Source organism: Plectropomus leopardus, chromosome 14 (assembly GCF_008729295.1).
Source record: "Plectropomus leopardus isolate mb chromosome 14, YSFRI_Pleo_2.0, whole genome shotgun sequence".
NCBI lineage: Eukaryota > Metazoa > Chordata > Actinopteri > Perciformes > Serranidae > Plectropomus > Plectropomus leopardus.
This window is the reverse complement of record NC_056476.1, coordinates 10,094,694-10,166,782: the sequence shown is the minus strand read 5'-3', so window position 1 is coordinate 10,166,782 and position 72,089 is coordinate 10,094,694. Positions and strand designations below refer to the sequence as shown.

General features: G+C 38.8%; 4 protein-coding genes across 4 annotated transcripts; 3 read left to right on the top strand and 1 right to left on the bottom strand.

The window, feature by feature from the left end:
• The first annotated feature begins 28,918 nt into the window (after positions 1 to 28,918).
• On the top strand, positions 28,919 to 37,527 carry LOC121953587. Its single transcript, XM_042500752.1, has 5 exons — positions 28,919 to 28,976; positions 33,651 to 34,280; positions 35,485 to 35,815; positions 35,945 to 36,120; positions 37,302 to 37,527. Coding segments are annotated over exons 1-5 (1,365 nt in total). The 5' UTR covers positions 28,919 to 28,974.
• Positions 37,528 to 45,582: 8,055 nt separating this feature from the next.
• Positions 45,583 to 55,074, bottom strand: pdcd10b (programmed cell death 10b). The gene is made up of 8 exons (XM_042501131.1): positions 54,968 to 55,074; positions 53,069 to 53,289; positions 52,773 to 52,826; positions 50,585 to 50,702; positions 48,739 to 48,865; positions 48,358 to 48,436; positions 48,181 to 48,263; positions 45,583 to 46,415 (listed from the first exon to the last, which is right to left on the bottom strand). The coding sequence occupies exons 2-8, from the start codon at positions 53,156 to 53,158 to the stop codon at positions 46,334 to 46,336; spliced, it is 633 nt and encodes a 210-aa protein (XP_042357065.1). The 5' UTR covers positions 53,159 to 53,289; positions 54,968 to 55,074; the 3' UTR covers positions 45,583 to 46,333.
• A 2,774-nt stretch (positions 55,075 to 57,848) lies between these two features.
• On the top strand, positions 57,849 to 68,154 carry LOC121954128 (inositol-3-phosphate synthase 1-B-like). Its single transcript, XM_042501465.1, has 11 exons — positions 57,849 to 58,042; positions 58,331 to 58,455; positions 58,541 to 58,702; positions 61,129 to 61,258; positions 61,581 to 61,774; positions 62,636 to 62,785; positions 63,411 to 63,626; positions 64,018 to 64,182; positions 64,274 to 64,387; positions 66,376 to 66,593; positions 67,177 to 68,154. Exons 2-11 carry the CDS (start codon positions 58,342 to 58,344, stop codon positions 67,370 to 67,372), a joined length of 1,659 nt encoding a protein of 552 aa, XP_042357399.1. The 5' UTR covers positions 57,849 to 58,042; positions 58,331 to 58,341; the 3' UTR covers positions 67,373 to 68,154.
• A 1,209-nt stretch (positions 68,155 to 69,363) lies between these two features.
• Positions 69,364 to 71,544, top strand: LOC121953830 (tubulin polyglutamylase complex subunit 1-like). Its single transcript, XM_042501071.1, has 2 exons — positions 69,364 to 69,828; positions 70,375 to 71,544. Exons 1-2 carry the CDS (start codon positions 69,482 to 69,484, stop codon positions 71,027 to 71,029), a joined length of 1,002 nt encoding a protein of 333 aa, XP_042357005.1. The 5' UTR covers positions 69,364 to 69,481; the 3' UTR covers positions 71,030 to 71,544.
• The last annotated feature ends 545 nt before the right edge of the window (positions 71,545 to 72,089 follow it).

Genomic DNA, 72,089 nt, shown 5'->3' with positions numbered 1-72,089 from the left:
TTGAGACCAGCGACATTAATTTGGCATTTTTTAAGGCTACATTAGCACATTTCCAGTGGTAGTTATTGAATCGGCACCTGCATATTTTTAAGGCAACATCTACATATTTCCAGCTGTGGTTTTGGTTTATAAGCTAAGTATTTTTAAAGTAGCATTGGCACATTTCTAGTGGTGGTTGCTACAAGCACAACCAGGCATTCCTCAGAAAACATCGGCACATTTCTAGCTGTGGTGTTGCAACAACAACTCGGTATTTCTAATAGGACACTGGCAAAAGATCTTGGTACCTTTATAAGGTGACATCAGCACATTTCAGCACATGAAAACAAAACGTAAAGAAACGTGTGACTGCACAACATCATGCAGATTTTCATCTGGTCAGGGGTGTGAGCCACTTCATCTTTTGTTTTGAATTGAAACTCTGCACAAACGCTTCCTGCAGCTTCTGTCCCCTGTTCAATTTGACCTGATTTATCTGTCTAACTTCTGGCTGGCTAAGCCTTGCAGCTTTCTCTATGATCTTGTCTAAATTTACATCTCTCTACATGCCCCTCTAATCGTGGCTGAGGAGAAGTTCTCATCGCCGCTGATGAAAGAGTAAGAGGTCGATCAAATGCAAAACAGCTTCTCTAAAGCCTCCTTTACATCACACATCGCTCTGTATTTGTGGTGTACAGCTAAAAACACCACCAAAATGGTCTGAAGGCAGCGCTCCCATGAAAATCAATAAACAGACTTTAGTGTTCCTCCATAAAGTGTGAGAACATTTCAGAAAATAAGGAGGACGATTAGTGTGAATAAGTGCTTGTGTTTAGCTGTAATAAAGATAGCAGAACAAATCTGTGCGTGTCTGGGGTAGGTGTGAGGAAAAACAAATTCACTGGATGGTATCTGATGGACTAGAATGACCAGAGAGAGACGTTTGTCCTCCAGTGTCCCAGATACATTAAAGATATGGTGCAAAATATGCCTGTCAGCATAAATCAATGTCAAGTTCAATGTAAACTGCAATACAAACACAACAAAGTGAGTCTCAACTGAAGAAAGACATTACAGAGCAGCAGATCCAACACAAAAAACAGTCCTGACCATAGGCTATAAAAAGAAGTGGATGAAGCCATTGAGACATCACATATTGGTTTGTGGACTGCTGTTTTGAGGCCATGAGTTTGGCATTTTGGCTATAGCCATCTTGGTTTTGGTTTAGGGTGAAGCTGTGGAGGAACAAGGCGTGAGTCTGAATGAGAACCCAGGGAGCGCCCTGCTAGCGACTTGTCAATCAAAAGATAGACATGCCCTGAAGCATACCCTGCTTTGTCATTTATTTTATGGGACTATACTTTAGAAAATTAACATCACGCTCTATTGAATAAGACATGAAATTAGTGATTTAAACCGTAAACTTATTTGGACAATGGTAATAAGCAGGGATGTCCTGGTCGGATCTCAAAGATGGCAATTTTTAACTGTATAGTTATCGGCTTTATTGAGCCCAGTCCGATCTTTTGTTTTACATCAGCTGTCACACATATGTATCTACTGGCGTAGGTTTCGTGCACAACAGTTCGGAGTGCAGCCATTGTTAAACTCTGCAAAACATCATATGCCATAAACTACAGCAAAACGCAGTGTAAGATTGTTTCTAACTTCGGTAAATAACATGATCATGTTATTTTGTACTTTATTTTTTTAAGAAAATCATTAAGGAACAGTAAAAATGGTGGGATTTTTTCTCTAGATGTATTGCAGAGCTATTCAGTTGTCATGTATATAAATTGGATTTATTTTAATAACTTTAAAGTACTTGAAGTTTGCAGTGTGCAGCTGTGTTATGTAGAAAAATCGGATCGGTATTCAGTATCAGCAGTTACTCAGTATTAAATGACTGAATTGGGATTAGGGGCAAAAAAAAAACAAAATTCAGAATATCCCTAGTAATATATCAAGTTGGGTCATTTTCTCATCGACTTAAATGCGATCTGACCTCTTTTTGCAACCAGTGGACTCGTCGCCTGCTGGCCATTAGAAAGAATGCAAGTTAAGAATACAAGTTTAGGGTACTTTGGCATTTGCTTAACCTCCTGCATCCAGTATCATGCTGTTCTGCTGACTGACAGTTGGTGGTGGTGTTGCATGAAAAAGTGTTGCTATGCACAGTGAAGAAGAAAGCCGGAAGCTAGCAAACATGGATGTAAACATTGCATGATTTCAGATTGTCATTTCAAACGTTTTTTGAGGAGGGAAATGCACTCAACACATTCTGCTAGATCTCAGGGGTATTTAAACATAACTTTAGTTTGTTTACGAGAAAACTCCACAGGGTACCTTTAATTTTTCCCGCCAGAGATGGCTGGAGTAAAGTCCCATCTGTTGCAACCCAGGCTGTCTGTTGAGAGGACAACAAATCAAATGCAGCCAGATTGCTTAATAAGCCTCTTTCAGACATGCTCATCTTTACATAAATGTGATATAATCTATGAAATGCAATTTAAGACCTCGAGAACAAAAACATAACAGGAATTCTGTTGACCTCTATATTATGTAAAGAATTGACTTAAGAAAGAAAAAACAACACAGACACAACCATCTCAGTATGCATACAGTCTTTGTTGTGCTTCATCTCTTTTTTGTGAGTGCTCTCAGGTTCCTACAACCATCCACCACCACCTCCCTTAGCGAGAGAAACTGTCCCAGGAGCAATAAAGATGCTGAAGATGGTAGAAATCCTTTGAATAGAGTAGATGTTGCGTGTTGGTGTGTTTCCATCGAGTGTAGACCTTTGTTCAGTTGCCAAGCAGAAAGCAAGCTGCAGAAAAAGAGAATATTAAAACCATTACTTAACCTATAATATTCATACAGAAACTATGATTACTTAAATGAGCTTCTAATTATCTTAATGGTTGGTTTCTTTGTACGACTTGGTACTGTGGGGAGCCCTTGGATTGTACTTGTATTGGATGTATATTGGATTGTTACTTATTAATATAATTAATATAGCTATATGTTATAATGAGGCTATGTGTGGGGCCGTTAAACCTTGCATTAAAAAACTTCTCTTATATAGGATGTATATAGATATAATTTATTGTAATTATAATAACGACTGTTATTAATAGGTGTCTCCAGTGTCCATATTGGGATCTGATTGAGATCCAACTCTGTCTATGTCAAAAAGCCAAATGCTTGTGGCCGTTTTATACCTTTTACTTAATTATTGCTTCATAAAGCCAAACACATTTAGTTATAAAATAAAAACAACAAAGACATTGACCAAAGTGCTTTACAAAGAAATCAAATTGATCAAATAAAAACAGTCAGAAATAATAGAATATAAGTAAATCATACAATACCGCAATAAAAATCCTAACACAAAAGTCGCATTGCACAAACAAAAAAAAAAAAATATAATGCCATAATGATAATTAAAAGGCTTAAAGAAGAGATGGGTCTTAAGGTGGGTTTTAAGTTCATCTCCTCACAGCTCACTCTCAGCCTTTATTTATTTACTCTACTCCATGAGTTTTTAGGTTGTTTTGTTGTTGTTGTTGTTTTTACACTTGATTCTATTAATTTGCATCAATATATTGTTATTTTTTTTTTTTTTTTTAAGTTTCTTTTTTTGTTTTTTATTTGTGAAGGCAGGAGAAGTACAAGACATGATGATGATTACAAGTCTCAGAGGTTTTCCTTCACAACATCCACAGTGAAATTGATTTTTCCACAATTTAGGGTCAACAACTGAAAATGCTTAATCACCTTTGGTTTTAAACTGGGCACGTGAATTCGAGAGCCATACCACCCATGACACACACTGCCCTGCTGGCTAGAAACAACGATGCTAAAATTTGATAAAGATATCAAATGTTATACAACAGAATGGGCACCAAAACTAAACAGATTTTTATTAATAGACTTTAAAAGTCAAGACTGTCTGAGGAAAAAACTGAAGATGAAAAAATTACTTTCGTACTTCAAAAATGAGTCTGTTTTGTTTCTAAATTTTACTGTTTGAGATGTAACAATTGCCCCCATTCTCCCCCACGTAGCTTAAAATGCAATGTGGCATCCCTGACCACCTACAGGTGGTTTGGCCAATCAGATCACAATTTAATTACACCTGTACTCTCATGTGGTCAAGCACTATCCGATCGCAATCCAATCGCCCATTATGCATTTTAATCCAAGGTATAAGGATGAGAATTGAGAAGCGGTTTAAGTCAAGAACCGGTGAAAAATTGCGTGATCCATTGGAATCGCTTGCGTCACGGCTTATCAGCTCTTTTTTTCAATGCTAGCATCTATGATGTCAGACTCGTGCGTATGTATCTGGAAATTTGCAACAAGAAAGAGCCATGGCAGGGAGAAAGAAACTGTCCAAATTGTGGCTTCATTTCACAAAAAAGATGACAACAGTGCTGCCGTACTGTCTGTAAAATGATCATGTCAAGGGTGAAAACACCAGCAATGTGCTGAAACATCTCTCTGCGCAACATGGGCTTAAATGTATTTGACTCTCGATGTACGAGTGCCACTGCTTCAACTGAGCAGCACATCCTTCACCGAGGATAAATATGCTGTTATAATAACATTAGCACCACGCTGTGTCACATGCATGCATGCCTTTTTTCTACGCGTCTACACTGTGTTTAGAATCAATAGAAATAAAACAGTTGTGTTGACACTAAAGTCCGATGGAGATCTACTTCTTTCTACAGAAAATTAATCATAGATTAGTAAGTGGATCAATAAAGAATCAAATCGAAGTGATAGGATTTAAAGGGTGTGGGGGTTTAAAAGTCTTTTCAGCTCTTAAGTTCATTGAGAAAACCACTCAAACAGTCTGTTTGACCTCTTACATTCTGGAAAAAAGGTGTTGTGCATCTGCACCAAAATATGTTGACATTCATATCTGCAGGCTTGAGGGATTATTGGAAAAAGGAGGATTTATTAATACATAACGAAATAGAGAGGATAAACACCATCATCTTGGCATCCTAAATGCTGTTCTTATAAATAGCTTAAAACTGATCTATGAAGCATTCATAAACTGTTTTGTTCTATTTTGCTTCACCTCCTCCAGCACCACCACCACCACCAGTGTCAGGGCCTCATCTATGGCTCCCCTGGGATAATATCAGACTGGCTGCTATTTATAGGGCTACCCTGTAAATTGATCTAATTGACAAGGTCATTGCCAATGTCTTTAATCACTTGTGGCATATTTCTTGATTGAACTCTCTCTGTGTGTATGGTGTTGAAAAGGACTGTGACTGGGATTTTGTTTTGTTGTTTCTGTGGAGCTCTCAGCCAAATCAAAAGCCATTAATGGCCACTAGATTATATAATTAAGAAATAATGCGTTACTGTTTTGTAATCTCAAGTTTTTGGTATCATTTTACTAAAATGAACTTGTGTGTGCCCTGAGCAAGTCTTGTTTGTGTAGGAAGAATAAATTCAGTGATAAATTAAAATATTAATGGGGATGTGCATGTTCTCTCTGTTCTTTTTTTGGCAGGACACACCAGGCGGAAATCGAGGGGACACACAATAGCTGGATAAATCTCACTTTACCAGAAGAACATTGTACAGTATTTACCTCATCCTATACTGCCGTGAACACCCTCAGTGCCAACATGTGGGGAAACATACAGAAGGTAATGTAACATGTAAAGTCACAAGCTTTTCAGAAGCAGTTAAAGCAGTAAAAAATGACAGCGTAAGGTTCAGCAGGAGTTCACATTTGTTCGTAGATGAATTTAGACCATGAGTCATTCTATGTGTGCCGTCTGATCAGATTTCTTACAGCAGGTGGAGACACTGGTCAACTTGTTTTGTACAGAGCAAAGTGGTGTTTAGTTGCCACAAAAAGGCTTGGGGATCTGCTACTTCTTAGACATTTGCAAATCTGCTTTTATATCACAGTTTACTTTTGATAATGTGCACTAATAAGACATCTGTATGACTTTTATGTTAATGTGAAATCCTAATGCATAGTTTTTGGCATGTCAGAGTGATTGTGATTCCTCTAATGGTTGGAAGTCACATTAGCCCTTTTTACACAGCTATTGCGCTACAAGGCACTACAAAGTCCCTTTTTTGAACCACGTTTGCATTTTTACACTGGAACAAACAATGGCAGCATTATGTTGCGCCAGTGTGTGATTGTAGATGGCATGCTGGCACTGTGGAAGCAAAGGAGGTGTGACCGGCATCACAACAGTGTCGCCCTGTAGTGTGACAATGCAAATCATATGTGTCTACAGTGCTTTCTAAAAAATGTTTTCCTTGGATCCTTAAAAAAGTCTTAAAGGGTATTGAATTCATTAATCTAAAAATAAGGTCTGAATTGGTATTAAAATGACTTAAATTCATCTTTTGAAGGTCTTAAAAATTCTCAGACACGGGAAGCAGGATTTTATTTATCGTTTTTTCTGACAAATTAAGAATCTCAAAGCAAATGCTAACATCTTTTTTATTTTTTTAATTAAATAATTTAATACATTCTTTTTCTTAAACTTTTCATAATAAGAATCTGTTCATTGTCTTCCATGTGTTTCACTCAAACAAATTTAATTTTTGTCAACATTTGACACAAACAGTCTAACTTTTTCACTGGACCAAACACATTTCATGTTTTTTGTCATACTAAACATTTGGGCAAAATAAAGCATACCATGGCAATAATAAACATTTCCCAAATCTGTTACATGTGGCCGATCTCATCCTCTGTTGGAAGAGAGAGGGTCAGGAGCTCCCGAGCACACAGAAATCTTCCGCTGCTCCTCTGAGTTTGCTGCTAACTGCTGCTAGCTGCTTTTTAAGTCTCCTACAGCGGGTCACATGTTGTCAAAACATTATACCAGTCCTATCCATGGTCCTGTCCTGCTGCCGATCTATTTTACACAGACAACATTTTGACACTGTTAGTACAGCTCTCAATTTCACAATTTTACCTTTTATCTAGAACGGGGAGGCGGCATACTGTGCGATATTCCCACCTTTAACACGCAGCGTAAAAGTTATAGAGTTATAGATTGACATGATATCAAAAATCATTCAAACAGAACTGAATGTGACAGCTAGAAGCAACACTTTGCACAGACTATTTTGGGGCAGGTATTTAAGTGAAAAAAGGGTACTCTCATAATTATTTATAAAATTGCATAAAGTAGCACATCTTTTACTTACTTTATTTATTTCAATACTCATACACTCATGCAGTAGTTTTTTTATTAGTAGCAGTATTGATTTGATTTCGGAACGATGACAAACAATGCCGAGGCTCTTAGGGTAAACACTATCATTACCTGACGATGTGTCACCAATGAAGGCAGGTGACAGAGATGTGGATGCTGCTCTGTGGGGCGCTCCATTTGCATGTGTAAATTGTGGTGGCTGTGACAAGCAAAGTTGAAGAGGGAGTGGCAGGGGCTTGTGCAATCTCACAGAATTAGTATTACCAGATGTAATTATCGGGCATTTGACTGAGAATTGATGCTATGGACTAAAGTTTAAAAAACTAAACTAGAAAAAGAAATAGAAGAGAAAGGTATTGTGAAAAGGGCTCTTATCTTGGCATCACCGGAGGTCTTTCTGTGCACGTGCCTGACTAGATCTTTTTCTATTTAGACTCTCCAGGAATTGAACTATATTTAACTACATTTACCCATGTGTGCTGGGTTTGGCAATGCTTTGGTGGTGCTGAGATACGGTGGTCTACGGGGGCAAACGTGCTGCAACTTAAGAAAACACATACAAATCGACAAAACACAAGCAAATTAAGATAACATCTTCATCAATGATTTGTTTATGTATTTATTTAATCATTTATATATGACAGACTGACTGACTGACTTGTTGGATAAATGTGATTCACTTGGACGGAGCTTTTATTTTGAAGTCAGTTCTTACCATAATGCCTATCATATAAACAAAACAATAAACAAGGTGGTGTCCAGTTAGATCATCAGAGTAGAGGCTGGCTTGACTGCAGTAAAAAACACCAACATTTTAGCTCATCTTTTAACACCACTGACAGATAGCCGACTCCAATGACATAATTCACAAACTGGGACCAGGGCATCCAGATATGTGCATCACTATTTAGTGTCCTCTGGAAACACTTACGATGTGTTGTGAATGTGATGTATTGCGGCACTTTTTTTTAATGTGTTGTGTTGTGGTATTTGCAGCATATTAACCCAAATGCTGTCCTTCTGTTTTGACTATATGCATATGTTTTCCCCTGTCGGCCACCATACTGAGAGCTCAACAAATGCAAATTAAGAAAACTAAAACAAGCAAACACCATCACCAATTCAATGACACAAGCAGCATTTAGAAAAAGGGCTGTAAGACACTCATAATCAACAAACACTGTGCATATCTTGCAGCACATTTTTGTATTTGTATTATGCAGCGCCTTTTCTAAATGTAGGCTATGTGTTGTCATATTGATTTGTTTGTGTGTCATCAAGTTAGTGAAGATGTTTCTCCATTCTTAATATACAGTGCGTTGAGCTCTCAGGGCCACCGTACAATGCCCAGGACGGGCAGCTATGCTTCTTCCCCTCAGTTATTTCACCCGCGGTCGAGTGTTAACAACAGACACAGGCTCACTCATTAGTGAAATTATTTCTGCTGCTCTTGTCAATTATGTGCATAGAGATCATGGTGAAAAAGACAAAAGCTCAATGGAAAGAGAAAATAAGATAACTGAGATAAATCCCTTTTAAATGCAGTCAAGAATGCATCGCCATGATTGAACAGCTGAAATAGGTGAAGTAATAAACATGATAGCAAGATAGTGTTGTTTACGCAGATCAGCCACATCTTTGTACCAGTTTGGTTGTGGGTTAAAAAGTGGCTGAAATCAAGAATGTCGATTCAATCCCAATCCAAAAATCAACTCTTTCTAATTTACATATATGGGTCAGTCGCCTCCACAGTTGGGAGAATGGGAGACTTTGTGGTCTCTGCAGGCTAGGCCAGGCTTTTGAAGATCTGCAGTGTTAGGTTGGTTTGGTGGATGAGCCGGGGCCTGTGTGTCGAAGCTGTTTGAATTTGTGTTTCCAGAAGTGCTGAGTCGTTTAGAAATGTAATGATACCAGTGAAATCAGCTCGCTTCTGAGATCAGCTTCTGCTCCTACAGGGATTCTAGAGATACCATTAAACCCCCCAAAAAAGAACTTTTAGTTCTTTCTTTGTAGCTATTGTTCATGTAAAATACATAATGATCGAATGCTCAGGTGTGTTAAAAATTAAAATGCATGAAGAAAGCTAGTTTTGTTGTGTCCAAGGCTGGATTATCAACCAGCCAAAGGCGCTTAGGGACCTGAAAATACCCGTTTTTACTTTGTCAGTCCATCACTTTGCTCCAGACTGAAATATCTTAACATTTATCGGATGATTTGCCTTTTAATTTGGTACACAAATTCATGTTTCCCAGAGGATGATTCCTTTGAATTGACTTTGGTGATCTGCCCACTTCTCCCATAGCAACATCACCAGAGTGTACATTTTCAGTTTTCCAATACAGTTGAACAAACAAACCCATACAATTATCTGCAAAAACAATGACATTCCCATCTGCCTAATCTGCATTTTGTTTTTAACAAGCTAACACGCAAAACCAAGATGGTGAACATTGTACGCAATAAACCTGCTAAACATCAGCTTCTTAGCATTGTGAAGCATGTTAGCATGCTGACTTATGTGTGTTACAGACATACACACTTTTGGGACTGCTATCGCTGTAAAATGCACATTATTTTTATTCTTTTCAACCATTGCATACCCCCCAAAATAATATATTTTTGAGACGGAAGTGAGCATATTAGGACTAAAGGGTGAAGTGAATGTGATCTCAATCCCTCCTGTCATATTTTGCCAGTTAGGCACAAGCCCCAGGCATTATTAAAGCACTGATGCTGGGGCAGCCTTTGCAATTTATCTCTACACAGTAGGGGTCGGCAGTGAGGTTTTGGCAACAAAACTACTTAGGGAAAGATCAAGGTTGCTTAAAAATATCTGGCTATCAGTGTTCCAAACGCCATCAACTAAAGTTGTATGTTAGTCTCAAACGCCACTGTCCTGTGTCAAATCTGATGTTTTATGAACCCATCCACCGCCGCTCCAGGCGTGACTCTGAGCGTGTAATATGACATGGATGGGTTGACACTGAAGTTAGTGGAAAGCCTGGTGCATCTCACACTTATGCTAAACGGTGCAACTATAATGACGCCCATGCAGTGTATCTGGGAGTGAGACCATGCTGGTGGAGCTGTGGTGTGGAGTGGATCTGACTCAAAAAGTGTAAAAATGCCTTACAGACAGCCTGTCACTTTAAGCAGTCACACCCTTAATTTTGCATAACTTTAAACTTTAAAAATGAACTGTAGAGACCAAAACTGCTTTTTGTACCAGGCTGTAAATATGTTTATTTCTGTTGTAAAGATGGGCATTTTAACATGGGGGTTTATGGGGATTGAGTTGCTCTCAGATCAAGCAGTTTTTGTACCTTCTGCATTAGCTTCATTTTTCAACTCCAGAGGAGGCCGCTTAGTCTCTATGCACCAAATCACCAAAGCAAATTTGTTTCATGTGAAAATCAATTTGGCATTTAACTGGACTGTTATCCTTAATTTTAGCACCACTGTGCCAAATTGCAGTCTTACTAATTAATTCCATGACTGTAGACCGTTTTTGATAATTTCTTTAATTGCAAATTTCAGCACAATATCAATTAGAGTCTTGTATAGAGGGGTGCTGTTTCCAAATCTAGTCTTAAGACTTAATGTTTTTTATTCATATTGTGCTGACAGTGGACACATTCATAAAGATTTATTTAATCAAATTACCACCAACTACAACACAAAAAAACCTTGGGCCAGGTAGTATTCCAGCATAGCAGTACTGGTTATCTTTCTGCAAATAATGAGGCTGCCATTTATAGTCTGCTGTGTGCTCTGCACTAGAGGGGAACTTGGAGGTGACTGGGCACACACACAAAGGAGGCACAACAGACAATTGTAAAGGATTCATGGGTTTCTTCCATGTATATATTTACAGTATTCAATATGTTAAGTAACAGTCCACAACATATATTTACAGCAATCTGATTTGACTTTTATGGGATGGTATATATTTTTAGCTTTCATATAAGAGATGGCTGTTTTTAAGTGCCATCTGTCACGATGAGAGCACAACAAATACATCTCAGCCAGAGTCAGACTGATGCAGCAACAGAGCATCATGGTTCATTTTTGCTGTTTGGTGACATCTGCTGGAGGAAAACAGCACTTACTCACAAAAAGGTTTGACTCCCTGTTAGGTTATTGCTGATGATGAAATTATTAATATTATCGCCATAACTACCAATGCTGATTGTGATGTTCAATGTCCGCTTTACAACGAAATGACTCTGTTTGTGTTCATCAGCTTTCTTTAAATACTGTCTATGTTCCCCTTTGTCGTGGCTGTTGAATAGTTGAATAGTTGCACTTTTTACTGAACAGCTTTGACAGCTGCAGTTTATAGGGCTATCAATCAATTAACCGTTATTTTAAAGTGTCAAATTAAGTTTTAAAAAATCTATCAATTTTCATTTCAGACATTTCAGTGTGATTCTTTTGTATATCCTACAGTCTGAAATCCTAAGACTCTTCATTTACTATCATAAGTGACAAAGAAAAACTGAAAATTCTCACATTTAAGAAGGTGGAACTAGCAAATTATTGAAATTTTTGCTTGAAAAATGACAGAAATGATTAGTGGATTATCAAAACATTTGGTGATTGATTTTCTTTCAATCAGCTAATAAATGAATTGACTATTCTGCAGTTTTAATAACACATTCATACGTCCATGTTAATAATATTGTATATGTAAATATATCAATCACAGGGACCATTTAACTCTCGAAAGAGCAGTTTTACTTTTGGTATTTTATACTTTTTACTGAATGTAGTTCTGTACTTTTACTTAAGTATGACTTTGACTGCAGGGCACTGGTTTTAAGAAGTATGTTATTTCTAAAATGTTGTTATCTTACTTTGACTCAATACCCAGAGTAAACTGTCTGAGTACTTTCCCCACTGCCCCTGCTGTCACAGTGATGATACCTCAGTATGATTGGCTGTCTTACATAATAAGACCATCTTGTGCCAAAGTCATCTCTCTCCACCTGTGCATTCACAGACACACCTGCAGTTGATGATGGCCTGCTGTTTGTCCACATGTTCACATGCAAACTGAGGTAAGCCTATGTGTTATCGGTTGTTACTTGACATGTTGCTGTTTACATATCCAACCTTTTCCAAAGTGACCTACCGTTGGCTTTGTTTGACTAAATGACAGTGACAGCCTAGCCTACTGCTTGCTGTGCCCCTGCAAAGTGCCTATATTTATTTTCTAAAGGACAGGAGGGATTCTCTTCATGCGTGCCAAAACACCTGCGACTTGTGTTTTTCTTAATGTAAAATTCTACACTCCAGTGTTGTCTTGACAGATATTAACTCAACAGAAAAACAGCAGTTGTCTACTACTACTACTACTGTCTGTATGGTGCATCATTAAACACCATGTTAAGTGTCGAGTTTCACTGCCTTCAGTCAAGTGAAGCAGTGAGAGGGAGAGAAGTGGTCGAGGTGGAAAATTTGGCGAGAAAGAAGCACATGGTCAAGCAGCGGCAATAAACCAGCAATTGAAATCTTCAGCACAGGCCTGATAACACAAAGGATTAATGCTGCAGTGGCAGATCTACTTCAGGCCTGCATGGGTGCAAGAGGTTTTAACATGGCATGGGGCAGTGATTATTGATCCCCAAATAAAAATGTACCACTTTTGCAAGTACATTTCTAAAATAGCCTGGATTAACAGACCTTTTTTTGCATCTAAACTTAACTCCAGCTGCCCAAAAATAGCCTTTATATGACTCTGATGGCTAATGCTTTGATTTAGGCTACCTGTAGTGTGAACAATTTAGTAAAGCAACACCGATCTCCACACATTAATAGCCTTTAAATAATTTGACCCCAATAATTACAGATGGTATATACTCAGTTAAATTCTGTCTTAAATAATTAGCTGTAATCAAAGAATGAGTGATATTTAAACTATCATGGCTAAAATATTAAATAATGAATACAGCCTATTTGTGTCCAGACCCATGTGCTGCGATTAACAGATGAATGTCAGTGACGGTATATGTGAAGGCCTCTTTAAATTACCTATACATTAAGCCCCACAGTAGGAATAAAACACTTCTCGGTGAATCGTTTGTAGAATCAACTAAATGATAATTGTTGCAGCACTAAAAATGATGCACTGAAACATAATGCAGTGTAAATGAATACCCAGTCTGTGTCTGCTCAGTGGTGGCAAGATGCCCACACTGGCTTTAATTAAGGACTGACCAACATATCTTTTCCATCAATTTTCATTTTAGTGCCACTAGATTTCTTTATTTACTTGGTAAAATTAAAATTGAAAAAAGAAATCAGACCTTCAGATGACCCTAATTGTGAACGTTTTTTTTGTTTTGTTTTTTTGCCTTTATTCGGACAGGACAGCTTGAGCGTGAAGGGGGAAGAGAGAGGAGGATGACATGTCGCAAAGGGCTGAGGCAGGAATTGACCCGTGGCTGCTGCAGTGAGGACAGAGCCTCTAAACATGGGGCGCCTGCTTTATCAACTGAGCTACTGGGAACCCCACCATTAGAGTTTGCAGACCAAAATCATCATCTGTCAAAACAAAGTAAGTTGTAGTTAGTGACACTTTGATTTGTAACTTTTGGTTTTAAAAGGATGTTGCTGCCTTTAAATATTTAAGAAATCAGATGGATATTTATCAGACTGTTTGTTAAAATTCTGCTCTGTTCTTCTTAAATGGAGGGAAGCTAAGATCTAGCAGTTCTTAAAGCAAAGTTTAGAGAGTTTATAAGGTTAACTAGACAGGATATGAATATAAATCTGGGTGTTCACAATGGTTGTTGTCAAGTGGGACCTGATACAGTGAAAAAAAGTAATGGTCCCAACAAAGAGTCTTGCGGCACCCCACAGTAAAGAACATGACAGTCAAAGAATTTTGGGGGTGATTTAGTGATGTCTGAAGTAAGATTTGTCTAACAACAAGAGTTTGTTTTAATCATTGCTTTAATATCTGTGTAAGATATTGCAGTTATTACCAAACAAAGCTTCTAGCTTGACTTTAGCAAGTCAAATGTACTCTCAAGTTGAGTTTCTCAAATGTCTAATATTTGTGATGATGACTCTTCACTTCTCCCAAAGGATTCTTTAACCTTTGGCTGAGTGGACTGTTGGAAAAAAAAACCCTCAGATGAAGGTTTTTCTTTTACAGTATGTCTTCATCTTAATGGTTTTGGTGGTTTGGAGTCTCACCGGGACACACAAGGCTAATGCGAAACCCAATGTGAAACCTGCATTGGGTTCCAAACTCTTGACCCCTGTGGATATCTGCAATAACAACACTCAAACTTAAATAACGGAATCGTTTGCACATATTACTCCTCTATAGGTAATGTATTTTATACATACATGTCATAAAACAGTCATAGTTCCTCTCCAAAACTGGTTAGGTTTAGAGAACAAAACCACTTGTTAAGGAAAAACGTCATGGTTTAGCATTTATTTTATATTTTTGTCATTAACTTAACATCTCGTTTTCCACATGACATAAGCCATACGTCACTAGCGTAGCATGCTACACATACTAGCATACTAGGCTACATTGCTATTGAAAGAAGTCAACGCTGAATATGGGATGTGAAAACCAGTCTCCTGGGTGAAAGCCCTTTGCTTATTTGACCCATTTACTATCCACCCTGCCCATCTTCTTTCATATTTGTAAAACATCATGTGGACTTAGTCGCTGTTTATGCTACGTCACGTCACTTCCTCCACTGCTCCTGTAGTAATTACTGCGGCCACTTGAGGACACCGCCTTACAACAAATGTAAGTATGGGTCCTAATAAGCTGCTTGCAAAGTATACCTATGTGCTTGTTTATTCTGTTAGAGCCATCTGGCAAAACTAATGACATTCCCATAAGCCACAGCGGTATGTTTTGTTAAGTGCTATTTAGCAAATGTCAGCATGTTAAAACGCTGTGTTAAGATGAAGGTGAACCTTATGCTGCCTTAACTTCATCATGTTAGCAAGGTCATTTTTATCATGTTAGCATGCAGATATTACCATTTAGCTCAAAGCACTGCTGTCCTTTGAGCTAAATGGTAATGTCTAAGTACAACGGTAGAGAGCTGCTAACATGGCTGTAGAGCTTAGTCTAGTTTAATTAAACTTTTAGCTAATGTCCAAGATTGCAGACAATAATTTCACTGGAATGTCTTTCCGGGTTGCTCTGTCACTCAATGATCATCTCATTATCACCTTATTAGCTAAGGAAACCACCTTAACAAGTCACCTTAATCTGTTTTGTCTCTCTGCTGTCATTGCTCCTTCAGCAGTCCACAAACCACCAGCGTGGAGGCCCTCTGGAATCTCTGCCGCTGCTATTTATATAGATGTAATTGACGGGGTCATAGCCAAAGTCATAAAAAAAAGTACTATGTAAGTATTTGGTAATTTTAAGTTTTTGATATTTCTGTAAGAAAAAATAAGAAAGCCTTGTTTGCTGGGAATAATGAATCTATGATACATGTAAGTACAAGGAGTACGCTGCTCTCTCGGTTGTGTGTTTTAGGATACGGCAGACAGAAATGCAACAGCTGGATAAATCTCACCTCAGTGGCACCTTAGCTTACTGCTGTGAACACCCTCAGTGCCACCATCTGGGAGAGAGAAGGTGTTATATAACATGCAGATTCACTACTTTTCTTAGACTACAGTCAAAACAGTAAAATGGAGATGAGTTTAGCAGTTCACATTTTTATAAATAGATTGTCCTGCTATAAGCAAAACATCGCTGTCTGAACTGTTTTTCTTTTTTTTTGTCTTAAAGCAAGTGGGACCATTGCTCAGCTGATTTTGCACAGGACAGTGTGATGTTTAAATGTCTCTTAGGGCGAGAGGATCTGCTAACATTTACAAAGCTGCTTTCACTTTTAATAACCTACCCAGACACTAATGAGACCGCTGAATGGCTCTTAGGGTCCTTTAAACCCCAAATGCATAATTTTTGCACGTGTCCATGTTACAGAGAGTTAGAAGTTTCCCAGAGCTCCACCTGGTGAGTAGTTATTAGGAGTTACTGTGATTGAATCTCTTGTTGTACCCAAAATCTTCATTTACTTTTTATAATGGATAACACGTTTTGGCTTCCCAGGCAGACAGCATTTGCGAGGAGTATAGCAAAGACACATCTTTGGTGAAGAATGATCTTTTTCCCACATGAGACATCTTCTATTGACCTTTAAGGTGGGTTATTGTATATGAAATGCAGTATTGACTATGCATGACTTTAACTTAATTTGCTATGTTTGGCTATTTGTGCAGTATTGGTAAAGTTTTTTGGGACATCAGCACATTTTTTGAGGTACTTGAGTATTTTCATTTTTAGCTGCTTCATACTATAGTTTTACAAATTACATGTGATTCACATAATCCATCTAAGACATTAAATTTGGATCAATATGTGTGCACACTCAGTGTATACATCTGTTGGTGTTTTATCCTTAAAATACAACTCAATCTGTTCTCATGATTGACAGGAGAACTTTAACACCCAACAGATTTTCTGGTGGTGTAATAAGAGCCACAGACAACAGGCCAGTTGCATTGGATAATTCACTCAGCAGTAATGCTGCTTTTCAGGGAGTCTTGGGTACATTTAGGAAAATAAAGGAATAGTATAATTAAAATCTGTCAAGCAGTGGTATTCTGCAGTCTGTTGATCATGTATTTTATGATGGTTTCTAGATAGTAGTTTGCAAATTTGGAGAAATGTCCAGTTTTTTGGTGTTGCAATATACCAGTATTGATGATACAGTAACTGTTATTTTAAACTATAGATATAGATATCATGTTAATATAAGGCATATAATACTATTGTGTAAATGAGACGGAGAGAGACACTTTTAAAACATTAAGACAATACACAATAAAAACAAGGTAAAACCACACATAACGACAAGATAAGGTATGATTTTGTACAGTTATGGTTACTCTCCACCTTCCTGCGCTTGAATTTTTAGAGTAATTAATTTGCCGAAAAAAGCCATCTCTGCTGATTTAATGTGACCAGGTAGAGCCCATTTAAGTTGTTCTGTGAGATATTGAAAACAGTCCCAAACAGTCGTACTCCTGTTTGAGTAACATTTGCAAAAAACTACAATGCTCAGCTGTTTTATTTAGCCTTTTTTTTTTTTTTTTTTTTTAAAGATGAAAGCATATTTATGACCCATTTAAAGATTTACGTCTTCAGTGGGAATGAATGGGCTTTGGGCAAAGAAGTACTAATGCATCACTGATTTTGATCTTTTTATGGGATTACTTAACAATAAAAAAAAATACAGCAACACAAGATGTGATGGATAGAGGTAATTTTGGTTGAAGTTCACTCTTGGGCCCGTTTTAGCGTCAGCTCCAGGAGATGCCGTGGTTTAAAAAGGCTCTTATTTGGAGAGCTATATGATGATATATGGACAATTTTGTTGCAGTTTTCTTAGTTATTTTGGGGTGCAGGCTGAGCAATAAAGCAGGATGATGAATTGTAACTGCATTTATGTTTATTGGGCTAATGGTATCCCAGTCCAGCTGTGTGTTTGTTGCATTTTACAGCTGTTCATAGCTTTACTGAATGAATTTCCCGGGATTTCTTGATTTTATTTGCAAGCACAGGTTCCTAGATGTAGGTAGTAAGAAGACAAAGGGAAGAGAAGTTGCAAATTCATTTTTATTACTTATTGACCGGAAGCTGTATTTTATATTTGGTTATTATGTTGCAGTTTGCACACTTTTGAGGTTCCTGAGTTAAGAATGATATATGACTTAATAATCCATGATCCAAAAATGTGGTAAAACAAGTTTAAAGCTTATATACACTGGATATCTGATACGGGACCTGTTGTAATAGCATAACTCTGGTGACTCTTAATGGGAGGTGAGAGCAGTGTCCGTTTTTAAAATGAATGATTCAATTACACAGTATGGTGACTCTGCAATACAAGAATTCAGGCTTACAGTGAACTGCAAAATAAAGAGTGTGGATTAGGAATTTAGTAGCAGACTGTAAGCTGCTTATCTCTTCTATTACTCTTCAAAAAATCAGTTATTGCAAGTTTAATTTGATTTTATTGGCACCGAGTTTCAGTCAAGTTTTAGAACGTCTCCTTTTTGTTGTTTCAAGACTCAAAACACATACATTTACTCTGAGTTATGACTTTATCAGGGTCACCTATACAATCTTAATGCAATCCTGTGAAAGAACCCTGTTAGTCGTATTGGAAGGCATTATACTTAGAAGCGTTTCTAATTTGAATTCCAGTTGCCAGGAAATATTAAACACAATAAAAGTTTTTGCAAACTACGAGTGTTACATTTATACTTTGTTTTGTTGCAGATATGTTGAAACTTTACGTTTCAACAATACTGGAGAAGGTGTGGTGACGAACTTAGTTATGGTTAGGTAAAGATTATGTTTTCGATTAAAACATTCATGTTTGGTGGTACAAAAGATAGTGGAAAGGCAGGGACGGGTTTCAGGTTTGGGGCTCAAAGGCTGCAATGTGTCAGTAAAAAACACCTGGGTTTCGGTGGCTCAGAGTCCGGGCTGTATTGGTACCAAAAAATCACCCAAGTTCAGGGGCTCAAATGCTGCAATGTACCACTAAAAACACCCAGGTTTGGTGGTTCAAACACCGCAATGTGTCAGTAAAAAACACCCAGGTTTGGTGGTTCAAACACCGCAATGTGTCAGTAAAAAACACCCAGGTTCAGTGGCTAAAAATCTGTGATATGTTGGTAAAAACAACCAAGTTCGGGGGTTCAAATGCCATTTGGGAAAAGTCATAATATCTAAGAAAAAGCACCAAGGTTTGGTGGCTCAAACGCTGCTGGGAGATGGTGCAATGTGTTGCTAATAAGCACTCAAGTTCAATGCCACAAACACTGGTGGAGAGCCCACAAAGGGTCACTAAAAGACTATTGGTGTTTGTTGGTTTCAAACAGCGGCCTGCAGGTCACACGCAATCCACCATCCCTCCACCTCTGCTGATGAGGACAGCTTATTTATTACTTCACTTTAGAAACATGATGCATTTGAACCATGCAAATGTAAAATATTCATCTTTTTCAGAAACTTTTAATACCAACATTTTCCTCTGGTGACTGTGCTGTAGCAACAGCTCATACAGTTGGATTCAGCTCCAGAAGAAAGGATTTACTTCAGGGACGTTGCAGTGGACTGCTTTATTAGATTGTACAGGTATACCTGTAAAATAAACTAATAAGTCAGTATGTAAGTGATGATCAAGGAGTTCTTTGCTAAGGAACCTTTCGCTAAATTAACTTTGGCATCAAGAAGACAGGTGTTAGTGAAACATCACACACACTCGCTGTTATAAATAGAAATAGAGTTAACAAAGACTATTTTGCACATGACAAGGCTTTTGTTAACTCTTATATACTTACACAGAGGAATTCAATGAGATGTGCAGGATTAAACAAGTGTTTCAAATAAAACTTTGTCACATTCACACCTCTAAAGGAGGAATTGTGGCTGTAATGATAGAGCTTGTTTGCTTTGTTCCCACTAAATGTTTAATCTCTCTAACTGTGATTCCTAATTCTGCTTCAGGTTGGAAATCTATGCAGTATGTGGCTGGATGGACAAGGCAAAATAATTCAAAGGGAAGTTCTTGGGCCACTTCATTACTACCCTTATCTTCATCCTCTGTGTCACCGAGAGAACACCAGAGCCATCCTAAAGCCATGTGGGGCTCCCAACACTTGTGAACCATCACCCCCCCTCAACAAAATCAAACACTTACTGGGGTTAGCCTACAAGGAGCAGAGAGTGAAAGGCTTGGATATACGCATCATTGGCATATTCAGGAGAGACTCTATCCAACCCCTTTAACTGCCTTCTGTAAACTAGACTTGGCTTCCTACAAGAAACCAGAGGATCGATGGCAGGAAGGAGAGAAAGCTGCAGTTTAACTTCACTGTCTGCTTCTCCAGCCTGTTTGGAAACTACAACAATGTGCTTCAGTTTGCAAAGACCCTGGAGATGTACAGGTCAGCTTAGCAACAACACCACAGACAAAAATGTCAAAAATGACCTGACTTCACCTTTTCTCTGACACTGTATTTAAAAAAAAAAAAAAAAGAAGAAGAAGAATACTTTAACCTTTGCAAAGGTACTGTTGCAGTACCACTGAATTGTATCACATTATACAGGTGTGTCTGTTACTGTTGTCATTTCTTGTGTGAGTGCATATAGTGTATATGTGGAGGGAAGGCACAGTGAGTCAATCAGAATAGATTTTGGTATTTTACATTTCTGCAAACAACAGATATGTTATATGTATGTTTCACATGAGCAGAGAGGGGTGGAAATCAACATATGATATTAACACAGTATATAAGTCACAATACAATGTTATTGTGATTTTCAAAGTTTTGCAATATGTGTTGCAGTATATCAGCTGCTGTCACTACAAATCTGTGGTTTGCAGAAACATCCAATGCAAAATTTTATTTTGGCACCTGGTCTGGGCAGGTAGTGGTAGCAGGTCTAAGAGCACCTCTATAGCGCACCTACTAACTCATTATACTTCACTTATCAATTATATGTATGCTTATTTGTATGAGCATAAAAAAGAGAAAAAAACAACAAAAAAATTCAACAAAAATATAAAGATAAATAGTATGATAGTAGTAATAATAATTATTAATAAATATAGTTTTCTGGTCATTTTACTTTTCTTTTAAATTGGGAATAACTTTACTTGGTATTACCTAAGATTTTTTTTCTCTCTCTTTCAAAACTAATTTTCAGGTCAATTTCTTGTCACTGCTTTCTAATTTCTTGCAATTTGTTCGACATCTCTTGCCAAGTTTCTCATTGCCTTTTTAGTCATTTTTTAAAAGAGAAGTCCAACCAATATGTTCAGGTTTTCATTTTAAAAAACGACTAAAAAGGCATCTGATGTTGTTCCAGGTTTCAAAGGGTTAAAAAAACTTATCTAAACACTTTTGCTACTTGTACTGAAGCATTCAACATGCTTTTATTAGTTTGAAAGCGATACACTTGTAGTTTTGGATAATCCCTAGCTCTTTCCTAGCTCCTACGTGGTTTGAATGCACTAAGCCACTTTGGACAAAAGCCTCTGCAAAATGTTTGATCAATGAATTTTTTTACTTACCTCACCTCACTGCAGGTTGCTGGGTGTGGACAGGGTGGTGATCTATAACACCAGCTGTAGCCCAGACATCGACCGCATGCTGCAGAGCTATAGCCAGGAGGGCTTTGTGGAAATGGAGATCGACTTGCACCTGAATCCATCTTGCGGCTGGTTCCTCTCACAGAGCAAGGAAGGACGTGCACTACTTTGGCCAGCTGTCCACGCTTAATAAGTGCATTTACAGACTCATGCTTATGTTCTGCTGAACGACATTAATAAGATTTAATGGCCATACCAACACAACAGCCTGATGTCTCTGATAGACAGGCCCCGACAGCATCGTCCAAGTGTTCGTTATTTTTGGTGTGTATTTTAAAATTGCATATTTCCAAATCATATTTATCATATTAGTTTTTAATTATAATCTACTGTCTTTCCAGCCTCTATGCTGCACCCACACGTTCTGCAGACGGGTGTGGTCCTCATTCAGAACTGCATGTTTCCCAAGAAACCCTTGAAGGAAAGTAAAAAGTGTCCCCTGCCTCGATGGAGAGAGGGGTTCCAGGCTTTAATGATCTGTAGCACATCTACAGGGAGGAACCTGACAGAAACATGAACAGGTAGGCTCATTTCTCACGACTATTAGTGAAGTCTCAGGAGTCAAGTCTTTTTTGCTTTTCCTTGAGACTCATAAACAACATGGTGCATGTGCAACATGTGTTTTCAGAGAAACTGTTTTAAAGTAATAGTTATATGATTTCTGTAAACCATGAATATTTTATATTTTTATGTTTCATACATTGTGAATTTGTTTAAGCTTTACATTTCTGAACTTTTGATAAAAAAAAACTCCCGCTTTTGTATCTACAAAAATGGCCAAAAATGTGGTTACAAACACTTGCTTTTGTTGCTATAAACACAACTGGACATGAACCAAACATGGCTAGACCTGCCCCAAGTCTTGTTTTAAAAACACCAGATTTTTTCTCTACCAACACAACTGGACATGAGCTGAACTGTCATTAAAAAAAATACCCAGTGTTGTTGGTCTTGAAAAGTGGTCTGCGTCTGTCTGCTAGTTGGCAAACATATAATCGAGATGTGACACCATCCACCATCCTCTCCTCCTCCCGGTGAGAAACTCAGGTCATAGACATTTAATCTAAACTACAACATATGTATGAAGCATACTAATGTAACATATCTGTGGTTTGCAGAAACGTACAATGCCGACAATTTATTCTGACTGGGCTTGGAAAGGAAAATGATTTAACTGCAGCATTTCTCAAAATGCTGGTTCGGGGAGACCTGAACACTGTTCCTGTTTTTATGCTGTTTAAGCCACTTTTCCACTGGAGAAAATAAAAACAAACCCATCAACACCCGCTAATATTTAGCCTTTGTTGCAATTGTCATTCACACCCGGGACAAATGACTCAACAGTAGTCATGTATTTATTGTTTCCGCATCTGATGGGCAGTGATGAAAATACAACACACAGGTGGCTGTGATCATTTAGCTCTTTTGCCAGCGCATTTGCCTTAGTAGCACACAAAATGCTCAAAATGTTGTCTGCACTGTGTTTGTGAGAGAGATTGAATAAATACGAGACATAAAAAAAAAGCACTGCAACATTTTCCACTGACCTCCATGGTGCTCTTTAGTGTTTACTGACCTGTTTTCGGGCCTGTTGGTGATGTTGGATGTTATACACCAGAAGAAAAACATAAAACAAACAAATTACAACTGGTAATGGTAAAGGAGTCTGTTGCTTCTTTGTGTTTTTTTCAGGTTTTCCTGCTTTTAAAACTCCTAATTTTAGTGATCAGTTTGAAGAACATATGAAAACTTTGGCAGCATTGTTCTGTGTGAATGTGACAGCATGAAACGGGGTCCTGTGGTTGCTCCTTCTGAACTAAACTGTCAGAATCAGCCAACAAAGCTGCCGCAGTGCCAACGGTCTCCATGCAGCTTCATATTTAACAGACTGAAATGTGAGTGGTATCAATCCTATCTAACTCTAGGCAAGAAAGAGAAAAAGCATATGTCCAACTATTCCTTTAACTTTGAAAAAGATGTGAAAAAACCCCTCTAAATTCATGTAGGACAGTGTTGATTTTTTATTCATACTGGGGATTCCTCTGGTCTGTTTTTGTGTACACATGATGTGCTTCACAAGGCTACAATCCCAGCTCCTTCTGATATTCATAATTCATAATAAATGTTTGTACTAAATTATTGAAATAATATGTTCCACTATCTACATCTGTGAAGTGCTTTTATTGTCAGATTTCTCATTAAAGGCATGTAAAGAAAAGAATGAAATACAGTTTCTCTAGGGTCATAGTGCAACAGACAAACTTATCAAAATTAATAGCAGCAGGTCTGTATCTTAAAAAGCAGTAGTAATAGACAAAACCAGCAATATTATAAGTAAACACCACATGAAAATAAACATAGACCAATACAATGCATAGCTTATTACTATCAGCACACCCTAACAAGGTATGCAGTCTAAAATGTTTCTTGTACAGCAGGTGGAGGCTATTGTTTGGCCGGTTTTCACGATAGGAAGCTGTAGGTAAATATCTCGAGGGTAGGTGTGTTATAGCTGTTGACTCAGTTATTATTGGAGGTAGCGTCTACCAGGTACTGTTTTCTGTGATTTGATATGATGACCCATTTTGGAGGCCTTTTTTCACTGTTGTGTTGTGGATGAGAACTGGATTTCAACAGGCTTACCGGTGCCATAAGGACAAAAGCAAAATATGCCATATTCACTGAGATGCCCCATTTTTGTGTAATCAAATATGGCTGTGATAAAGTGCCATCTGGCATGATGAGGGCACAATGAATACAATGCAGCAAAAGAGAATGATGGGTAATGTTCGCTCTGCGGTGACATCTGCTGGCAGAAAATTAGCTTTACTTAAATGTTAGATTACTACTCTGATTACAATATTAGAATATAACCTTACCAATACAACTGCTACTATCAATACTAATCATAAACTAGGTTTATATTATACTTGCAAAGGTGCAATACAATTTTAACTTTTTATTTTTATTTTTATCTCTTTATTGGGGGTCCCACAGTCATGAAATTCCTGGAAAAGTTCAGAAATAATAAAAATAGTTTTCCAGGCCTGGAAATGGTTTGGAATTGACAGAATATTTTGTAAAAGTTTAAAATATACTTTGTTTTGATGATAAAAATCCTTAAACATGTCTAACATTATATTAAACATGTTACTTGTAGTACTAATATAAAATGTGAAGCTTTCACTGATATCACTGCTGTCACAAAAAATAAAACTAAAAGCTGAAGACTTTTTTTGTAGTAAATTAACCAAGACTTTCACACTGAGATTTAAGATTATGGTGATTCAGTCAATAGGTATTGTGATCCTGTGGGAATGTCTATTGAGCGAATAAACTCAGCAAGTGCTTAAAGTTTGATTATCTTAAAATGCCTGTAGGTGTGTCTTAGATAATATGTGGCTGTTTCACAGCATAGCTCTTCTTATTTTAAACGTCTTCAATAAAATCGTGGAAATTAGGTCGAATTTATGAGTATAAGTTATGCAAGTAAAAAAAATCAATAGGTAGAAATGTCAAATTGAAAAGAAAAAGTGGTTATACATACCATAACAAACTGCTTTTATCTAAAATTAAAACCATCACACATCAAGCAGTGTTTTACTGGACATGGTACTTTTCTGTTATCACCTCCTACCAAATGACATTAAGCAACAACTTTTCTGTAATCTCTCTGTCGACAACACCCATATTAAAGGTGGTGCCAAGTGGGTTGGAGCCCTTTCTAGTTTTGTTCCATGGGGAAGTATGTTAGTAGCAGATTTGTAAAGGTTTTTAGTGTCAAGGCAAGGCAGCTTTATTTGTAAAGCACATTTCATACACCAAGGCAATTCAAAGTGATTTAGAGAGTAATACAATATAAAATAGTGTATTGCTGAGTGACTTGAGTCCAAGCAAGGATGAGGTTCATAAATCTGATCCTATCACTGCATGGCCTCAGGGTTTCAACGGAGTTGGGAACATCAAGGATCCAGCACTGTACCAAAGATTCGGATTTAGTCGCCAGGATGTGGTGAGACAGTATGAGGAATGATCTGTCCCTTATTGGTTTGTGTGTTGGTTTACAGTCTGTTAGATTAAACATTAGACTCTTCCATTTTTATATTTTTACTTTCTTTTCACGTCTCATAAAATCTTTCTGTGCTTTGCTGTGGCTCTAATTTCTTCATTTAAGAACTCTATCAAAGTAAAAGTCTTAGCAGGCATTAGTTTATGACAAGAAGAAAAGAAACCTCAGGGTAATTGTAATTTTTTCTTTTTGCTTTATTGGCATTATTTTTTGACACATATGACAGATCTGTCTTTTATCTTGACACCTTAATTTACTTACTGTAATGTCTGCTTCTTTTGGGATCAGGTGGAACACGCCCTTTTTGTGCAGAATTAGAGGACTTAATCAGATTTGGGTTTTTTTTATGATCAGCAACAGGCAATTTATGCTGTGCATCGGTTTTAGCAGTTGGTGGTTAAGGGGACGCAGTTCAGTGATCTTTTGGTGAATTAAATAAACTGAAACAGTTAAAGTGAGAGAAACAATTTGGGTTTTGAATGAAAATCAAAATCAGCCTTATTTATAGTTGGGCGCTAAACAACTTTGATAAATGTCAGAAAAATGAACTTTTCTTTCATGCCACAACTAATCATCAAGCTGCAGTAAGACACAGTGCTCTTTGTTTGACAGCAGATGTAAAATATCACAGTTCACAGGCCAATATTTGTCTGTCAAACACGTATATCTCAGTCAGGGAAATTATATGTGGTTGTTGGGTTAGTGTATTATAATGTCAGCAGTTTATGTGGCTTTTATGTTCTTTGATAACCAATATAGGCTTATCCTAATTCATTATTTTCAGTGAAACACATTTGTATAACTTAAAAAAATAACACATATGTGCATTTGTTCACTTTTTCTGTTGTACTCGTACTTCATTGTTTCCCCACACGCTGCTGAAATCAAACCTACACCCTTTATGAGACAAAATTGGCTGCAGTTTATGTGTGACTGATTGATGCATGAAATGAAAAAGAAAAGTTCAGAGAGGAAACAAACAAACAAAAACTGTAGCCTTCTCTATATCACCCTAGAAATTACTTATTGCATATAGCCTGCAGATTTTGACACCCACTTATTGTACTCAGGTGTATACATATAACTTCTCTGAATATATTTAAACTGATTCACCTTGTGGTTGTTAAAGAAAACTGAAAACATGTGCCCTTGTGGGTTCTCAGGCTGCCAAGCAAAGAGCAACATGCAGTGAAGTAGATTAATATCACATAACATTGATGAGCTTATAATGCCTTTAATGGTGCGTTGCTTTGTATGACATGCAGTATTAATGCTTGATTAATAGGGTCATTTGCTCTGTGTGTGTGTGTGTGTGTGTGTGTGTGTGTGTGTGTGTGTATCAGCAGTATAGGTGACATAGTGTTGATAACATTTAAACCTTAAACGTTTACTGTCTACATGACATTTTCTCTGTGTGTTATATTTTCTGTGTTTGATGCCTTCTGTTTCACTGTGAACAATTTCACCAAATTGTTCACGCAATTGGTCACGCCCTGGCATGGGATGAATAAACGCAGAATTAAAACAGAAATACAATGAGGGAGGAACTGAGAGAAAAGCAGCTAGAAGGGACAGAAGGGTGAAATGGTAGCTGCACTGATCACAATTACAGGGTCTAAGACATTAAACTAACCCCCTATTAGGGTTGGCAGCAACACAAAATTTGGTTTGATCCAATACCAAGTAATACATGGCCAGAGGCAGCTCATGCACTTTCATATAGGAGACAGTAGCACCCCCAGAAATGTATCATAAAGATGGGGGAACTGAAAATCAAATTCAAAAGCCATAACTGAATTTCGTTAATTCTGTTGAAGTATATAGGCTAGTTAAAAACAGTGTTAATGTGGTGAGTTAAGGGATTGCATGCATGCATGTCTACTCTTTGGTATGTCAGCATTCAGACAAATAGGGTGAGTTGGACTTTGATATTTTCTGTTGACCATCATGTCACTTTACACCGTCATGTAAAGTCTTAGTCTTCATCGAGTCTATGTCTCGATGAAGTACATGGTGCCAGACCCCCCCCCTCCCCCCAGTCTGTTTGATGTCTACGTCTGTCCCAAGTACTTGAAACACAAGGTAGAAGTAAGGGTCTAAGTTATTCCAGTTGTCAGTCTTTTTGTTTAGTACACGCTATAAAGCTCATCTCAACTTTAGCATGGATGTGTTTTAATATGTGGCAGTGAGGAGCCTACTTAGCCTCTTTTACCATTTTTCCACCAAAATTAGTGCTTGTACAGTTTTTTTTAAACACTTTAAAGATAGGTTCTTCATCTTCTCTTTTCCCATTGCCAGTAGACTAGAGCCATGCACACGGCTCTGCAACAGACGAGTATGCCTTTCTATTTTATTTTATTTTTTCTCTGGTGTATGGCGTTCACTGTCACAGATACAAAACAGGTTAGTAAACAGTAGAAAGCATATACACCCTCCCCACCTGAAGCTTGGGGCTGATTTTGAATAATGTCCGAGTGCTGCTTGGATGGAGACTGACAGTATTTTGTGGTGGCCCATTATTGTGTTTGCTGGCAAAGGGGCTAAAATTAAAGCATTGAAGCCATTTAGAGCTTGAGCTGATAATACCCGCGACTACTGCAGAATCATTTGACCCAAGACTTAGTGCCAATTGTAATCTATTTGTACATTAGGAAAGGGGCTTCCAGCATCTTTTTTCATTGGTTGTTATCGCAACAAACATTATTTAGCCCCCCTTCCCAACAAGCTATGCGATTGTGGTCGCTTCCAATGTTTTCCCTAGGTTGTCTGGTTTGACATGATACCACTATGTCTGCGGTAGCTTAGATAAATGCACCACAGTCTTTAAAAAAAAAAACCATAACATTGGCCTCAATTATTTTTGTCAGGGGGCCGGCTATGGACCCCCCGATCCCCTCTTTGAGCGCCACTGTAGTGAAGAAACGGCTAATGATGACCAGTTCCAGTTTGAATATGTAACAGTAATGTTAAAGATAAGATTTGACTAAAATATGAATTTTATTACTTTATACCTGGATATTTTTGTCTGAGCCACTCTGGAAAGAATATGAACTCATTTCCTTTGTCTTGCAACTTCAAATTCTCCTTCTTTATCCGTTTTGGTTCAGCAATAATTACGATTATGTGTTGGATAAAACTAGTCAGGATGCGCGCCGTTGCGCGTGCGTTACTCATCTGTGCTCTGAGTGCACGCGACACCAAAGCAGCAGCAGAGAGTACATGCACCATATGAGTCCTCGACAACGGAGCATGGTTTATTCAGACAGTTTTGCTCTTGAGATACGAGTGAGTGCAACTTAGAGAGAGACTGTTCTCGTTTATGGTATTGATCCTTTTAACGCTGGAATCGATCCTCAAAAACTTTACAGCTGTGCTACGCTGCGATATTTTGGTATTGATCCGCCCACCTCAACCTTTGTCCGGGGGTCTTCAGCTGCAAGCTGTCCTACAACCGGATGACTTCACTTCAGATTTTAGTGAGTTAATGTATGTTTAATATGGTCTTTATATTAGCATTAAAACGCATAAGAACTAGTTTATATATGCAGTACTTTGAGTATTTCTTTGGTTAGAGAAGTGTGGGTCTATAGCTTACTACTCCTCCCCTCGACTAACGGTAAAACGCTGTGATGTGTCCGTTAATATTCCGTAGCGTTCATGTCATACACGCTGTCATAATACTGCCTGTACAGCATTTGTAGTATTGCTCAACATTATATTATGACATGTAGATTGCAGCTTTGCCAACAGGCAATCACAGTGAATCGTTGTGAATGCTCTGAAAAAGTTTGGTCTCACTGAACTGGAGTTTGTATTGGCTACATAAAGTTAACCCTTTGTGTTTCAATTCAAATGTATCTTTAAATTCTCTAGGAAGAAATGAAGACATATGCATTTATACTAGCCCACTGTCAGCGTTGAAAGAAGAATTCAAATCAATTGCTTGAGCAAAGGTTAGCAGTGCCACAGTATAAAAATACTAATTTACATGTAAAAGTGATGCAAAATTATTAGCAACAAAGTGTACATAAAGTATCAAAAGTTTAAGTATTTATAATGCAGAGTGGCTACTGTGAGTGTTAAACTGATATATTATTTCATTATTATTAACGTATTAGTGTAAGCAGTACTTGAATGCAGGCGTGTTCAGAATTTTTGAATGGGGGCCAGATTAGATCATGTCAAAATATATGGGGGCCAACTGCTTCTCACATCATGTGGGTTATTTAAAATAAAATCCTCTACAAATGCAACAAACACAACTGTTTGTTCATATGAATGAACACGTCCCCGCCTCCAGTGTTGTATCATGCTGCTCAAACTAGATTGATCAATACTTCCCTACAGAGGCAGAGTGTAGTAACTTAAGAAGAAAGGTAAATTGCATAACAGACAGGAGTTGTAATACCTTGTAATACCGTAATTTAACAATTTAAGATGATTATTTTACTTCCAAAAAACAGTTGTCATAGGACAAACAATACAAATAAAGAAAAAAAGGCAGATGGTATCCTTTGAATTTGGATAATCCTTGGGGAATTTTAGGAAGAAGAAAGAGAGAAAACACAAAATGCAAAAACAAATTTGTTTCAGATTTCTTATTCTTTTTAACTAGTTTGTTTGTCTAAATAAAGTTTACTTTAATTGTGTAGTCTAGAGATTACAGAAATTAAATTCATCTGTCACGCTGAGTGTCTGTACATCAAGTATAAATACATTTATAGTTAAATCATAGTAATTTACAATTTAATACAGTAGTACAGTGGTTAGAACAGTCATTTCATGGCAAGAGGGCCCCCGGTTCTAAGCCGCCAGCCGGTTGGGGCCCTTCTGCGTGGAGTTTGCATGTTCTCCAGCATGTGTCAGCGTGGGTTTTCTGCGGGATCTTTTGCTTCCCCCGGACATGCAGGTTAATTGGTGACTCTAAATTTCCAGTAGGTGTGAATGTGAGCATGACTGGTTGTCTATCCCAATGTGTCAGCTGTGTGATAGTCTGGTGACCAGTTCAGGGTGCACCCTGCCTCTTGCCCAATATCAGCTTGGATAGGCTGTAGTAGCCCCCCTCACCCCCCACCCCCACCTGAAATTAAAAGAACAGGATCACCAAGAGGCCAGTCTGTGTCAAAAAGTTAGACTTGAAAACTGGGTTTTAACCTTATATGTTGTTACTGCGTTTTGTCGTAGTAGAGCAGAATACTAATCTGACTACAAACAGCAACCCAGAACACTGCCGATACCAAAATCTGTGGTGTCTGTGGTATAGAGATTACTATTTATCTACAGATCGTTACAGCCCTAATTGGAAGAAACAGTAAGTTCTATTTGAAGCAGATTTCACTATTTGCTTGTCAATATGAGAAGGAGAAACTTCCTCTCAAAGCAGATTTTGGAGTTTGCAACCGCTGATTTTTGAAATGATGCAAGTGAAACTTCCAGTGAAAAGGGGTCACAGGTTGTTGCTCAAGCATTTTAAGACTTCACCTCAGCTTTGACAAAAATATGGGTAGCTATTACATCACCTCCCATTACCAAATTAAACCAGTTAAACTCCAGCACAGTTAAATCTTAAAAGAAGGGAGCTATAATATGATAAAAAATACTGTAAAGTTACCAAGTTGGAGGATATGCAAAGCTGAACTGGGTGTTAAATGGACTTTAACCTGCCAGCTCCCTAGTAGAAAGTCTGTGCGATGTCTGGGTGAGCCCATATGTCAATAGAGCGGGGCATTGTTCAGAGAATTCACAGCGAGCGAGTTGGCTTGTTGCTTCTATCACGAGGCTCATGCAAAATATCAGAAAACGACTCTGGATAAGTTACAGTACAAAAACTTTGTCAGAAACAATTTGGTTCTTTGATTAAGTTTTGCAGCCATGCAAAACTGAAGGACAAAACATGATTTCTCAGAGAATGTTGAAATAATTAAAACCAGCAGCCATAACAGAAACCTTAAGGATCGTAGAACCAACCTCCACACCCTATCCCATTGTGTCGCATTTTTGGGTGTGAACATTTCAGTTATGTTTTTCAAACAGCAAGGGTTATTTTTAAGCTAATTTGTAATAGCTAGAATTTATGTGTGAATGTGTTTGCCATGCCTTTTCTGTGTGCCCAGTAACAGCCTGTCATCCTTCAAAGCTGCACCGTTGCCTCCCCATGATGTCTGGGAAAGGCTCCAAATGTGCGCAGAGCTCGGCAGGATAAGATCTTTAGAAAACAGGTGGATGGATTTGGCAGCAATAAATGACTGTAGAGTAAAAAAGAAACTTTACAGTAAGGCTTTAGGCACAAAAAAGAAGATAAAATATGTTACAATAATAATAGTCTCAATTTAGGGTCATCAAAAAGGCTGTCTGCCTAGTGACCACGTTGAACTTCTTGGCATCTGACTGGGACCACTTTTGAAAACTGTTTTAAATCACTGATATTAAAACGGGCACCATCTCTCATAAACACAGTGCGGCTGCCACGGGATAACAGGCCCTGCATACCATAGTACGCCCACACAGGTGATTTCACTTATTGTGGTTAATTGGAGCTCCTTTCCAAAGGCTGTTGGAGTGTGCATATGTGTCTGATTAACTTGAGAGGTCTAATCGGCCAGGATAAGTGAAAACACCTGTGCAGGTTTTTTAACAAAGCCATATTGTATTCAAGTCAAACAGTTGTCTGTTTTGCAATATTTACTGCAGATTCAGTTTCAGTCCCACCAGGAACTTAGCATGGCTGTATTGGGACTCCGTGTTTGCACTCTTTTTGATGGCACATCCTGTTTGCCCACATAGCTAAATTGAAGTAACATAAGATATGATAAACAAAAAAGGCTTTTACCAATTGCACTCCCCATGACAATATATATATATATATGTGACCACAACAAGCTATTACCCCTCTAGCAGCTAGTGCCAGCCCTCACAGCAGCAGTGCCCAGGGGATTATTTTGCTGCTCACAGTTGTCTAGTCTTTGTCTTCAAAACATAAATCCGATTCTTACTGGGATATTACTAAATTCTGACCTGTTTCTCCTAAACCCCCCTCTTAGGTGAATTAAGGAGTGAAAAAATAAATCGGCAGCAGTTCTTTTGCTGTGCTCATAGGCATCTCAGAGGTTTCTGGACTCTTAGGAAAGATAGAATAGAGAGACTTGAGACTTGTTTAAGTTTTCTTTTGGATCTTACTTTTATCTCAAGAGCTAATTATTTTTGAGAGAATTCAAGATCAGTGCAGTGAAAGAAAAGGAGTGTTTTAAGATCTTAAATTAGGATTTGGCTGAGACAGGAGGAAGGCTGTTTCTCAGGAGCTGAACTTAAGAAGTATGAGAAATACTTTAAAATGTTGGGATTTTTTAGTGAGCGCTGGCTGTATCTGGCCATATTTCCAGCAGTGTTTGTGCCATCATATGTTGGTGTTTTTAGCACCCAGTGGCCATGTTTCCAACTGCATTTTCAGTGGTGTTTGTGCCATCCCATGTGGGTGTTTCCATCAGCTTTTGAGTCACCAAACATGGGTGTTTTTTAGTGACTGGTGGCCATATATCCTGCTGCGTTTTCAGTAGAGCTTCTGCCATCACACATGGGTGTTTTTAGTAACCTGCTACCGCGTTTCCATTCACTTTTTTGTCACCATATGTGGGGGTTTTCTGGTGATGGTTGGCCACCTTTCCAGCAGCAGGTTTTAAGCTACCAAACATGGGTATTTAAAGCCAAAACATGATCCGATTATGACGTTTATGTGCCTAAACATAGCCATGTTAACTACAGCATTGTTTAAAATATAAAGTTTCAACATATCTGCTACATGATACATGGGTTGTAAAAACAATGTTCCATAAAAATGCAGAAAACATGTCTGCAGATTAGAAAATGACTTTTGAATCAACACCACTCAGGCAACAAAAACGGAGCAATGTGAGCTTCACAAGAGAAGTATTTATTGTAATATTGGTTTATTGGATTGCATTACATTATGAAAGTGCTGGTGAAAAAGCACAAACAAATAGAAGATTAAAACTTTGACATAGGTGCATTTGGAGTTGCACATCTCTCTGCACTGATCACATTCACAGTTGTTAAGGATGTTGCAGTAATGACACAACCCAGATTTTGCAACCTGTGTGTTTGCTTTGTTCTTCAAATGTATAATCTCTAGCTGTTTTGCTTCAGGTTGGGTCTCTGTGCCATCTGTGGCTGGATGGACAAAGCAAAAGTATTCAAAAGGAAGTTTTTCCTCCTCTTCATTGCCACCATCATCTTCATCTTCTGTATCACTGTGAGAACAACTACGATGTACAGGGCTATCCCAAAACCACGTAAGGCTGCGAACAGTTGCCCTTTGCAGATCTCTGAGCAGACCATCACCCCCCTCAAAAATACCACGCACTTACTGGTGTCAGCCTACATGGATCAGAGAGTGAAAGACTTGGATATACGCATCATTGGCATATTTAGGAGCGACTCTGTCCAACCCCTTTACTGTCTTTTCTGCTGTGCAGGCTCATTATCAAATTCAACTCCAGCAACAATTTCACAACACACAGACAACTTTGGTTTTCCCTTCATCACTACAGATGTCATGTGTAAGATTCCTTACAACTGCAGCACTACACATGTCAGTCTCCTGACTCAGCCAGACAGAGCGAAGAAAGTTAACCAGACTTGGCTTCCCATCAGAAACCAGAAGATCAATGGAAGGAATGAGAGAAAGTTGCAGTTTAACTTCACTGTCTGTGTGTCCAGCCTGTTTGGAGACTACAACAATGTGCTTCAGTTTGCACAGACCCTGGAGATGTACAGGTCAGCACAGCAACAACACCACAGACAAAAATGTCAAAAATGAGCTGACTTCACCTTTCCTCTGACACTATTTAAAAAAAAAAAGAAGAATACTTTAACCTTTACAAAGGCACCATTGCAGTTCCACTGGATTGCATCACATTACACAGGTGTTACTGTTGCTGCTAAGTAGTGCTGTCATGTTTCAAGAAATCAGGTTTGAATTAATTTGAACCAACACATGATAAGTTCTAATTACGGATATCAGCAGTTAACAGCTATTCAGAGAATATTTATAACCAGATATGCATGTCTTTCTACAGACTGATTTTGCTACTCTTCAGTTTTCTGAACTGCATCCTCCCTATTAAGTGAGTGACTCAATTGCTAGGTGCAAAATCCCTTTAGCATCCTTAACTGTGCTATTAATGTTAGTACCTTTGGCAGTCAGTACAGCTAGTGGTGCTAGCATAGTTAGCAGTGCTAAAAAGGGTGTTGTGGTTCAAAACGGAGCCGCTTACTAGCCAGAGGGGCCTAGGAGAAAGACCGTAGGGTGGGCATCATGTTTTGGTGGCAACACTGTGCCACCACTGGGACAGCGATGGTAATCTTGAATGAGCAGCGCAGCTAGTTCCCTCCTACCCGACTCAGGTGGTGCAATGGAGGGCCAGATTATTTCAAGTCATTTTGCACCTTCTTTTCCCCAGAAAAATCAACCATTTAGTTAAAAAGGTGGTTGAAAGGTGTCAGGCTATCGATGGCAAAATTCACTGGACATGCTACTTTAATTCAACCAATTGCGCGAGTCTGATATAGTGAGCTGTGTGACCGTCATATTAACTAACCTCTAAGACTTAAGTGACAAGGATGGCTATCTCAGATCCTACATTAGTAAAACTAAATATTGTTTGTGGTGCCTACAGCACTAAAAAAGTACATTCAGAAATCATTAACCAACAATATTTGTGGAAACAGACATTCTTGTCTGTTTTTGTTTTAATCCAGCTAGTAGAGGCAGATGTCCACCCACCATAGTGTCTGGATCTGCTTGAGGGGTTTCTGTCTGTTAAAAGGAAGTTTTTTCCTTGTCACTGCCTCAAGGTGTGCTTTCTCTTTGTGGATATTTCTTTGAATTATTGGGTCTCGGTAAAGTAAAAGAGTATAGTCAAGACCTGCTCTATATGAAAAGTGTCCTGATATAACTTTTATTACGATTTGACACTAGGTTGCTGGGTGTGGACAGGGTGGTGATTTATAACACCAGCTGTGGTCCAGACCTCGAGCGCCTGCTGCAGAGCTACAGCAAGGAGGGCTTCGTTGAGATAGTTCCTTGGCCCATCGACCAACATCTGAATCCTTCTCGTGGCTGGCTCTTCTCAAAGAGCGGCGGGGACGTGCACTACTTTGGCCAGCTGACCACGCTTAACGAGTGCATTTACAGATCGATGGCCCGCTCACGCTACGTCCTACTGAATGACATCGATGAGATTATAATGCCATACCAACACGACGACTTGATGTCTCTGATGGACACACTCAAAAAGACGCATCCAAATGTAGATTATTTTTGGCATGTTTGAAAAAGACAAATATTGCATCTATATCAAAACTTTAGGATCATATTTGACATTAATTGATATTTATGTTTTCTTTTTCTTTCTCCAATGCTGTATCACACTCTGTAGACAGGAGTGTTTTTTATTGAGAACCATATCTTTCCCAAGAAGCATTTTGAGCCAAGTGGAAGATTTCACCTACCTCAGTGGAATGGGGTCCCGGGAGTTAATATTCTGGAGCACATCTACAAGGAGGAACCCGACAGAAACATATACCATCCATACAAGATGATAGTTCAGCCAAGGTAGGGTGAACTTGTCAGACTGCAAAGTTACAAATTCAGAACACACTCATTGCTAAGGTTGGATAGACAATACATTTGTACAGTGGCCCTAAGAGATCAACACACTGCAAATTGACAACACATGCAGCATTTCTTAAACATTTACCAACCTGACAACATACAAAACATCTATTTGTCGACACACAAATATATCAACTTCAGGACAGGAAAAACATCAATGTGACGACTCATGCACAGCATTTAGAAAGGTCCTGCAAAAAGCTCACAACACAATATAAAGTGAGTACAGGGGAGACTAAAAAGTGATGCACATAGCGGGGACACACTTGTTGCCATGGTTTTTGGCCTATGCAGTTATTGGAGTCGGCCATCAATTAGTGGTGTTGGAAAATCACCTAAAATGTCTTCTTAAAAAAAAAAGTAGATGGCATTTGTGATTGACATTTTGTTAGCCTGTTCCTTATTATTAGGCACTGGACCTAGTGTTTACGACCATATCAAAGCAGTGCTGATATTCAGTACAACAGAACAACCTTTAATGGGATAAAGCTTTAATACAACTGTTCTGCAAGATTAAATCATTAGGTAACAAATATCAACTATAGATTATGATTTTTTTAAATTTCATTGCTTATTTTGCTTACTTTACTTTGTCTGAGTTAGATCTACACATTACTGCATTTTGTATCATGTACGACCGAGCTCACTCCTGTTTATTGACACTTTAAATGACTTTCACTGATACTTTTACTGTAGATCAGGATTGCTTTTAATCAAGTTTGGTTTTGTGCTGTTATGATGCTCTTTGTGCATATTTATTGTTGATTGTATTTATTGTTTTGTACGTCCAACTGCAGATCAAATTTACCTTGAGGTACAATAAAAACTCTGAACTGAACTGAACTGAATTGATATGAAACATTGTTCAAAGGCTCAATGGTGACAGTTATCCATTGGAGCTGAACAATAAGGCTGAAAGGACCATTTCCGCAAAGTACAAAAAAACCTTAAAACACCAGCTCAAAATATTACTGGTTAGATTAAAAAGAATTGCTTCAGCATCACTAAATAGAAACCATCCAAAGAAATGTCACAGCTCCTGGGTATTCTAAAACTGTGAGCACAGGGCCAGTTCAAACACACTCAATCAACTAATTATAATTTACTTGTTTGAATCACAGGTTGGTAGAGCGCACTTCAGTGCATGAAGTGCTCAGGAGTTATGGACAACAATTCAAAGTTCCACTGGAGGTTTGTCGGATCATTCAGGTCCGTGAGTCGCTGCGAGGATCGTTAACACTGGATGAGCTCCATGAGGACAAAAGACTGTGGGACTTCCAAGAAAAACTAATTCCCAACGTAGACAGAGTACTGAGGAGAGCGGGGCTGCTGAGCTCAGACGGGTAGAGCTGACGGTCGGGATGAAAAGACACTCAGGTGGAAACACATGCTGAACAGGTTGAATGTGACATTCGCCAGCAGGTCGTTTCATAACATCCTGGTTTAATTTGAGAGTCACTCCCACTGTTTTCTGAGATTATGCCTTATTTTGCTGTAAAGGGCCATCATACTCCCTGCCTTAAGCAATTACTACTGCCATAATGCTGGTGCTGATCCTGAGAACTACACTGAATTGAATGCTGGTAGTTTTAAAGATGTTCTGTCAGAGAACTGTAGATACACTGTGTGCTGTGACTGTAACTGATTTAACTAATGATATCACACCTCCACACCCTCTCTGACATGCACTCCTCATCTAACATTTTCCTCATGTAGAGGTCAAAGTAGAAAAGCGTTCTACATTTAACCTCTTCAGGGCCCTGTCTTACAAAGCAGCATGCCACACAACTCTCGCCACTAGTTACAGTTTGACACAGTTGTCATTTTCATGATGTTTAATTAGCAAGTGTGCGCCTAGATGAGGTGTGGTCAGGTGCAGTGTGAGAGGTTTACTATTTTGAGGCAGCAGAAAGCTATTTCACATTGATCAACACCAACTTACTCTAAAGTTAGAATGATCCTGTTTACTGCTAATTAAAGGCCGCATTATTCAGGTAGTAAGATCCGGCTACATAGACGGGTTGACAACATGCGTACACTCTGCTTGATACACACACAGGAATGCATGGATAGGTTGCAGGTGGGTGAAATATTGCATCATTAATTAGGAAAATGTTAATTACAATCTTGAAAATGTGAGCAGAGCAGAGCTGCTGTCCACTCCCCAATAGGACAGATGCTGTGAGCATTTACACACGAGGAGCAGCGCTCATTAATTATTTCAGAAGTTGAAAGTTTAGTTCTGTTTCCTCTGCCAAGTTTAAAACAGCACTTTCTAGTTTTGCAGCTTAAATGTCCCATAATATTTGTTGCAGTAACATCACTGCTCTTGCTGCATTACTCTCAGTAGGAAACTGCTGGCTTCTTACATTTAGTGAATCAGCCATGCAAATAGCAGTGCACCAGGTGCAGGTGCACCTGGCTTTTAAAGGGAATGGGGGATGACACTGATTGGTTAACTATATGTCAAGCCCAAAACACACCTATAATTTATTAAGGGACTGCAAATGTCTTTGTCCCTTGCACCTCACCTCGCGCCGAGATTATGCACAGTTTAACTAGCAAAAGTGGAATTGGACACACCAAAATGCAATTGCACTTATGACCATATGCTATAAATCGTTTAAATAGGGCCGTAAGGCCTGGTTCACGCTGGATGTGGAAAGACTGCAAAGCGTGCTGATTTTCCATTGATTGCCGGTAGCTTCCTTTCAGTGCCTATGTTGAGCAATCAGACCATTTACTCTGGACGTGCCGCAGCTCCGAGGTTCACAGCATGCCGACGATCTACAGCGATAGTTTTGCGTTTGGTCTATTTTTCTTTCTGCGAGCTGCAAGGGAATCTGGCAGGAAAACACATCAAATACTCAGTTATGAACAATATAAAGTTCTATATTAGATATGATATGAATGATCTCATCATCATAAATGATAAAATTTACATCCAGTGCTTCCACAATGCTTGTTAGTTGTGTCTAAACAGAGCAAGAGAGACAAGCAGACACGCAGAAACAGACAGGCACACAGAGACACATGCACACTCAGACATACAGACCCACAGACAAAGACACACGTGCAAGTAGGGACAGAGAGACGGGGAAAGAGCTCTCTGTGTGATTAGAAACAAGCAGATGCTTGCTTTTTTAGTGTGAAAGGCCAGGTCACTGTTCACGGGCGGCTGCCCAACATTTAACAAATCAGGAAACTTCCACACCCAGTGATAACCTGGCCTAAGAGTCCACAGCCATGTCAGCAGGTCTGTGAGATTATACTTGAAATTGTAACGCGGTGGAAGTCAGGATCATCAAAGTTTATACAAAACATCCCTCAGGGACATGAATGACTGAACAGTTACAAATGTTAGGTTGCTGTTCACATATTAGTTGTTGGGACTGAAAACAACAACAAGTGAAAACTTTGTCCATGCTGTTTACTTAGCAAATGCACCTGCACCCACCTGTGTGCTCAAGGGCGTGTAGGTTTAAAATTGAGGTGTGGTCAGGCGCATTGTTGGTATATTAGTATTTCGAGGCAGCAGAAAGGGACGCTGCCATTGACCAACAAAAACCTGGTCTGAAGGCAGAATGCTGCAATATTTTCCTGCTATTTAAAGAAACCACGATAAGTGAAAAATCTGTTCCTACTGCGGGCGCTTAAGGAAAAGTCACAAGATCACCAAAGTCATAAGGATACATCATCTTGGGACAAAATATGTTTAAACATAACTGAAAAGATGTTGAGATATTTCAGTTTGTACCAAAATGGGGTTTTGATATGGGACCATATTGTTGAGAGCCACATTGCAAGCATGACTTACCAAAAAAAAATCAACAATACTCCTGAAGCGATCGAACACACAAATAGAAAAACATTCTTTTCTCGGGCTGCGTGTCAATCTAAGATGACTGATGTGTGGCTGTGGTTTCAGTACAGAGGTTTGAGGCAACAGGTGTTTTTTTTTTAGTTACCGTGATTCTGGTCAAAATATACTGTTGACCAGACTGGCAGCCTTTTATTCTGCAGCTTGCTGCTGCCTCTGACCTGGAACTACAGAAAATAAATAACTAAATACATAAATACTTCAAAACCCATATTATTATAACAAAACAACATTTAAATGACCTCAAACTTGTTGTACACATTAAAGCTACTACGTGCAGAATGTCTTTGTAATCATAGTAGCTTATGAATTATTCTATCACATGAAAACACGTTTTTTGTTGTGGTGCAGTTCACATCTTGCTTTCAGCGCCGTTCCTCTCAGAAGATTTGCCATTTTTGTGGAGCAATATCTTGTTTTGTCTTTGTTTAGTCACCAACCTTTGTTGTCGTGTGTCTCATCAGGGTGTTTGGGCTGACAGTGTCCTCGGGGTGTCGAGACACCTATTAAAAATGCAGCCGTGAACAAAGATGAACTCAGAACAAGCTCAGGGTTGAGTTCACCAGGTGACTGAGTCACACATGCATCTCAACTGCCTAAACTACTGACAAACTGAGAGAATGACTACTTCTACTTCTGCAGCAGGTTTTCTTTTCTCTTGCTGTTACCCTGTGGATTTGTGTTAATGCATTTATTAATTTATTTTTAAAGGGATACTATGCAGGAAGTGTCTTTTGCCATTGGTAAACACATCATTCAACCTTGGCCCCTCCTTCCTGCTTGTAAGTGCACTGTAAGCTTCTATTGTGCATGTGCCACGCCATTATTCTGAAAATTTCAAGGCTCCATTTGTCCGAAAATGTCCCACTGATTGGAAACCTGCTATCCCAAAACTAAACGCCCATGCTCCAAAGCCCATTTTCTCAGAAAATACGCACTCTCCACAGTTAGTTTGAGTCTACCAGCAGTGTCTGAGCTAAAGAACCCAGCTGTTTTTTCCGATCGTTCACTGTGTTTCCCAGAAATATTTGAGTGGGACTGAATTTCAGTTTTGTTGGGTGTCGTACAGAGGGAGCGTAGACTGATCATAGACTAATAAATTGCTCCCGACTGGTTGTCGATGATTCAAATGATTAATACTACTAATATGTTCGAATTTTTGGTTTCCTCTTTTCTTTCTCAATCAATCGTACAGTGTAGCCTCTACACAGCCACCCGGGAGCGTGTGTTACTACTTATTTGTTACTTGATGTTGTAACTTGTCTCTGTGGTGCAGCTGCTTTTATTTTATTTATGCATAAATTACAACTTATATTATAATTTACTTTACAACATGTTTAAGTTTGAACTTAGACACAGCTGGTGCAACAGGCTGCTGCTCTACTTCAGACTTTAATGGGAACATTATGCAAACAAAAGACATGATTTGCATGTGATGTATGTATGTGGTTTAACTATTAAGCCGTCATTTTCTTTCCGTGGCTTTTTCATTAAACATTAATCTCAAACACACAACATTGACTTTGCACATTAGATAAAACAACACAATGAAAGAGGAAACTGTTTTCTCACTAATGTATTATGTGAAAGGATACACCAGGAAGAAACAGAGGAGCCAGAATCAAAGTAGGATAAAAGTCACATCACTGTAAATACTGAAATTTTTATTTCTGTATGGACTTGCCTACTTCTAGAAACACCCATTATAATCCATTACTCCTTTTTTCTTTGCGTGTGTTTGTTTTACATAGTAAATTAAACATTTCAGACAGCAAGGTAAGTTTTCCGGGAGTGGAATCCTTCAGTCATTTGGTTTTGCAGGACCAGGTCTCTAAAAACACATGGGTGTCGTATCAGATGTCTTAGGGACCATACGTTTGCAAATATTGCGTTTGACTCAAGCACTTAAGTACTTGGACTTCAATTTTTCCACGTCATGGCACTAAATACCACTGCTCCAATTGTTTTCATAAGGAAATACTGCACTTTTTACTCCATTTACTTTGACAGCTATTGCTTTACAAATAAGACTTCATATAGAAACATGAGTTTGTAACATGGTGTGTTGTTATATATTACAATACCCAACAGTATGACAGAGGCTCTGTGCACACATTTGAACGCTGCGTCACCGCTTCATTACCATCAGATACAATCAATGATAATAGTCAATGGTACTGCTTGATCTGACAATTTTTAAATCAGTTGCTACATATGTCACCATCATCATGACGCCATCATGCATGCTGGCACAACTGATCTCTGACAAATAAGTTACTTATTTTATCTTAAGTAAACAAGTTTTGTTATCGTGTGATAATGAGGTAATCAATCTGTCGTGAGAAAACCCAAAGATAACAAGTTAATTATTTAATGTCATAACACTCCTGATCTTGGATAAATACAGTTTAATGAGTAACTTAATAACAAAAAACCTGTGTTTAAATTAACAAATTATCTTCAGATAACAAAGCTTGATATCCCAGGATTATGTAATAAAACAAAGTCTTACAAGTGATAACTGGTTGGCTTCGTTGTTAACACAGATAAGAAAGCTTTTTTTTTTTTATTAAAATAACTAACTCATTGTCTCAATAACAAAGCTTGTTTTGTTTAGATTAAATAATAAAATAAATAATAATTATTAAACTAATCTCAGTAACAAGGTTTTTTTTTCTCAAGATAAGGAAAGAATTAACTATCATAATTAATTTAACATGAGAAAATTGAGATAATAAAATAACCCATGATAATCCACTTGTTATCTAGACAAAACTAATCCTTTTTTCCTCAAGATAACAAAATAATTAACTTGTGAACTCAAAATAACGACATTAAAAAAATGTAATAATCTAATAATTAGAGGCACTACTGTTCTCGTCTTCCATAAGAACGCTGTTGTGTCACAAAAAAATGTATCTTAAAATATCAAATCTTGTTTTCTTGAGAAAAAAAAGCAACCTTTTGTTTTATCATAAGATAGCAATGTTTTTTTATTCTCCATAATGAAATAATTATTATTTAACCTTTCATCTCAATAACAAAGCTCATTTTCTCAACTATCACGATATAACAAAATAATTAACTCATAACAAAGCTTTTTTTCTTGAGATAATAAAATAACTAACTGGTGATCTTAAGATAACTGCAAGTGACATGAGATTAAAATGCTCAAGTAAAGTACAAGTGCCTAAAAATTGCACTTAAGTGCAGTACTTGAGCAAATGTACACTGCATTTAATTAATACTACTTAAACACTTTTACTCATGCAATGTTTTACTTTTAACAGTGTATTTTTACATGCGGTATTGCTATTTTATATGAGTAAATGATCTGATTTTTTTTTCCCTTTCTCTGTTCAAACTCAACATTTTTCCACAACAAGAGGAAAAAACGAGCTATTACAGTCGAAGCGTCAGGCAGCAGGAAAAGGGGATGAAGACCCCTCCTCCTCCTCTGGCAGAGCTATTCTGGAGTCTTTCCGTCCCTGTGCAGTTTCATGGTTTGCTGCGACGTTGTTTCCAGGCAACGCTGGAGATGTTATTGTCCCAGCCCCCCGAGGAACCAAACAACAGTCTTTCAGCTGACAACAGCATTGTCAAGGAAATGACCTGGTACAGTTAGGAAGCATCTGCTGGTGAGGATGTGTGTGTGTGTGTGTGTGTGTGTATATGTGTGTGTGTGTGTGTGTGTGTGTGTGTGTGTGTTTGTTTTAATCTAATCAAGGGCTGTGACCCTGGAGATAACAGGCATTATTTACATAATAAAACTCTATAAAGAGACTGCTCAAGCTGAAATGATGAGATATTTTACAAGGTTATATTTAGGATGGTCTAAATAACACATTAAGGTTGGTAAAGTAAACTTTATCCTTTGCTTTCTGGCTTATGTAATATGTGCCAGTCTTGGAAAAACTGTGCACATGAAGTCAAAAAAAAAAATCTTGGATCCTCTTGTGCCTCATGTTTTTCCATTAGATCAAGTCACAGAGCTGAGCAGTGGCGGCCCTCGACTCTGGGGGACAAAGAAGTCCACCAAGGCCCCCCAACACTCCTTGCTGTCGTTTCTCTTCCGCCCCTTTGGTTTCTGATCCCGAGAAAGGTATGCTCACTTCATTGTTTGCAGTTTCATGGACATTAATAACCAGTTTATGAGGCTTCTTCTGTTTATGATCATATTCGGGATATGGTGTTAACATGAGCACAGTTAGAAAAAATGCTGTGTTTTTAAAAGGATCCAGTGGTCACAAGTTTTTTTAATTAATGGTAAAACCCAATGAAAGGTGTAGAGGGGGACATTGAAAAGGGCACACACGTGCGCACCTTCCTCTGTTCAGTGTTTGCACTTTAATGTGGTTCCAGCAACTTCTTCAACTTTTTTACGATGTGTGCATTTTTGATTTTTTGTAAGATGTAGAGGGGGACCAATAGAATTAATTTATGAATAAAAAAGGAAATGTGGAGATAAGAAGTTTGCGCCCGGCAAAGACGGTATTTGGGTTTCTCATAAACAGATTACCATTTACATCTCAAACATATAAACCCAATACAGAAACTTTTGAAACCCAAAACACTTGTTTGGGATGCCTCTCCAGACGGTGCACCCCTGGAGCTGAGCATCAGATTTCAGTCCCTCTTGGATTTTGCAATCATAAGAAGTAATGTAACTTCAGCCAGTCCCTGTGAATTCTGCGCGACCTTACAATTATGTCCAAACGCTGCAACTTGACAATTAAAAACAGACGAAATGTCTTTTCATTGTACAGCTGCACACACAGAGTCACTTAGCCCCTCTGTCTTTCTCTGTGTTCATCATGAGAGTCACACACACTGACGGGGTAACTGTTACCTTCACATGACCAGCGTTACCTAACGTTTATCGTTTTTCATGTCCAAGTTGAGCCGTTTCGGTGTTGGTGTGAGATCTTTAAAACAGCTTGTGTTGGGGGGGGTGTCCGGTGGTTTAGTGGGTAGCGTGGGTGCCCTATGAACAAAAGGCAATGTCCTTGTCGCAGCAGCTGTGGGTTCACTTCCAGCCCATGGACCTTTGCTGCATGTCATCCCTTCTCTCTCCCCCTTTCATGTTCGCTCTGTTCTGTCAATTAAATGCAAAATAAGCAAAAAAAGAAAAAGCTTGTGTTGTTTGCTGCTGCTGCTGTTATCTGGTCCTCACCGAGCAGAGAGAGCATGAGGAGAGCAGCTTCAAACGACAGCAACAACCGATTTTCAACTAATTTTTTTTTTGGTTCAGAAAAGCTGCTGTTAAAATCAGGCATTACAGGCCTCAAGAATCGCAAAAACAGCCCGCAAAATTCTGGAGGGACTGGGATTTTCTGATAAATAACTGACAACATTTAAAATTTTAAAGTGTTATAAAGATCTTTTCAAATCCTTATACTCCTGTACCTATTTGGATTTTTTCAAAAATGGTTGTGTGACAGGTTTTTGTGTTACAGAAAAAAGAAAACGTTTCTCAAGTCACCAGATACATATCAGACTCGGACACATTTAAAAAAGCATCATCATTTGGAAACTATTTATTGAACATTTGCAACCAGATATCAGTTAAATACAGAACTTTCATGTCTCTCTCTACATCCCCCAACAGCAGGGACTGGGCTCCACTTCATTACACTGAGAGGAGGGAATGTTACAGGACTTGGTAAGGCGCACACTGTGCTGGAAGTCATTTGGCTTTCTGTCTTCTGATAATAAAAGAAAAACAAAATCTAAGTCTGCCTCTCAAATGTCCGACACTGCTTCCTCTCCTCTCCCCGCAGCTAGATCCTGCGCGTACAGACCATGGCAAAAAATGACACAAAAGGAGCCGAGAAGAGAAAACCAGTATAGACGACTGAGACACACCTCTACTGAAGCGGTCTGAGGTGTGTAGCCATGATTTGAAAAGCTAAAAGTAAAATGATCAACATGAATATATTAGAAAAATGGCAATTAGTCTTTAATAAACACCTCGCCTCACCTACTCCCAACAAGACCAGGGTTATAAATTAAAACTGTCGAAATAAAATCAATCAACCAAGACTTTGGGCCCATTCAGTTCCATTTCAAGACTGGAAAATCCTCATTGAAAAAACAAATGGCACTTTTCAGTCTCTTGAACTGGAATCTAGAATATCGACTCCAATGGAATCGACCCCCAACCCTAAAATCAACTCTTTCTAATTTACATATATGGGTCAGGCGCTCTTCAAGCTTCCACCAGCCTAGCAGTCGCTCCCCACGGGACAGGGGGACCTCTGTGGTCTCTGAGGGCTAGGCCACGGTTTTGAAGGTCTGCAGTATGAGGTTGGTTTGGTGGATGAGCCGGTTTGCACTGATGAAGACATTTATCGCCCTGGAAACACAGAGAGTTACAACTTGAGAAAACAGACGCTGTTTAAACAAAGACTAAACTGTTAGTGACACAACGGTTCACCAAGACATTCAGAGTTTCACAGCCTGTCCAGTTAACAAATGACCAGCCGGGTCAATACAGACATTCCTGCGCTCACGTCCTTTCTTCTCCAGGCTCTTGATACAGTGAAGGCAGGTACAGTGAAGTTAAGCATCACAGATGAGATGATTTGAAAACAAACAATGTTGTAATATCCAACATTTACACTGAACTACATTAGCGGTCAGTGTACTGGCTAATGGCAGCGACCTGGCAGCAATATACAGAGAAGCTTGTTTGAAATTGTGACTATTATGATGCACAATACAGATGGAGGGCAGGAAGTGATAAATACATGACGAGCGTGAATTAGAAATACAGTAACGTGACAATATAAAAGGGTTAGATGATTCGTCCAAAAATTATAACCAATAAAACTGGTGTGGACGAGTTGTTCTAAATGACCTTGTCCTCAGGACATCCTAACTAGGGATGCAATGATTTTTGAAATTCTGAGCCCATAACATGTTAAAAACATTTTTTAATGTTATTTATTTTGCTTTTGTTGTCATAAAAAGGTACCTGTTTTAAAGGAATTAAGGCCTTCGTGACACTTTTTTTTGAATGTGCGCAAATTCAACCATACAAGTTTAAGAAACAAGAAGGTAGAGCGGTCATCTCCCGGTCGGTAGGTTGTTAGTTCGATCCTTGGTGCAAGTGTTCTTGAGCGAGATGCTGAACCGTGATACCGCACATTATATGGTGTTTGTGTAAATATGTGTGAATGGGTGAATGGTGCTTGTGTTAAAAAACGCATGAAGTGGTCGCTACTACATTTGCCATCTATTTGTCACTAAAAGGCCCAAAATGTCACACTGTTACTTTAAAAATAGCATATTTGTATTAAGAATCAGAAAAGTCATCAAATTAAGTTATTTAACAGAATGGAGTTTGTGCTGCATAAACCACTGAAAAACATTTTGAAACGTTCAACAGAAAGATGTCTGCAGTGGTGGGTCGTAACATTTTGCATTTACTTCATTGCATGCAACTAAGTAATGTTTTTGAGTACTTCTAAGAGTAGTTTTGCAGAATATCCAAAGTACCTTTGTGGTAAAACAAAGGAACTCCTACTTCATTACACTGGGTAACACACTCCTGGCTACTTTTACCGATACATTTAAGAATAAATCATTTTTACAACAGCAAGTGTCTGAGAGCGTGAGAGGAGATAGCCTGCAGACTCTTCTCTTCTGAGAGGGCCGGTTCTGGCGACACGTCTGCCAGAGCTGATTGTGGCCACTTTAGACAATGCGTGTCATTCCACCAGACGTGTTTCAGACGTGTCCCAGAAGTGGCTCGACGCTCTGCCTCACCAGTGACAAAGATTTTCTCCTGTTGTTGTGTTTTAAGAGATTACACAGAGTTTAACAGCAAGTATTTTGTCATTTGTGTGGTTCTTCATTTGGCTGTATTGACAATTAACGTGCATTTCAAATTTATTACCTGTTAAAGAAGTGTTTAATTACAATGCATTTAAATGTTTTTTTCAGGATACTTTTTAACTAAAGTAGTTGTTTTTATGAGTATGTTTACTCCTACAGGAGTCAATGCAGTAATAAAATAACTACACTTTTACTCGAATACCTTTTTTGTTACCCACCACTGCAGACGCACTGAAGACTCCTTCTAACATTACCGTATGAGACATTACGGTTACACTTACTTTCCGTCTTTGAAGTATGTTTTGAGGGTGTCGCTGAAACTTTTGGAGTATTTCACAAACTCCTTTTTCTGATGCTCCAGAGCCTGAACAGACAAGCAACATCATAAACACAAAGGCATCGGTAAGAAACAGGAGAAAAGTGAGGAACGTAAACAGGTGTGTGTCTGCGTTACTCACTCTGCGATTCTGGTACTGATATTTCTTAATGACGTTGTTGACTGTGTCCAGGAGCTCTTTTATGGCGCTGGCTATGTCTCTGTCGGAAAGTGGTGTTACAGTCAGTAACAGTGAAGTGACAGACAGCAGCAATGAATTTAACATCATAATAAGGGCATAAGTGTGTTATGTATATCAACCAAACCAATAATGGCTACTTTTCCAAATAAATATGAATATCATGGAGAGGTTTAAGTTATTGAAGATCTGATGACTTCACCTTCTGAGACATATCATGATTTATTAGTGAGGTGTAAATTACCGGCATTTGTTGGTGATGATTCGGCATGGTGTATTTGTGTGTGTATTTGCGAGTGTGTGTGTGTTTGTGCTCGCTCTTACTTGATAGTCTGTAGGAAGCGTACTCTGTCATTGATCTCATCAGGGATTTTGCTGAGGATGTGTTTCAGAGCTCTGGCCTTCTCATTTAGGTCCTGGAACTCCTGCTCAGGCCGGTCAATCATGAACTCTGCAGGAAAAAAAGGGTGTTCAGCACATTCCCAGAGACACAATGATTTATATCAACTAGTGCAGCGCTCGTTCAAAACACGCCTGATTGTAACAGCTGATTGCTCGGTCTGTGGTGTTGCTGCTTGCAGTTTTCTTGAGATTGCGCTCGTACAAACAACTTCACCTTCGACTCTGCGCTTTCTTTGGTCCTTAGCAACACACATATCAGCTTTAGATTTATTATGAGGTGTAGATATGAAAAAATAACAAAGTGTTTTTGCTCTTCTGAATCATTGAAAAACAAAAATAACATACAAACCTCCCCCCCAAAGCACTTAAAATACTAATTATTTATTGTGTAATTCTAGTTTTACTGCATTTACCTGACAGAGTCATGCTACTGTTTACATTGCAGATTCAGTTTTTTTCTCACAAAATATGACCATTAAAATATGATTAGGAAAAGGGAAAAAAGTAAAGCAAGATGGCGTTTGGCTGGGCCCCAAAATCCTAAAATCTAAAATCTGTCACTAAAAACGCCTGACGTGGTCATAAACACCAGTAAGATACGCTTAATTTAATTAATGTCTACATCAGTGTATTAGTTGCTTGCTTGACATACTGACCGCTGTCATAAGTGGAGCATGAGTTGAATTAGCAGAGCTGTTTTTCTGGCGCTAATGTCGTTAGTGTTGTAAGTTATGATCATAAACTAACACAATGAACTTAGGAAAAGACACGCTCGACTGAGTCCACGCCATGGTGGTTATTAAGTAGAGCATGGATTTAAAAAGCGGAAACATTTTTCTGACAGTAACAATTATTAGTGTTATAATTTTGAAAAGACAAACTGCCCAAGTTGCAGCTACTTGCATCAGAATCATTATTGAAATATACTCAGAAAAACACATTTAACTCTTCGCAGAGGGCTGAACCTTGCTCCTGCACAGAGCCGCGCAGCACTGTTCGCCTGTCCAATCACGGTTTATGAATACTGAACGTGTTGCGTGTTCAAACCGCACCAAATTTGACACTGCATGTCCAGCCTGTTCTCACTCCCAGGGCTTCAAATACCAGCGCTTTGTTACGCCCCTCGGCGTGTGATATTGACAGGATCGGCAGCCTTTGACGTCTAGATGAGACGCACTGGGCTTTCACTTAACTTCAGTGTTAACTCAACCATGACAACACTTGATGCTGAGAGTAACTGATATAGTATAAAGAGTGAGAAAGTCCTCCTATGGTGATTTGAGGTTTATGACAAGCCTTGTATCCACGAGACCAGTTTCTGTTTTGTGTGAAGCTAAAAGTCAGTGTTGTTTCAACATAATATTAGCCAGAACTTATTTTTTCTAAACTTAGTTTTGCTGCTTAACCTAACAGCAACCGTTTCACAACATTATCCACCTGTCACAGCATGTAGACATGCAAAAGGGAGCCGTGCTCGTCACTGTAACACCGAGAGGTGTGACAAAGCGGTGGTATTTGACAGCCTGGGAATACGAACAGATTGGCACATCCTTAAGTCCCCAGCAAGTGTGAAGCAGACTGTAAAGCTGATCTAAAGAACCGTTGTCGAGATACGTGAAAGACACACAGACAGAGAGAGCTTGCTCCATAGTTAGATTCAGTGGACAGACAAACAAACAAGTTGGTGACATCAGAACAGGTATTTCAACACGATCTCAGAGTCACTAAAGTCTATTTCCACCACATTAACTTATTATCACTGACACACCTTCCACATCATCTGCCGCCATGCGCAGTAGGGACTCAGTGAAGTTGATTTGGACGTTCTTTTTCTCCAATATCTTCATTATGATGTCCTGAGTCAGGCCCGGGTTCTCCCTCTCCGCCTGAAAAAACAGAATTAGGCAAGCAGGGAGAGAAAGAGTAAGTAAGCATTTGATATGAGTGAGGTACGGCGCAGTTTGTCTCCTCCAAAAAAAAAAAAAAGCAAGAAGAGGCTCCGAGCTTCAGAGAACAAAAGTTAGAACTTTATTGAATGTCAGATGTCCGCTGTGAGCAGTTCAGACGGACGCACAAAAGCTCTCCCCCTGAATAATTCAACCCTGAATTACACCAGCCAGGAAGCAGCGGGGGCAGTAGAGAGACCAATCAGTGAGACAAGTGAACAAAAGACCCACAAATGTCATAGTAAAACAGCTGTAAGGTGATCATGTCTCCCTTTGGTTTGGATAACGGCAAAGCTGCGTCTCCCTCATTAATATTTCATCTGTGCTCGCCGTGAACGCTGCAGCTCATCAGCAGCAGCACAGAGGTGATCTATGGCCACTGTGCTTTTATTATTCTGCTGCAATCACAGCAGCGTATAGATAAAGAGAGAATAGAGTTCAGGTATTACAACATCACACTGAATATCTGCACCTTTGATGTGATACTGATAGTAGATGAGTTCATTTCAGTATCTGAAACTGAACCTAACAGTCTCTACGAATACAAAGGTTCGATTGAAAACTACACTTTATTTGTTTTCATGCGTCATTCATTAAAAATGTCCACGCTTTTTTGGCCCATGCATGCCCTCTCTGTTGCAGCTCAGGCTTGGTGCTGAACTTTGTGTTGGTACTGCTGATGACCAATTCATGTTAAATCCATCTGTTCCAAATGTCGGTACTTGAGAATATATCTGGGTGATAACGGTAAGTTTAGACGGGAGGCAGAAGTGACCTGAAGCCAGCTTTGTTGACCACATTGTCTGCAGCTCTGTAGAGGCCCTGACACAAAAAACTAACGGTCAACCGACAGTCAATGTTCCTGCTGGCTCGCGTCTGTAACCATAGTTACCGTTACCGTGTGTCCTCATCAGCCCTTGTTGGCTTTTTTGGCTAACTCAAAATGTTGACCCGGCGTCTGAGTCACCTGAGCCCATCAGTGATATCACTCTGATTGGCAGTTCAGCTCAGCACACGAGAGGAGAAGCAGAAGTCATGCATTAATCTGCATTCATAGCTGCTAGTTCTTCGATATCGGTTTGGTGTGTCTGGACCAAGCCAAACACTACTGTTGCAGCACCAATGTGCAAAAATAGTTCCAGCATCTTGTTCTTTATTTTCCAGAATTATTATTTTAGCAATAGCTTAGCATTACTACTACATCAGCAGACACACACAAGCAGACAGAGACAGAAGAGTAGCTCTGTGTGATCAGAAAAGAGCATAGGAGCATTCAAGTCAACAACTTCAAACCTGCAGCTTTTCCAAAAATTTAATTGTTGTTATTACAGTTAAGAACAGAAAAAAAACAGTACCGCTGAATACCAACTTCCACGTACAAGAGCCGTCATTGATTTAAATATGGATGGTACCCAGCCGTAGTCGCTAATTCAATAAACCACTTTTTAGCAATGTTGAAAAGTTCCACAATCTCAGCATTAACTTTGATGAATGAAACGTTATAACAACAGATCAGTGGCTGAAGCTGTAGCAAAAGATCCCCAAAGGTCATAAATTTAAATTTGCCGTGGATGCAGCAGTACAACTGAACTGCAAACACTAACAAATTCAACAAAACACAGAAAGAAAGCAGCTTTGTTTGCCAGCGTTGTTTTACTTCACTTGTTGCAGCACTATGTGACACTGTTTTTAAATTAAATTCTATAAACTAAAATTTACATCAGGCAACATCTGAAATGGCCTTGTTGTTACGTCATCTTGAATCTGGGAAGTTACAGTTTTGATCAGTCACAGCTGATGTGTGTGTGTTTCCTGTCAGTGTCCTTGAGGGCAGGCAGTGAACCTTTGGCAGAGTATTGGTAAGAGCATCAGATTGAATGTTTTGAAAAAACTAAACGGGGATACAGTTTAGATTTAAACCAAAGATATTATGACAGGAAGTTTAGAGGGGTCATGGGAGTGATAATAATGTGTTTTTTGTTTAAAAAAATGACCCATGCATCGTCTTACCTTTATGAAGGCCGCTCTGAGCGTCTGAGCTGCTGATAGGTTGATCCTCTCCAGCTAATTTAAAAAAATAAAAAAGAAAAAACACTTAAGGAAATTGGCACCACTTTTTGGATATTCCAGTCTTGTAACCATAACACTATTTTCTGGGTAAATAATTTGGAAATACCCCTGAAACATAATACAGTATGTTGTCAAAAAATGCATTTTTATCAGTCTGATACAAATGTAACTTAATATTTTGCTCTGACTATAATATAATTTACCGAAGGTGACTGCTGTCGGCGAAGGATATTTACCTCGTTGAAAACTGGGTACATCACGGCGTACAGTGTCATGGATACCATGGAGTTTGTCTCCGCTTCATTCTTCATCTCCTCCATTGTCATCCTCCAGGGAGGAGCAGGTCTTGGTGAAAAGGTGAGGAGGAAACTGCAGCTCACACACACTCACACATACACTCACCCACTCACACTCACACACACTCTGAAAACCACACGAGCTCCAGAGTGACAAGACCCTGGAGGAGCAAAAGGGAAGAAAACAGCAGGGTATTAATGAAGTCTTATTTGACTATGTTATTAATAGATAGTTTTATCTATATGTTAAGAGATTGAGTCTTTCTGTATTAGAGAATATATTAATGAGGTTCACTTATGTTTGGTTATGAGAATGGATGCACTGATCTGATCCACCGCAGTACCCTGGTACTGGCTACAATGTGACTAATTCACAAATATAGTTTCTTCTGCACTATCATTACAAAAATTCAGTGTTTCACGCTTTACATTCATTCAGTCGCAGGAGGCAGCTGATTAAAAAATTTTAAAAAATCATTGCAATTATTTTGACAGATATTACGATTCCAATATGAGTTGCAGTTTAAGTGGGAACAGTCATTTTTACATTTCATTTTACATTTCATTACATTTCAGAATTGCAGCTCCTTTGATTTGGATATTGCAATTGGCCACAATTTGATTTTAATTCTATTTGGATTAACTGTGTAGCTCTACCGCTGATTTCTGGCGCATCAATCCCTGGCCTCATGCTGCCTTACAAAAAATATTTCAATTAATCTCCTCACAACTAGGAATAAAGATGTTAAATTCAGAAAATCTTAAATTTGCATGTGTTTATGTTTGTTGAAAAAGGGGTAACATATAGACATATATGTTATTGTAATACTTAACATATTACAACATGTTTAGAATCGCAATGATATTGTAACATGATTTAAAAATTGTGATAATATGAGCAGGACCCTCACTTTAAATATAAAATGTCTGATGGGCAAACAATGACACTGAATTCATATGACCTCAAACATATCTTTGACATTTTACAACTGCAATTTCTTGATATTTATTAGGCACCATATTCAGTGAAAAATACCAACAGACAGTTTATATCTAAGCCAGCACCTGCTCTATAGAGAGCTAAACTAACCAGCAGGAAGAGATGACTTGATGGTTTGTTTAGGGGAGTGGCACATCTATGTGCTACCTGGCCGATGACAGCCGGTGTGTCCAAACAGCAACTTAAATGTGTATTAATATTAATATTAAAAAAGTAAAAAGCAGTCCTTACAAGCAAGCCGATCCTCCAATTTAGGGGTATTCAAAGAGCAAGAAAACATCACTGGCAAGATAATGTTTAGCAGTCTAGCTCAATTTTTAGCTGACGTTAACTAGTTAAATCGTTGATATTTCGGTATTCGTGTGGCTTTGTTGATTAATTGTGCCACTTATGACCTGTCTAATATATAGATATATGGTAAAATTACTGTTTGAGTCTGACGCGACGGTTGGCTAAGAGGCAGGCTAAATTCACAGACAGCCCCAGGTAACAGCTAATCGGCTAACTACACGTAGCTAACAAAGTAGCTTGTGTACCGTAAACTGGTGTTTTCTACTTTATTAAAGACAACAGATTATCAAAATCAATTACCAGAGAGATAACTGACTGGGTACAGTAACAAATTGATCGCGATCTAGCCGTTAAGACACCCAATTGAGGCCTATGGCGGACCAGATCGATGGTAGCGAACTGCTAGCAGTTAACAGCGTAGCTTACGAGCTAGCTACAGTAAACTGGAGATTTCGTATTTGCCGATGAGCTAAAAACACGTCAACAAACTGCCCTAAGGACATCTGTGCGTGTCGGTGTATGCGTGTCAAATGTGGACTCGTATCTACCTTTGGTCTGACTTCTTAAATGGGTTGGTTACGCCGTCGATTGCCTTTTAGCTGCTATGTTTTCTTTACAAGTTAAGGCGGAAGTTTTTTAGGACTGGCCTGAGCGACATCTTCCGGACTGTTGCTACGTAAACACACGTCGGCCAATCAGAGGGCGGGTGGATGTAGCGACTGTGACGTCATGTAAAAGAGTTGCATTTCTTGTTATTGTCGCATTTTTGTTCATCCCGTCAACAAGGTAATCGCTACATTGTAAATAGGCCTATCGTTTATATAAATATCCATCTTTAGTTTAACTGTAAAATTTGGATTATTCCAACAACTGAGATTCCCTGATGATGACGATCATCATCATCATCATCATCATCATCATCATGAAACCATTGTTTATTCATGGAAGATTGACTGAGCATTAAGCTCCTTCACAGCAGTGCCCTGTATTCACATTAGTGGGCTAAAATATGATATGATAGCAATTGCAAAAATATAATCAATTCAGTAAAAACAAATAACTAGCAGCAAGGGCTGTCAAAAGTAATAAATAGCAATAAAATAAGTAAAAGGGATGAAAAAGTTAAATAGCAAACAAATTTGAAGTTAGTGGAAAAAATGCATAACAAGACAACAACAGAAAAAAACAGCAGTAAAATGTTGAAAATAAAAACAATAAATAATTGTCATGTCTGTGAATTAACCAAAACAGAAGCACTGTACAGTAACTGTATTATCTACACGTAAAATGATCTACTGACACATACCTGTACCATTTATTTGGTGCAAATAAATAAATAAATAAATAATGATAATAATAATAATAATAATGATGATGCTGATGATGATGATGTTGATAATAATAATAACAATAATAAATGGAAATGTCAAGGCAAACAAATATGGGTACCATGGGTCAACTTAATGTCTGTCATTCAAGATAGATAAAATGAAATTTAATCCTAAATTCATCAAACTTCTACAATCTTTTATAGGTTGGGGATTTGGAGCTGTCAGTCAATTTTCAGATTTCATTTTGGAGATAAAGTAACTTGTAATATACAAAAACAGCAGAAATAACTATAAAGTCTAATAGTGAATTGAAATGTTGGTGCAGCCCTAAAACAACTATTGTCCTTAACCTGCTGAATTTGATAGATAACGGATCAAAAGTAGCCTCTGTTATCAGTACTACTTAAACCATATTTTATCTCTTTTCCCCAAATCATTTAATGTCAGTCCCTCTGTGACATATACATGTCAAGGGGACATGGGTCTAATTATCTGTTTCATCAGAGGAATGCAGAGGTCATCTCCTGTGTTATCTCTGATGGCTCAGAGGATTGTGGGCTCCAGGTGGATGACGCCTTCAGGCAATATGTCTAACAGCACACTAGAGATGAAAATTTTCCATTCAGTAAACGTTAAAGTGTAATTGATTTTGAAAAAGCCACCAACCAGTCCCTTTTTTTTAGTGGCTCAACTAAACTTTAACATTTTCTGGTGCACAGATGACCAAAAGCTAGAATGGTTGTTTGATTTTTATGTTTGCCAACATTGTCGCAAAAGCCTGGAAAAGAAGGCAAGAAAGTTTGTTTAATTAGTATTTATATATTTTTTTGTTTAGTTCTACATGATAAATGTCTTTGTGAGTGATGTGTGACTGTCTTACATAATGATGATCCGTCACATTGCTCCATTTTCGTTTTTCTTAATGTGGTCTGAAAATATGCACTCTGGACTCTGGTCCTGGCATGTTTTTGATTTTGTGGTCTTGTAAGCCCATGCGTGCTGGGCATAACTGTGTGCAAGACACAATAATACCAAATTCATTCATTAATTCAGACTTGCAGTCATACTAATGTCATACCTCACCTGTCCACTAGTCGTCCCCATTGAGTTTTACCTTCCTCACCCTTCACCTGATCTTACTACCCGCCTGCTTATGCTCATTCACCAGTGAGCTTCCCTCTGAACACACCAACCAGACTGTCTGCTTTTGCATGTTGATTCATAGCACACAAGGTTTGGAAATAGAGATTATAATATAATAGATATAATAGAGATTATATCACCTTTAATTACATCTAATTTCTGTCCTTTTTTACTGCCTGTCCCACACCTTGCTTTCCAAACATTGCACACGTGGAGTCATCACACCACATAGCATACATTGGAAATCCTTTATATAGGCTGGTGTACATTTAAAAAGTTATCTTCTGTACTGATCAGGGCTTTAAGAATCTCTCTGAAGCATCATAGGAATGTTGCACTGTTAGCAGAGATTCCTCCTATAATGTTTGCAGAATAGATAACATGGTGTGCACAAGCCAAAAAGGTAACGCATGCACACTTACTCCATGTCACACAAGTTTATTGAAGACAAAAAACATCAAGAAACTTCGAATTGTAAATAGAATTACATCTTACAATAGACAATTACAATTTCATAAAAGGAAACTCACTAAGTGGGTAGGGTAAAATTTCCTCATTTCAAGATGGTTATGATTCTTTAATTTTCTCTTTGATAAACAACAATAGGACATCTCAACAGCCACATCACATAAACCACAGATACTGATGACTGTATTTTTACATTATTTTATTGAACTGTAATTTTTAATTACTTTATTGAACTGTAAAGAAATACCTTAGAAACTCACTACATCATTAAAAGGCAAGAAGCAGCCACACCTTTCTATTTGTTATCATCGTCCTTAGAGAACATTGTAGTTTCGACCAGAAGTCACAAAAGTATTCACGAAGGCACGCTGTCCTCCTCCTGAGGTAACTAAGGACACACTCTCACATTTACAGCTGCTCTCTGTTGCCAGGCGCTCGTCACGCCTTTCCATCCTCGCGCGTTATATAAGAGGGACGGAGCAGTCTCTGATTGGCACGTGCGCTGAATACGTCCTTTGAGGGAGGATAACGACTTTGTGGGCAGTCGGACGAGCAGGAGACAGGCAGTACCCGGCATTTTTGGACAGAAAGGACAGGAACTTTCCCTCAAATAGAGGCGAAGAATTGTCAGCGTGACACAGCGACGTTATTCAAACATCTTTACGGTTCAAGAGGAAGAAGGTGAGGATGTTTCCGGGTTTAGTTGATGTCCGTATAAGCGTGTCATTCTTTCATTTACACATCTGTTTCAGTGGTTTTAATGGACAGAAATAACCCAAAATGATCTGACATGTAATGTAAAGAAAATGTTTTAAAATTTGTGAGTTAGGAAGGCGCAACAGACTAGAAACAACTCTTCCCTCCCATGCCGGTATCTGTGACGTGTTGAGGAAATGCATTACCCATAATGCAGTTTCCACATGTACAGGAAAAAGTTGACAGAAATGTCTTTTTTTTTGTTCTTTGCAGACTGTGCAGCCATGTCTTTCAACATTCATATCAACAGCCCTAATGTGAGGTACACAGACACTCACATTGTGTCTCAGTATTCCTACCACACCACGTCAGTTCACAGAGAAGGGGACAAAGTCACAGTAAGTGGACTTTATTTACATTCCTGTGTGTTCTCATGTATCTGAGTGCTGCCTTCATGTAATTATGCTCTATACTGGCAAACAGGTGACCCCTCGCACCACTGAGATGACATTTCGCACAGAGACACGCGTGCCCCGCCTGGGTGTGATGCTGGTGGGATGGGGAGGCAACAATGGGTCCACAGTCACAGGAGCTGTACTGGCCAACCAGCTGGGTCTCACCTGGAGGACCAAGACCGGAGAGAAGGTGAGAGGAGTGTCACAAACATGGGGTTGGAATTTTTTTATTTTTTTGTTTTTGTGGCGTTAATTGGAGTTTATGTGGATAGCAGTGGACGAAAAGTCGTCTGGAGTGCAGTACAAAAACAAACAAGAAGATGAAATTTGTAAGTTTGAGCATACCATATTCTGTTATTGTGTATTTATTATTATTAATATTTGCCATTTTTACACAGAAACAGGGTTCCCGCTGTCATGAAAAACCTGAAAAAGTGACACTGCAACAAACTGCTGTAAAAAATAGCCTAATTCTAACAGTAAAGTACAGTTTTTTTTAGAATAACATAAAACACTGTAGCCTACCTCTTGATGCTTTTGGGAGCCAAATTAGTGCTATAAAAATATGGCAACTTTTTAAAAGTAATACACACAAGTAAAACACTGTAAATCTTTATTCTTTTTGGCACCAATATAACACTGTAAACCTCAAATTCTAATGTAAAATACTGTAATGAATATAACAGTGAAATACTGTTGAATTTATTGATGGTACTGACTCTGTAAAATAACAGTAGGATGCTGGAAACTACTGCTGCAGTAGCTCACCTGAATTTCATGGAAAAGTCATGGCATTAGAAGAAATCTTTGAAATTTTTGACAGTCACAGATGGTTTTGTGTGTGTAATTATGTTACAGTAATCTTCTGTGGATAACCTTCCACATAGTATGACATTATAACTTATTTTCTGTAGCGGTCAATATATTGTACTCTGATATATAATGTTGTGAGACAACTTTTTGTTTACCATCACTTACGTTTTCTCCCAGTGTTCTTTCTCTCTCTTTATGTTTGCCAGTTAGCTAAAATTATGTTTGAATAGAATTTGAATCTGATATGTTTGAAAAACACCCGCTTACACAGAACCAAACAACAGCAGCACCAAGCTGCTCCAAGTCAGTGATTTTAGACAGCATGCTGGCATTGCTGAAGCAAAAGAGGCGTGATGAACAAGATGTTTAACACAACAGCTTTGGCTTCTAGCATGACATGCATATGTTGGTAGCAGTTTATTAACAGTAACAATGGCATAATATGGCAATAACAATAATTTACTGTCCCTGTTATATGGCGGCTCATATCTCATTATTTTCACAATTTACGGACATTTTTGGTGGCTGTTCTCATTCTCGTTGAGTTACGTGGTGGAGGGTTGCACACAAAACATGTCATCACATCCGTCACGTCCTTGGTTCTGTCCTATCAGATGGTGTGTTTACACAGATTTAATTTTAGTGCTGTTACAACCTCCGCTGCTAGCTTAAAGACGAGACTTTTTTTTTCAGCGAAAATGAAATGCAAAAATTACCGTTCCCAGCAAAAATGTGACTCATATCACAAAAGCAATATTTGTCAAAATCATTGCAATAAAATTTTTATTTTATTTATTTTTTTGTGCATTGTGCAGTACTTGTAACCATCTAAAGCAATCTTTTGCAAGTAAATTTCTTGTACTGAAATGAATGCAAACCACTGGCTGCCTGCTTGGAAAATAGCCACTCTTTGTATATGACCTACATTTGCTTTTTTGCAGCTAAAACATGCAAACACCACAATGATTTTTCTTTTTAAAAGAAGTTTAGATGGTAGGAATGGTAATCACCAAAGGCCCCACAAAACAATATTATCCCAATAACTCAGACACAATATGATATTACTGCGATTTTACATTTTTTGCAATATGTTGGGTATTGCAATAAGCTATAGTGTTATTTATTACCTTAACTACAAATTTTGTCCCAAAACGAAGAAAATCTGTTTTATCTAATAAGATACATTTTTCAGTCTGTTCACTTCAGTCATTTTTATTGCAGTAAAATGTATGTAGTGGACTAAAAAAGCAAATAATTTTATTAGTCTAGTGGGCTATCAAAATTTAAATTTTAATTTGCAATATTTGTAATTTATATAATTAAAAAAAAAACAGCATTTGGCATCTGAGTATTAACATAGTATTGCAGTACTATGCTGTATTAACTCCCCCCACCCCTTTGAGATTTGAATGAACTCTTTATAACTAAACTATAATGTGATGTGAAATCTTGGGCTGCCATTAAGGAGCTAATAGAGACCCTCCTTGTCCTATTTTATAAATATAGTCCACTGTATGTCCCCTGATACAGGGGTAGAGACTCATTATAAGCTGGTTATGCTGACATGTTCAGCAGAGTGTTAAGAGCTTAACTGACTCTGGTCTTGGGGATTTCCCCTTATATGGGCATACGCTGTAACCTTTATGAGCTGGTTCATGTGATTTCCATTTTCTTCAGGTTCAAAAGGATATAATTCACTTGTAATAAACCTTAAAGCCAGTAAAAACCTTTAGAAGGAATAAAATAACAGTAATAATTTTTTCTCCCCTCTCTCTCTCTATCTCTCTCTCCCACATTCTTCAGAAAGCAAACTACTTCGGCTCCCTCATGCAGGCGTCTACTGTTTGTCTGGGATCAGGGCTCGAGGGCGAGGTCAACGTGCCCCTCCGTGACCTCCTACCCATGGTGCACCCTAATGATATAGTCTTTGACGGTACGGACCATAGCAGATAGTCATCTCCAGCTTTAACCTCTGATACAGCGACTGAGAAGTGTTTTTGTGTGTAATGTAAGGGGGTAAGTGAGGTAACAGCAGGAAGTCTGACCTCAGGGCAAGAAGATGGTCAGAGACGTGCTCCTACAGCGCGGTGTCCTCTAACGCAGTCTAGTCTGTTATTTCATAACAGGTGAGCTATTTATAGAGCTGCTGAAGTCTATTATAAGAAGAAAGTGACTCACTAAGGTCAGCCTCTGACCAGTAAGTCCTGGAAAATGAGAGATATATATTCAGTACATTTTTTAACTTTTTTTTTTAGGCTGGGATATCTCCTCAATGGATCTCGGTGGTGCGATGGAGAGAGCGCAGGTGTTTGAGTGGTCGCTACAAGAGCAGCTGCGACCATACATGAGCCGCATGAAGCCAAGACCGTCCATCTATATCCCAGAATTCATTGCTGCCAACCAAGAGAGTCGGGCGGACAACGTTCTCACTGGCAGCATGGCAGAGCAGGTAATGCCTGGTTTTCTGCACATCAGATTTATGAGGACTGAAGTCTCTTCTTCATATTTTAGGGGTGTAACAGTTCACGAAAATCATGATTTGGTGAAACTTTGGTACAGTGAAAACAAAAACCCCAAATGCATAAAAAAACCCAACCATTTCATTTATTTTGAACAGACAGTAGTGCAAGTGTCAAAGAGAGACACTGTCTCCCTGCTGGGAACTGAAGGAGCGTTTTGCCCAATAGCACCTAGGGATTGACAGATTATTAACCTGTCCAATGATCAGGGCTGATATTTGGCATTTGCTGATTATCTGTATCAGCGTTTTATTTTAAAGATTGCCAATAAAATTAATTAATGAAAATGTGTGCAAATTATACTCAACCAACACCAGGGGAGGCAGTGTGCAAATCATTTATCATCCCAGTGATTGGCACATCTGGGTTCTGCTGTTGAATGTGGGTTAGCATTGTTTCCACTTCTGTTTCCTACAATGCAGATGCACCGTCCTCTTCTTACTCACAAATCTTTCTCTGTTGGTTTTGCTGCTGACCGAAAACCTGCAGGCGGGTCTTCCCACTGCAGCATTTCAGTTGCCCTCGCCATAATGTGACTTACTCCCACGCCAATCCACTTGTTGTGTTTAGCTTAGCATATGTCACCACGGGTGTACTGTTTTTTGGGTGGTTTTCTGGGTGTATGGGAACTTTGGTTCTGCTGCAATGTACCATGTTGTCTGCGTTCATTAGACCGTGACCCCCATTCTGTGACAGTTCTGTACAAATAAACAACGGTTCCAGCCCTATAATCTATGTATTTCATGATCATCAAATTTTAATCTGACTTAAAGACTAAATATTTCTTCCAGGTGGAGCAGATCCGAGCTGACATAAGGGACTTCCATCAGTCAAGTGGTGTCGACAAAGTCATCGTTCTGTGGACCGCCAACACTGAGCGCTTCTGTGACATCATCCCGGGGGTCAATGACAGCGCAAAGAACCTGCTAGCTGCAATCCAGGTGAGAGCAACAGCCACAAAGAAAGTTTGGTTTGAAAACTTCCAGATTCATTAAACATAGTCAAATCATTAAGTTGGTTTTAGTTGAGATCCAGTACGAAAATAACTGTAATTGTCCCAGAAACCAGCCTAGTATGTGTTGGTGGCCGGTAGTCACGGATTCAACTTTAATTTCCTCCTAATGCCGAGGACCAAACAGTAATCCTCCATCACATTTAGTGATTAATAAAGCTTAGAGGATGAGGAGATTAACTTTCCTTACACTTCACTGTGGATTTGTAGATGAAATTCCATAATGAGTCAGCGCTTCCTTTTGTATCAGATCAGGGGAGGAAAATTATGATTCGCCCCTCATGGGTGAGTTTATATTTTATCTGCTGTCTTCAGTGTGCTTGTACTGCTGTCAGCAACGATAATAGTCTATTTCACAGACTTGTGATCTTCAGCAAATAGCTCAATTTTAGATAGGCATGAAGTCGACAATAGAGTTGAGCTACAGAGATGATGTGAAGAGAGACTCAGGGGAAATGTACGCCGTGTGAGTCGAGCTGTAATGTGATGATACACTCAGTAACAGTCATCTCTCTTTATTTATTTATTTTATTTTTTTCTACGACATCCATCAGGCCGGAGCAGAGGTTTCTCCCTCCACTCTGTTTGCAGTGGCCAGTATCCTTGAGAGCTGCGCCTACATCAACGGCTCCCCGCAAAACACGTTTGTACCGGGGGCCGTAGAGCTGGCCATGCAGAAGGGGGTCTTCATTGGAGGCGATGACTTCAAATCCGGTCAGACCAAGATCAAGTCAGTGCTGGTGGACTTCTTGGTCAGCTCAGGTATCAAGGTGAGAAAAAGATGCACAGAAAGAAGGAATGAGGACCGATGAAGTCATGAGTCTTTACTGATGTTCCAAAAAGTTTAAAATGTAGCACATTTCAAGTCTTTAAGTCAAAGAGGACAAAATACTCACGTTTAACTTACCATAAAACTTGCATTATTAGCCCAGTATTATTTGCTTAAATCACTGACCTCGTCAGGCTTATAGTTGGGACAGGCGTCTATATGGGACATGCTTTTATTTCCTTTCACACAAAAATGTCCCTGTTCATAATAACAGTTGATTATTAGTGTGCATATGAAGATGGTTGGTGTGTTTGTCCTGCCAGAAGATAAAATGACAACTTGTTTAACTTGTGCTGTGACATTTTTCAATATGTTTCTCTCGTTATCTGCAGCCGACCTCCATTGTCAGCTACAATCACCTTGGCAACAACGATGGGAAGAACCTGTCGGCTCCGCAGCAGTTCCGCTCCAAAGAGATCTCCAAGAGCAACGTGGTGGACGACATGGTCCAGTCAAACCCCGTACTGTACCAGCCGGGAGAAAAACCCGACCACTGTGTGAGTGCCTCGCACACAGAGAGAAATGAGCTCCATGTGGGTGTTCACTGAAAACCGCTCAGACTTATTAACCGTCTCTGTGTGATTTCAGGTGGTGATTAAGTACGTTCCCTACGTGGGAGACAGCAAGCGTGCCATGGATGAATACACCTCTGAAATTATGATGGGAGGAACCAATACTATCGCTCTGCACAACACCTGTGAGGTCAGTGGGCGCTAAATCTCTTCCTGTAAAACATACAACTGGTAAAGATAAAGCAGGCATATTAGAACAGTTTCCAGTGTGAGAGTTCAAACTGCTAATTGCTCGCTAAACACAACGATCAGAGCGATTCTGCTGTAGCTGACAGTAGTTGTGGAGGAGGAGGCTCAGTAGTGCCGGAGCTTACTGCTAATCCTTCTTAACAAGTCTTGGAGCTAATTTAAAGAGACGTCTTCAGGTCATTGACAGAGTTATTTCATGTTTTACTGGCGATGCTGCTTCAGTCCAACACCATTCCTACACACAAAATAACATTTATCGTGCTTATCGGGCTGAAAAATACATTGACTGCACCAGTTTTCCACAAGACTGTTTTTTGATAAACGGCAACTGATGCAACTTTAACATTTTATATCAAACAATGGGGCGGGTTGATTAGTTGAATTTTATTTCCAATCATGATTTTGACTTCCAATCTAAAATTTGAAAACAAGATAATCCTCTTAAAACGATTTTTATGTAGCATTCTGTTTCACAGTGCTGCTCTTGTTCTGTGTTGTGTTACAAATCCAGTGCTCCCCTTTCCTCTACAGCTGTGCGCTCTGTGTTGCCAACTTGGAGACTTCTCACCAGATTTAGTCACTTTCCCGTCCCTCCAGTGACTTTATTTCTAATAATAACCGGCCACCGTGACAGCTGCAGGTGCAGCGAATTTAGCTCTGATTATATTACAAGGCTAAGCTCTCAGGATGGCTGCTAACATTTAATTTAGGACAGTATCAACCGAATTTGTCGACTAGCGGAAAAAGATAAATGGACTGGAAAGCAGTCCTTTAAGAGTCGGACTATGCCAAAGGAATAACTAATTCTACAGAGAGGTGATCCTTGTATGTCATAGAGAATACTAAATAAAATCATGCAGTCAATGTGTTTGAGCTCGCTGCAGTTTTTTACGTGCACATTTCAGTCAGTCTGCTGCACCTGTTCTATAAAAACAAGCACAAGCTGCAGTTCAGGAATAATCAACAGCTCAGAATCTTATTATGGCGCATTACATAATTATAGGCTTTTGTGTTTGTGTTTATTACAATATATGCCTTTTTTTTAAAGAACAGATTTTATTCAGTATTAAGACGATACATTATTCACATACGACAGAACATTCCTTGACAACAGAGCTCATTCAGCATTTTCAGATACAAATCAAAGTTCGGGGAGAAAAAACATTATTTGAAGAGAATAGCAAAGACAGAAGAGAGAAAAAAGAGAGATAAAGGAAGGAAAAGAGGAAAGGGAAAAAGTCGTATGTATTCTTCTATTCGGTCAAGTACAGAATTTCAGGGGTCCATCTCCACCCAAAAATGTCCTTTTTCAATTGTAACTATGCAATTTTTCCATTATGTACACCTGTCTCTGCCTCCTAAACAATACGCCATTTTTTGAGTGCCTCAATTGTTACATTTATGAGCCACTTATGTTTGAATTATTTTATTTAAAGTTCTGGAAAATCTACCATTAAAAAGACATTTTTTGATTTGTTCAGTAAATTATTCATGTTTCCAAAGTTAACAAGTAATTGTTTTAAATACTGGTGATTAGTATTCTTGCCATAACCGAACAGCCCTTCAAAACAGTGATTCTGCAATCACATAAAAATGCTCCACTGTGTGTAAAAAAGGAAAAAAAAAAAAAAAAAGTGTTTTGTGCATATCAGATGTACTTTCCTATCTATCAAACAAATGCTAAATTAACAGTTTACTAAAACAACTGAAGTCCAACTTAAGAGGTTGGCTTGTGAATCAAACAACATTCAAACCGTTTTATCTGCATCATACAGCAGTTATGTGTAGAATTTTAAAATCTTTGATTTGGCGACTCCTTGTGGTCGCAGTAAAAAAAGACACTGACAGGTTTCATTCCTGCAGGTGCAATAAGGAACTACATCATATTGTAAGAGCTCTTTGTGTTGATAAATCTTTCCTTTGCAACAGGACTCTCTACTTGCCAGCCCAATCATCCTGGACCTGGTGATCCTGACGGAGCTTTGTCAGCGTGTGACTGTCCGACCGCAGGGCGAGGACGACTTCCAGTCCTTCCACAGTGTCTTAGCTCTGCTCTCCTTCCTCTGCAAGGCCCCACTGGTCCCATCAGGGACCCCGGTCGTCAACGCCTTCTTCCGCCAGAGAGCCTGCATTGAAAACATCATGAGGTACGGACACATTTTTGGTTTCCTTGCTTAGACTAGATAACCATGCCATGCTTAAAACATATTTTTATAAGAACGTTTTTCATTTCAAAGACTGATTTGTACATTTTTGATATGGAAATTTTGTGTTTTAAGGTCTGTAGAAGTGTCTTCTTTTGCAAAACACACGGGTAAAAACACTGAATATAACAGTTTCAGTATAGAAAAATAAGTGTTTTTCTGTCACTTCCGTTGCTGCTAATTATGTTGGCTGATGCAAAAATGCTGTCTGTGGCCGTGTCTAGAGCCAGTGTTTGGTTTTATCCATCTTGGGCTACTGTGGAAACATGGTGGTCCATCATAATCATAATGATCTTCATAGATCTGCTCCCTTTGAAGATTTCAATTGCTAATTTTAAGGCAACAAAAACACAATGAGTCTTATTTTCAGGGGGTTATAAACTAAAGAAAACATACTTATTATATTCCATTTCTGACAGTATATCACCCTAAATCCTTCACACTGCACCTGTAGGGCTTTTATACAGATTTCAAATTCTTGTGTTCATGACAGAAGTTAACAGTCTCCCTCTTTTGTCTTTCTCAGAGCGTGCCTCGGCCTTCCTCCTCAGAACCACATGCTGCTGGAGCACAAGCTGCAGAGAGACTTCCTGCCTCCTCATACCAACTACATCAACGGCAGTGTGGCACCTTTGAAAAAAGTTCCCCTTACTAACGGGAACCATATACCTCTAACAAACGGCATCCATGCACATGTCAATGATGCAGCACATGCGATATGACTGCAGATGCAACACTACAGCCCAAGATAGAACTGAAACTTAATAAAGATGTTAACTTGAGATCTTGTATAAAGAAATTTAAAAAAACAACTAAAAACTAAATCCCTCATTGTTGAAGCTATCATGGCAAAACAAATGTACACTGGTTAGACAACATGGCAAAGTTAACTTGACACTGAAGTAAGATGCATTTAAATTATAGTGCAAGTCCTGGCTTGGTGCTTAAAGATTTAAATATCATAAATGCATCTGTCTGTAACAACTACTGAGCATCAACAGAGGCCTATGTGAAGCCCATAGATGAAAATAATCTCCACACAGTGTAACTCTGTTCAAAGCAGGCTATTTTGTTTAACTATGCTTCACTTTTTTTAATACAGAAATAGCTATATATTGAATATTTAAAAACATAAATTCGGGTTTTGTGCTTCTGTCTTTATTCAAGTAGTTTTCCGTGTGCAATGCCTATTCAAAATATAATATTTCTTGATTTAATTTTTTTTTAGTTTTTCAAAAAAGGTCGGTATGTTTAACATGCAAATGTGAGTCTGCTCGTGCAGCTGTGAAAAAATGAAATACTGTATTTGGTGAATGAGGAGCATCTTGTTACCTTACTGTATGTGTGTTATCGTCTATCAATGCCTTTCTGTTGTCATCCATATGTTTTTTGTTGGAAGCTAAGTTACAGAAAGTAACAGAAAGTGCAGTTTTGACTTTGTTGTTTAACAGTAACCGGGGCTATTTATGTACAATAAACCGTTAAATATTGTTTGAACTGAAAATCATTTTTGCATTTGTGTTTTTGAAATCATCTTTCCCCCCACTGAGCCATCTTTCAAGCTGTCTGATCATTTGTTTGTTCTTTGATTGCATTTTCCCTGACATGAATAAGAAAATACTAAATTTGTTGAATTTAGGCTAAGTTCCGCTTATGTTTCGACAAATTCAGAACTTTTTATATTTATATATATGCTGTGTGTGTGTGTGTGTGTGTGTGTGTGTTTGTGTACTGAAAACCATGTATCCGAATTTATTTGGACAGAAATTAAAATACGAAATTTCTGAAGTTGCTTTTTTAAACTCTGAACTTGAGTTTAATTTGAATTTGAGTTTTAAAAAAATCTAATTAAAAAAGCAATCACATTTTTGATGAGTCATTCAGTTCCAAAAAGTAAAAATAAAAAATTTAAAATATTAACATCCCGACTACCCAGGACCAGATAAACTGAGTAGCCCAGATGTTGCGATTTGAATTTTCTTTTTTTTGATTGAATTTTTGGATCTGAATTTGACCTTTAAAATATAACACATTGTTTTTGTTTTTTTTTTATTTAAAGAATTTCAGCTTTAATTTTTGGATCTTAATTTAAATTAATCAAATTTGACTGATTTTTCTATTTGAACTTTATCATGTTGAATTTTGAGATTTAAATTGCAAATCAGGAAATTTCATATTTTTATTCCAAAGATGAAGGTGAATTCAGAACAAATAACTACAAAAACATGGTTTGCAAAGGAAAATAAAAAATTAAAATTATTTGACTCTTGAGTTGGGTATTGGTGTATTGGGTGAATGTTAAATTTCAAATATTTAGGACATCTTTTTGCTTCCATACAGCTGTTCCAGGACTGTGTGATATCCGGTAATTTAATTCAAAATGTGTTTGAGATAAACTTCTATTTCTTCTGTGCTAATTTCGGATACTTAAATTAATGTGTTTCACTACACAGCAATTCTGGGCCAGGTAGTATTTTAACAAGGAAAAATTGTAGATATTTCACAACTTGATAGAGGAATTGGATCTTATGGGGTCCCCGACATATCAGGTATCAAAAACCTTATGCACGCCCCTGCACGGACTATTTGACGCACGCACACTCGTCATAGCGTCCCTGGCAACCAGACCGAAAGAGCGGAGGGGTTTGGCGGACATGTGTTTTGTTTTGGGGCTTTTAGAACATATAATAACCAAAGAGGGCTAATTTTGCGGGTTTTTGTTGTTATATAGATCATCAGTATAAACAGACATAAACTGGTCCGCTTCCTGTCTCTCCACCGGTCTTAAATCACTTCCGCTGCCGTTGCTGCGACACGGGACGTCATCAGGAATGGCGGACAAGGAGAAGCGCCGGTCCGGGGCGACTCCTCCAGGGATGCCCGAGGGCAAAGCCTCCAAGTCGGACAGCGACAGGGAGTTTCTTTCGCAGGTCGGGGTGGGAGAGCTGCTCCGCGGGGCCATCTTGAAGATGATCGAGGCCAGATCGGACGACCCCATCGGTTTCCTGGCCGACCACTTCTGCAACCTGGCCTCGGTGACGGAGACCGGCTCGGCTGGATGCGGAGACGGAGATCAGATAAACAACGGGCCGCTGAGCGCAGGAGCGCAGGAGCAGCAGGAGCAGCAGCATCTCAACCGGGCTCTGTGGCACCTGCGGCTGGCTCACCACTCCCAGAGGTACGGACCAAAAACCAGAGATTTACGGTCCTGAATCAGACTCCTCTGACATTAATTTATTCATAATGAAACGGATATTATGCTCCTATAACTATTCTACTAGTTATGTATATATATATGTATATATATACATATATATATATAACAGCTTGAGATGGTTTAGATGGTTGACCAGCTGTTTTTGATGGTTTAGCTGATCATACCAGCTTGTGATGGACACTCTAACTGGTTCATCCAATGAAGTTCCTGTAAAAATAAACGAAAATGAATAAGTAAAAATTTGAAAAGCAAAAAAAAAGAAGAAAGAAAACAAAATAGCAAACAAACTAAAATTTTAATTAGTTCCAATAATTAAGCAGAATAAAGTGAAAATCATAGTATGTAAGAATCATATTAAGAATTTTACTTATTAAACTCATAATGACCACAGTCATAATGGTGCCAAGATTTAGGTGGTTCTATAATAATAATAATACAATGACAAGTATGTTGTAACTGCAGCTGTGATTTGCTTTGTTTTACCATATTTGTTATTGTAAAAACCAGATCTGCATTCAGCAACAACGTCTGTGTGGCCTACGACCTTCTGAACCTCACGGGGCCCCGCAGACGTGCAGCTGAGGCTCCTGAGGGCCCTGATGGCTCCTGCACCAACAGCCCGACAGAAGCCGGAGGAGGAGGAGTGAGAGGAGGCCTGTACACACAGACTCTGCAGTGCCTGTGCAGTGAGGGAGGAGTCCCTGCCTCCACCTCCGCCCCGCTCCTCCGACGCCTCCACTGCCAAGACCACGAGGCTGTCCCTTATGACGTCTTCCGTCATGGTGTGCTCACATGTGCAGTTTTCTCAGACTACATCCGGCAGGCTCAGAGGCTCTATGCTGAGGTGTGTAGCCCAGACGAGGGGCCTGCGTCGCGGCCGCTGTGCCTGGCCGTGCTCGGGACCTTAAAGGAAGCTCTGGAGACTTCCCAAGGATGTGAAGCAAACTGCTGCGTTAATGCTAATAGTAAAGCAAATTCATGTCTGGAGGCTAACGTGAAGGCTATACGCTACCTGGAGGCCAGTGCCAAGATCTCTCCGTACAAGCTGGGTCAGGCGATGTCCGGAGCGCAGACACGGGGCCCGGGTGGAAATATGGACGCCAAAGAGTTTGAGAACGCAGCTGCAGAGCTCTTTATCACCCGTGTTAAACTTGTGTCATAGGTTTCCTGTCTGTCTTTATAATTTATGAATGTAAAGCAATCTGAAGTATATCCTCGAGCAGTGATACTCAACTTATGGCCCGCAGACCAAATCAGGCCCCTGATCAGGTGCCACATGGCCCCCAAACCGTTTTCAAATTAAAGTAATTCACCCTGGGAATAATTTTGTACTTCTAGTTTACATAAGGTGCCAGAGTGCAAAAAACGGCATGCCAGTGAGGATCCCCGCACCCCTCAGAAGAGGTCCTATCTAAGCCCTTGATGGCCCCTGGCCTCCTGTCATTTTGCAAAAGCGGCCCCCTGGAAAAGCAAGTTGAGTGTCCCTGCCCTCGAGTAAATCTCGTCTTTGTACGTCCTCTCACCTCTAACCTGCACTCACAGATTTTACCTCCACTCACTAATGAAAGCTATGATTTCACTGTTTGGAAGATGACACTAATTGTAAAACATATTGTTTGATGTCTGTTATTGAACTCATTAAAGTGGACCAGATGAGAAATCGACATCTGCAGTGAATAAGCGAGCAGCGGCGGCGCTGTGTGAAGGAGTTTCTTTCATAGACGAAATGTTTTCCTTGAGATCAGTATTGATCCTGTCAGTTTCCATTATTGCTCAGCCTGCTCCATGAAATGCTCAGATTAGAAAGTAACACTCTGTGCTGATCTACATCTAACACGATCCAATACATCAGCCCTGTAATAAATCCTCCTTTGTTGTTGAAAGGGATGTTGATTAGAAACTGAGAGTTTGTGATGCTGTTATATTGCATTATGTTTTATCCTTTCTATTGTTTTGTTAACCCTTTATCAGAAACTGGCACCCCATTTGATGTGAGCCACGCATCCTCATGACGGCTCTGTAGCAGAAAACATATCTGGGGAAAAGATGTGGCTATAAAACCATCTGCAAATGGTCTTGGAAAATGACAAGGAAAAAGCAAATTCGCACATTTAAAGGTCTATTATACTGAATGTAAAACAACATACAAACAATTTCTCACATTTCAGGTCATGCAACTCTCAAGAAAATTCAATATTCATAAGAACAAATGGTCAGAAACC

Bases quoted from the DNA above. Each gene is read 5' to 3' on its own strand.
- LOC121953587 (XM_042500752.1), top strand. The intron at 34,281-35,484 runs GTCAGCACAGCA...ATTTGACACTAG, and splicing joins CAGACCCTGGAGATGTACAG to GTTGCTGGGTGTGGACAGGG. The intron at 35,816-35,944 runs GTAGATTATTTT...CACACTCTGTAG, and splicing joins TCAAAAAGACGCATCCAAAT to ACAGGAGTGTTTTTTATTGA.
- pdcd10b (XM_042501131.1), bottom strand. From the start codon at position 53,158: ATGACAATGGAGGAGATGAAGAATGAAGCGGAGACAAACTCCATGGTA. The intron at 50,703-52,772 runs GTAAGACGATGC...CTGTTTTTTCAG, and splicing joins TCAGAGCGGCCTTCATAAAG to GCGGAGAGGGAGAACCCGGG. The intron at 46,416-48,180 runs GTAAGTGTAACC...CTGTGTTTCCAG, and splicing joins ACATACTTCAAAGACGGAAA to GGCGATAAATGTCTTCATCA.
- LOC121954128 (XM_042501465.1), top strand. From the start codon at position 58,342: ATGTCTTTCAACATTCATATCAACAGCCCTAATGTGAGGTACACAGAC. The intron at 58,456-58,540 runs GTAAGTGGACTT...ACTGGCAAACAG, and splicing joins GAGAAGGGGACAAAGTCACA to GTGACCCCTCGCACCACTGA. The intron at 61,775-62,635 runs GTAATGCCTGGT...TATTTCTTCCAG, and splicing joins CTGGCAGCATGGCAGAGCAG to GTGGAGCAGATCCGAGCTGA.
- LOC121953830 (XM_042501071.1), top strand. From the start codon at position 69,482: ATGGCGGACAAGGAGAAGCGCCGGTCCGGGGCGACTCCTCCAGGGATG. The intron at 69,829-70,374 runs GTACGGACCAAA...TGTAAAAACCAG, and splicing joins CTGGCTCACCACTCCCAGAG to ATCTGCATTCAGCAACAACG.